The 72,089-nt window shown below is 42.5% G+C and overlaps 1 long non-coding RNA gene across 1 annotated transcript; it reads left to right on the forward strand.

The window, feature by feature from the left end:
• The first annotated feature begins 27,774 nt into the window (after window positions 1-27,774).
• On the forward strand, window positions 27,775-30,189 carry LOC123652607. The gene is made up of 2 exons (XR_006742046.1): window positions 27,775-29,163; window positions 29,261-30,189. It is a non-coding gene; the product is annotated as an uncharacterized LOC123652607 (long non-coding RNA).
• The last annotated feature ends 41,900 nt before the right edge of the window (window positions 30,190-72,089 follow it).

Raw genomic sequence — 72,089 nt, forward strand, 5'->3', positions numbered from 1 at the left:
AATTCTTGATACTGTAGGATTCACAGTTTGTCTGGTTTGTGTTGACAACTACCGTACTGCCGTACCGTATACAGGTAATAAATTTCCTTTATTTTCATTTAACAATAAATGTGTATCGCATTCTTCTTCATGGAAAAATAAGACATCCCCTGAAAATAAGACCTAACGCATCTTTGGGAGCAAAAATTAATATAAGACACTGTCTTATTTTCAGGGAAACAGGGTATTATCTTCACCTCTTTATTTATGGGTCCATTGATTCTATCTCTGGGAGATAAAGCCCTATATGTTGGTCATTGGTTTAGAGTAGGGGTGTCGAACTCAATCAGAGAAGGGGCCAAAATCTAAAATCCAGCCTAAATCGTGGGCCGAATGGTTTACTGAACAGTCATAAACTGTCATTGTGATGGAAATGCAGCGGAGTGCAGTGATGACAGCGGGGTGCGGGCCACATTGCAAGGCCTGGCGGGACGGATTTGGCCCGCGAGCCTTGTGTTTGACACATGTGGTTTAGAGCATATACTGCATCCTGGACAATAGTGATCCCAACTCTCAGGACATTCTCTCAGAACCATACTGAATCTTTAGGAGGCCGTGCTACCTTTCTCGCAGGCTAGATGCTACTAGGTGTTATGGCAAGACCAGCAAGTTCCATCGGCATAAGTCCATTGTTATGTTTTTGGGTTTTGTTTTTGCTTTTTTGCTGTGAAGTGAGTTGCTGGGTCTGAAGCAGTTTGTGTGGGGCACCACGGAGGTGAATAAGTCCATGGTGTGTGCTCATAGAAGTATTGCAAGCAGAGAAGACAAATCACTCTCCAGAATAAGTATCTATTCCAGGAAGCCAATTTCAGCCCCTCCTTATGGAAGGGTTCAGGGTAGCTTGTGGCAGGATTGTCCCCCTTCCCCACCCAATGATGTCATAACGGGAGCCAGCCTTGGCTTCTGCTGGTGTCGGCCTGAGCACCTGGTGGTAGTAGCCAAGCACAATGGGTGATGAAAAGTCCACGGTGCCCAGGCACAGCCTCCATGCCTGGATCATGTCTTGGGTATACAAACCGATTGAGCAAGTGCTTTCCTTGGTCACTTGAAGGAAGGAACTGACAGTCATCCAACTATACAGGCATTTTTTTTTTTTACCTCATTGTTAAGAGCTTTGTGTGTAGCAGATCCCTTTGAAAGTGTTCACATAGCTCTTAACATTCAACCAAACATCCTCCTGCTCTGTGCCAGTGTAAGAAGACCATCTACATACCACAAGCAGGCATTTTTCTGTTCCTTTCTTTCCAAATCCCTGATGATCCAGCCAAACCATAAGCCATCACCCATTTTAGGTAGAGGCCCATCCACGTTGTGGGCTGTCTCTCAGGCCACTCAAACTGGACAGTGAGGCCTAGCTGGTTTGGCTCAATGGTTGGAGCATCGGCCTGTGGACTGAAGGGTCCAAGATTTGATTCCAGACAAAGGCAAGTACCTTGGTTGGGGGCAATTTCCCAGTAGGGGGTGTGTAGGAGGCAGCTGATCAATTTTTTCTCTCATCGATGCTTTTAACTCTCTATCCTTCTCCCTTTCTCTCTGTAAAAAAAAAAAAAAAAAAAAAAAAAAAAAAAAAAAAAAATCAATAAAATGTATTAAAACAAAACAAAACAAAACAAAAAAAAAAACACTGGACAGTGAGATAGATTGCTTAAAGTTATGCTCCCCTGTTTTTTGTTTTTTGTTTTTAAACACACTTCTGACTGTGGCTATAATACCCTCTTCTTAATTTGCTGGTAGAATGAGAAAAAAAAATCATCTGTAAACCAGACTCCTCCTCAGTCACTTGCTCACAGGGAGCTCTCCATAGAAACCTCGCACTGAATGAAGGCAGGCAGGCAGTGCAGCCCAAGAATGTGCAATAGGAACCGCAGCCATCAGCACATGGGACTTGATTGTTCGTCTGGGATCTGCTCGAGTCTGATTTCGCACATACCATTTCCACTCGGAGATAAAGTGTTTCTGGGCATGCCTCGTTGTGTCGTCTAATAAATTAGATAACACCCAGTCAGCTGTGGGGAGCTCATGTCATAGGGCCAGGGGTTCATTCTCTATAAGGTCCATGCGTAAGGCCAGAGGGGTTTCTCATGAGGAGAACAGTTATTGGGAGGCTTTGCTTCAAACCTTCAGGCCATCCTCCTGGGGTGGGCCATGGGCTCCACCCAGCATCCCTATTGACCATAGAAATGTCAAGTGCTCCTGGATCTGCTGGGTTATAAGGCCCACATGGCAGCACAGGTTGCACTGGATTAGTCTATAGTCTACAACCTGGACTAGCTGTGGAACCTTCTCATCACTCAAAACTAGCTATGCTATGGGTTATGCCCTGAATTTATCAGAGCAGCACTCTCTGACCAATTGTTGTGTCATGTGTTGCCCCCAAAATACAGAGGCCCACCAAATGGTGAAAAATATTCTTCGGTATACTTTGTGCAAGGTACAACAACTTGTCTTTCACTCTGGAGGGAATGATCTAATATGATCCAGAATATTGGACCCTACAAGCCTCATCTAGAGGTTGCCCCACCGTGTATTAACAGCTGCCCAAATATAGGGCCATCATATGGGAAGGTGGACTTGGGCTTGGAAGGTAACAAGAAAATAATGAAAATACAGTTCTTTATACTTGATAAAATGTGGAAATATGTGGTATATAGTATGGTAGTTAGGGGCAGGCATGGAAGAAACTTTAAAAAAATATATCAATCAAAATAATATGATTACTGGGTCTTCATTTGAGAAGCACAACCATATATAACTTGTGTGTCATTCTTTGCTCATTATAAAACATTGTTATATTTTTAAAGGATTATATAGAAGATACATGAATTAATAATAAAAAAACAGTTAGACTCCATAAGTGATACAAGGTTATTGCTGTAATCTTCAGTCCTCATTATAGACTTGTTAACTAATTGGATTAAAGATTTTTTACATTTTATAGATGAGGAAGTTTAGGTATCTTGCCTGAGTTCTCATAGCTGATCAGTAATAGAGTTTCAAATAAAAGCCAGCTATATCGGTTAATTTATTGACATTGGTGGTATTGTTAGGATACGTACATGTGTTTGCAGAAATGAGATATTCATTTATTTACTCATTCTTATTTTATTTTTCTGTCTTCTTTTTCCCTGTTCCAAATATACTCCAAGGGGAGTAGAAACAGAAAGAAAAGAGTCCTGAAGATTGAGAAAGTATGGTGGTCTTCAGTTTGTTCTTCGCGTAGTAGAGACCTGTGCCTCTTGAAGCATCGTGGGGAGAACTTGTAGGGGAAGGACTGGGTGGTGTACATTGAGAGGCTTCACCTGAGACTCTGGGGCTTTCAGTCCTGTGCCAGCCTTGGCAGAAATCAGCAGAGCCATCCGAACTTACGGGAGCATGAGAGCTTGGACAATGCGCACATAGGTGAAGACTGCTATGAGCTGAAGACAAGGAGGATTGATCTAAACGACATAAATCAATCTAGGTAAGTTCCCAGCGGCTTTTGCTCAACCCTGGGAGGCCCAGGATCATGAGGACCTACACTCCCATGTATTTTGATTTTGGATCAAAATGAAGTATTGTGATATTTCTCATACACCATTGTTTGTGGAGTTAGTACCTCTTCCTTGTATATTTGTTTGTGGGCACAGAAGGAAAAAGCAGGGCAGCTATGATGAATGGAATGTGATTCTGGTTGTCAGAGAGCTCGAGAATTTGCTTCCTGTCACCGTGGATGGAAAGAATGGCCTCATGTGCACCTTAGTATCCCTATCAACCCAACATGTTTTCTGTTTATTATTGGTAGGTGCCAGTGGCTGATTCACTTAGCTGTTTGGAAGACAGTGCTAATGAGGCCAAGGTCAAGGTTCTCTCATTTCCAGGGAGTCAAACACACTCAGTGAGAGAGAACTTCAGTTTCAGTTACCACAGATTAAATTCCTAACCCGCACCCACTGCCTGGCAAATACGGGCTGGATGATGGGAAGCCAGGTGAGAGGGTGTGAATTAGTCAGCACAAAGCTCATCACTTCCAAGGGCAAACACTCAAAACATGTCCTGTTGACATCCTTGCAATCTGTGTGTTTATGAAGGAGAGCACACACTGCTGTCATATGAACTAATTCACAACAAAGAAGTACATCAAATGAAGTTCTACTAATTTTTTAAAAAAAATATATTTTTATTGATTTTTCAGAGAGGAAGGGAGAGGGATGAGAGCCAGAAACATCGATGAGAGAGACACATCGACCAGCTGCCTCCTGCACACCCCCCACTGGGGATGTGCCCGCAACCAATGTACATGCCCTTGACCGGAATCGAACCTGGGACCCCTCAGTCTGCAGATGACGCTCTATCCACTGAGTCAAACCAACTAGGGCTAGTGCCATATCTTATCCGCACTAAACATTTGATCCATAAATACACATATCATGGTGTAATTTGCAAAAAATAATACAGATTTAAAGAAGCATGCTTAAAAACCTGCAAAATGAGAGATGAGGATTCTAAGACTACATTTTAAATAAAAATTCTGAAAATAAACAAGTAATTAGGACATTCCTAAGTTTTTTTTATTACTAATGTGGTATGATTTACATACAATGCATTGGTTTTAAGCATTCAGTTCAGTGAATTTTGACCATGTTATACATCTATGATCACTGTTCAAAACATGGTATAGAACATTTCCATCATTCCAGAAAGCTCCCTTCTGCTCTTCCCCATCATTTCCTCCTCCACCTCCCCTGGTGACCACTGTTGTATCAGCAAGGATTAGCTTTACCTTTTCTGGATCTTTATATGAATTTAATCAACCCATATGTACTCTTTTGTGTCTGGCATTTTTCACCTTTTTTTGAGTGTCTTGCATGTTGTTGCGTCACACCAGAAGTTATTTTGGTATGTAGACACTATAATGTGTCCGTCATCCTGTTGGTGGATATTTGGGTTGTTTCTTGTTTTCTACTGCTGTGACTGAGGCTGTTATAAACATTTTCCTAAAATTATTTAAATTCTCTCTCTCTCTCTCTCTCTCTCTCTCTCTCTCTCTCTCTCTCTCTCTCTCTCTCTCTCTCTCTCTCTCTCTCTTTCATATAATGCTCTGAGAGCAGGAGTTCTTTGCACAGTAACTCATTCAAACAGTTTCCCAGGCCTTCACTTTGCTTCAATTTTCTTTCATTGTTATCAAGATTCGGGAGTTGTGAATGTTGGATTTTCCCCAGTGACTGATAAGTTGTAGGTACACTACTGAGAAATTCAAAGTGAAAAGGCAGGCTCCCTGCACCCAGTTATGCATCAACTTCCACTTCCACTTCCGGAGGCAAGCCCAGTTCAACACGTGTGCATGTGTTTGCATTCTACTTCCCCAAGTCGCTCCTGGTTGTCACTACAAATTCATTCAGGAATCCATTACTTGTGTATTCAACAAAAAATCATGAGACTCCTATCCCACGTTTGTTTGGCTTGTGCTGGGCTCTGCCTATGTAAGGATGGGGGTTCCTTTTAGAACAGAACCCAAGTGATATTTGCTGGGCCTAGCACCATGCCTAGCACAGAGAGGACATGGCATGGGTATTTTTGAATGCATGGAGGAACTCTTGGTTTAGTGTGGAGATTGACCTGAATACAAATAAGCCGGGATGGGAGAAGTATGGATCAAGCACTGTGGAAACATCAAAACTATAAATACATGTTCTGTTTCTTCCTAGAAGTGGGATCACTGGGTCAAATGGGAGTTCTCTTTTTAGTTTTTTTGAGGAAATTCCATACTGTTCTCCACAGTGGCTGCACCAGTCTGCATTCCCACCAGAAGTGCACAAGCTTTCCTTTTTCTCTGCATCCTTGCCAGCACTTGTCATTTATTGATTTGTTGATGGTAGCCATTCTGACAGGTGTGAGATGGTACCTCATTGTTGTTTTGATTTGCATTTCTTGTATGATTAGTGACTTGAGCATGTTTTTATATGTCTCTTGGCCTTCCTTATGTCCTCTTTCGAAAAGTATCTATTTGATTAGGTTGTTTATCTTCCTTTTGTTAAGTTGTATCTCCACTTTTACAGGGAACTCATAGTATTCCATAGTGGAGATTAAGCCCTTATCAGAAATAACATTGGCAAATATGTTTTCCCATGCAGTGGGCTTTCTTGTTGATGGTGCCATCATGATTTTTAATCCCTTTTAGCAATTCAGTTTTTAATTAACTTTTAAAAAGTCTTTTCTATTCATATATCTACATTGCAAATGGACCTTAGCCAAGACTTTTTTCTTACAAAGGATTATATTCTTGTCATTAAAAAACCCCAAATACAATTATTCCACTGAATGTCTTAAATACAAAAGAAGAATATGACAAAAACAAACTAGTTGGCTAACATTTCAACAAATGCTTTTATCTTGAATAGAATGAATAAAGGGAGTTGTTATTGTTATGATTTGTACCTATTCCGGGTAGAAGAATGATCTGTTTTTCTAATAATTAAAAAAGTTAAGTGGTTTCTTCTTCATAATTAATAATCAGATCTAGTCAAATTAATTTATTGTTGAACACTATGCATTCCATTGGTTTAAGGAGACTATTATTAACAAAGGAATTAGAATCTCTTTATTTCACATGTATCACTATAAGTGGAAACTTACATAAGAATTCAGGAGGAGTATTTTAGCATTACTTCCCCCTCCCCCCACCTTTACGCTTACAGGTATTGAGTAAATTGCATATGAAGCTTCTCTGATTGAGTGTTGAAGGTCATCTTCTGGCAAGCATGCCACACAATGATTCTGGGCATTATGAATTCTAAGATGTAAATTATAGGAGCTTTGAAGACAAGAATGATTCTCCCAGGGAATGCACTACACAAAGGAGCTGAGTGGAAATTTCATCATTTATGTTTTATTTTGGAGACGATCATCTCAATTCTTTCCTTCCCTATTTTGGGCTAGCAGCTTTCAAAATAAAAGAAATCTCACATTCTTTGCAGGTATAATGTAGAAGACTTATAGATTAGAATTCAGAATAAAAACATTTTCCTATGCCTTTAATAAGATCTTAAACCAGTTGAAAAACATTAATTAAACTTTACAAAGCAACTTTAAGATGATTTGATCAATTAAAAAACATAATGGTAAAATCTGTACTCAACATTCAATGACTGTATGTCCCTGTAGAGAAAAAGCACAGATAACAGAAGCCACAGATAATACCCAAACCATTTCTACTCAATGGACAACAGCACAGATACTTTTAAAAATTAAACATCCAAAATCATTTATATTTGACCTTAGCATGCATTAAATATTTTTTTCATGAAACCCTATGAAAATTTACTCTCATAATTGGGCATTCTTCTTGTATATATGATGATTACTTAAAGGAAGAAATGTCTGTCAGGCTATGTGCTAGAAGTGGTCCAGTAATGTGTGTTACTGCCTGTCTGCAATCTGCAAAGTGAAATACCTACACATGGTTGCATTTTATTGAACTTTAGAGATGAGAGAGTTCTCCTTCTCGATAAACTATGTAAGCATGAGCCAAGCTCGTTTGATAAATAGCAATGAGACCCACTCATGTGATAAATGATATGCTAGGGTGGTTAATAACATTACTATTTATAAAGGGGAGAGAGCAAGAGCGAGCTCTAAATTTCCTACAATTGAGAGTGTTTGAGTAAATTATGGCCCATCATCCTCATGTCATTCAGCTACCATTACAAAAGATGTAAGTAGGTAGCAACAGCCTCTAATGAGACATTCCTGCTTCCTCCCATAGAAGCAGGGACCTTCTCTATTTCCCATATCTGGGTTGGATGCCCTCCTGGATTCTGCCTTTGGGGCTGAATATACTCTATTGTATCTATATGCTGCTTTTTGAAGATTGAAACCATGGCAACCTTGTTTATAATTTCATTTCCAGGTCCTACACAGTGTCATCATCATCATCCATTAAATATTACTTAAAATTGGATACAATGTTATTAGTACAAGCAGGAAACTCAAGGTAAAAATGTATTCAGAACTCAATGCACAGTCACATATTTTTGGGCTCTCTCCCTTTCTGTACCCACTTCATTCCATATTTAGTGTTACTCTTCCTCTACCTTGTTTCCCTGCTTGGTATCCAAGAACCAGAGTGGATGACTTGGAGTGGCAGGATGCTTGGCTGTCACAGATAATGTACAAGCATTTAGATGTAGTAGTACTGACAGAGAAGCAACTTTTTGACACAGCCTAAAAAACAAACCACTAAACTTTAAGCTTAAAAAAAAAAAAATCTATAAATGTGCTCACACTCTCACCCCGCAGCTGAGATGCTCCCTAAATCTAAGGAAATCACAACTTCTCAGTGACCTCTCTAGAGTCAGACACAGGAGACAAGGTGAGTGGTCAAACTCGGGCCCAGATTTCCTGCTGCTCAGAGCAGTGCCTTCTGAGTGCCCCATGGTCTTAGTCAGCTTGGGTTGTTGGATTGCCATAACCAAACACTACCGACCAGGTGGCTTAAACAACAGGTATTTATTTCTCAGTTCTAGAGGCTGGTAAGTCAAAGTGAAGGTGCAGGGAGATTCAGTATCTAGTGAGAGTCCTCTTCCTGGCTTGCAGGTGCCCTTCTCACAGTTTCATCATATAGTGGAGAGAAAGAAAGAGAGAGAGAGAGAGAGAGAGAGAGAGAGAGAGAGAGAGAGAGAGAGAGAGAGAGAGAGAGAGAGAGAGAGAGAGAGAGAGAGAGAGAGAGAGAGAGAGGAGATTCAGATTCGGTCTCTTCGTTTGCTGTAAAGGCACTAGCCCCATATGGGACTCCCCCCTCATGGCCTCATGTAAACTTAATTACTTCCTAAGGCCCATCTCTAAATACCAACACAATATGAGTGAGCATTTCAATCTACGAATTTTGGAGGGACACAGACCCTCTCACCCAACACCTATGCATCTTAAAGGGAAAGCAGAAAGGGGACCAACTGAGCATCAGTCCCGTGCTGCTCAGGACTTGGTGCTGCTTTCCTTGGACACATCTGTTCCATTTCCACAAATTTAGGACTAGTTTTGCTTTAAAAGTTTACCTTTGAAAAAGAATGAATACTTTTTTTTCTCTCATGTTAGGGCCAGCTGCGAAGAATCTCATGATGAAGTTCAGGTGATGTCATTGTGGTCCGATGGAACCAGAATGGATGGAATAATGATGGCACCTACCTTTGTAAGGGGTGGAGGTTAGCTCCTTGGATGTTTCAAGATGAGGTTCAGTTCTAGAGCAAGAATACCTTGGAAGTGTGAGGAACCCAAGAATGGAAACTCTGAGGGTGGGCAATATCCCGAAGTCCAGGAAGGTAGGCGGTTGACATCTGGAGTGTTTATCTTCAGATACCAGGTCTCTACCATGTGGCCGGGGCTTCACAGTTCTCAGAGTATCTTGACTTTTGCCTCCCCCCCACCTACACAGGTTGTAATTATATACCTACTTGTGTGATATTTTTGGGCCCATGCATTAGGCCAGTGTTTCCCAAACTTTTGACATATGTGTACCCCTTCTATAATTTTCATAATGCTGAGTACCCCTTGTACTCATGAGAATGTAGAATTAGGCGCAGCTAAGCATGGTGCAGTGCATATTCCCACCAAACTCCAGTGCAACGCGTACCCCCACCAAACTCTTCCCGTACCCCTGGGGGTACGCGTACCACACTTTGGGAAACATTGCATTAGGCAAACCTAATGCATTTTTGTTCTGTTGTGTTCTTGCTACTCTATCCTCAGGCTTAGCACAGTGTTTGGCACATAATGAACGTGCATATGTATTTCTTGATTGGATTGATGATTGCATAAATTAGTTCATTTGAGTTCATTGCATGTATTTCCAGAGGGACTGAGTTAGCAAGTAGAGTAGTCACACAGCTTTGTTTTATTTAAGTTATTTTTAATATATTGTTACTTATTTCAGAGAGTAAGGGGGATGGAGAGAGAAATAGAAACATTAGTAATGAGAGAGAATCATTGATTGGCTGCCTCCTGCATGCCCGCTACTGAGGATCAAGTCCAAAATCCCAGCACATGCCCCTGACTGGAATTGAACCCGAGGCACTTCTGTCTGCAGGCTGACACTCTATCCCCTGAGCCAAGCCAGCTAGGGCACCAGCACCCACAGAGCTTTATTTGTGGAGAAGAAGGCAAAAACACAGTTATCAAATAGGTTGGGACCAGAAAAGTAAGCCCTATATGCTTAGACTCAGAATGTAGGGCCAAAGTTATTTGTCTCTTCTGCCTAAGGTCAGATTGGGTCCTGGGGCTTTTGGATGAGGACGGAGCATAGGTTTCCATAGATATCCATCAGCAGCATCGGGACGTCTGGAAGCAATGCAGGGGAAGGGCTGACACAATGTGTTTCGAACACATTTGGTTTAATTTATCCCTCTACGTTCAGAGGGCAATTACAGATCTCTCAGAGTTAAGGGCATACGCAAGTTTCCTTTTCACCTTTTCTCTACCTCAAGTCTTTAGTTCAGCCTGAATTTGATATTTGAAGTCAAGAAAACAGCAGCTGCCCTAACTGGTTTGGCTCAGTGAATAGAGCATCAGCCTGCGGACTGAAGGGTCCCAGGTTCGATTTCTGTCAAGGGCATGTACCTTGGTTTCAGACACATCCCCAGTGGGGAGTGTGCAGAAGGCAGCTGATTGATGTTTCTCTCTTAACGATGTTTCTAACTCTCTATCCTTGTCCCTTCCTCTCTGTAAAAAGTCAATAAAAATAGCTGAAACTGGCCAAGACCGGTTTGGCTCAATGGATAGAGCGTTGGCTTGGGGACTGAGGGGACCAAGGTTCGATTCTGGTCAAGGGCATGTACCTTGGTTGCGGGCATATCCCCAGTAGGGGGTGTGCAGGAGGCAACTGATCGATGACTCTCTCATCAATGTTTCTGGCTCTCTATCTCTCTCCCTTGCTCTCTGTACAAAATCAATAAAATATATATATATTTTTAAAAATAGCCAAAACCGGTTTGGCTCAGTGGTAGAGCATCGGTCTGGGGACTGAAGGGTCCCGGGTTCGATTCCAGTCAAGGGCATGTACCTGGGTTGCAGGCACATCCCCAGTAGGGGTTGTGCAAGAGGCAGCTGGTCGATGTTTCTAGCTCTCTATATCTCTCCCTTCCTCTCTGTAAAAAATCAATAAAATATATTTTTAAAAAAGTCAATTAAAAATATATTAAAAAAACAAAACAAAAACACAGCAGCTGATCATCTGAAAACATACCACCATCACCTTATCCCCACTTCTCCAAACAACTTTAGTGTTCTGGACACACACACACACATACACACAAGCACACACAATCAATGAATGAAAATGTATTGGTTTGTGCACAGCCCCCAAAGCACATTGGGAAAGCAATACTCGGGTCCTTCTCTCTTTCTTGAGTAGGTCTGACTATTGAAGGGTGTGGAGAGAGGCCCAGCAGTGAATCGCGCACATATTTATGCATTCGGTGATGGAGGGCTCTCGTGTTGTGCTCTGCACCCTGACCCTTGCTGACGCTCCGCTGGGCACTCACCATCTCATTCACAGGAGGGCCAGTGCCATCTTGCAGTCAGATTCTCTCTCCAATAAACCACACTGCTTAGCGCTCACCCTTGTGTGATAAAACTGTGGAGGGGCTAAGAATAGAAACCACAAATCCTGCCTGCCAATCCTGCATTCTAACCTCTAATCCACTTGCAGCAAGGACAAATGTTTTCAGGAAAAGAACATGACTCCACAGAACAGAGTTGAGCACTGCTCCTGTTGTCAGATCTTCACTCCAAGGCTAAGAAATGTGGGGCTGGATTCCACCCTTCACACCTTTGTCAGAGATTTAGTTTCAACCTTCTTCTAATGACTAATCCAATCTCAATTATAAAATCAATGGGGGGGAAAAATGGAGAACAGGGGCAGGAGAAAGAATGAGATAAATTTCATCACTGTTACAACTTTAGTAAAGATGAGAAATTGTCTTCTGTTTTTAGTGCAATGTAAGGAGTCCAATGGAAGTTCAGTACTAGATTGCTAAGACTCTTAGGTTTGTCTAGTTGGCTAAGTTGGCTAAGTGGGTGAATTCCTCAATCGAATGACTAGATTTGAGGACCCGAGGCAGCTTGCTCAGTGGAAATCCCCTCAGGCGACCTAAGTGTGAGCCCCAGCTCAGCCAATGTATCTGCTTCAAAGGGCCAAACTATTTCACCTCCCAACCCTTGGAGCTCTTATCTGTAAAATGGCATGGAAAGCAGCAGTGCTGTTTGCAGCATAGAGCTGCTTGGGGCTCAGTGAGAGAAAATGGATAGGAAATGCTGAATAAGCTGTAAGTCTATCTGTAATGACCAGGAGTTATTATCACTGGACACAAGTCCATTTATTGTTCCTGATTGGCTGTACACATAATTCAAATTCCCCACAAAATAGCTCAGCCTTTGTTTCCAATTGTGTGGTATGCAGCTGCTAAACATTTCTCCTGAAACCTGGCTTCTTACCCTTTAGTCTTGAGGGTCTGCACAGAACTCTGGGGCTCAGTTAACTGGTCCAGCTCCAGCCAGCTCAGGGGCAGGAAATCCTGACTTTAATCTGTGTTTTATTGGTTGGTTGATTTGTTTTAGAGAGAGAGGAAGGGAGAGAGGGAGGGAGCGATAGAGAAAGGGAGAGAGAGAGAGAGAGAGAGAGAGAGAGAGAGAGAGAGAGAGAGAGAGAAAGAAAGAAACATTGATTTGTTTTGCCACTTCTTAATGCATCCATTGGTTGCTTCTTGTATGAGCCCTGACCGGATATACAATAGAACCCATAACCTTGGTGTCAGAGCTACCTGGCTAGGACTTCAATCTGCATTTTAACCAGTGCAGCCTTTCTGCCTCTTGATCACTGAAGTGCTTTCATGAAGTCGGAAACCAGAGGGGAATCAAACAGGAACTTTGGTGAGAGATGAGTTCTGGGAGAAATCTGATTTAAGAAATGAGATATGTAATCAGGACTTAGAAAGCTGTGGCTACAGACTTTTCTTATGAAGCTTTAACTTCTGCAGTTTTTAAACTCCCATGCTTGCTTTGCTGTGTGGTGGGTGTCTGTGAATTGAGGCACATTGAGATTTCTCCGCTGGTAATGTGATAAACTGCAAATATTATCCTCGTACTGTATCATTTTTTAATTTTTGTGGCACTAATGAAATTAATGAGAAACATATGCTGTTGGGGAGAGTGAGTGAGCGTATTCTCCGTCTGAGTTTTTTGGTGGTTCAGCCTTTCTGATGAAATGGATGACAATAGATTTATTATTGGAAAAAATAAAGGGAGAGGTCAGGCAAAATCAGCAGCTGATCATTGGCAGACACTCCATCATCCACTCTATATTATTCAAGAAGCCAATTTAATAGTTTTTGTGAATCTGTCCAATATTTGCATTCAAATACAAGTAAACACAAGTTTATATTTGTAGTTTCTCTTTTTACTTCACAAAGGTAAGTCATCTACTTTTTTAGTGCCAGACATCTTATGGATGTGTTTAAATAATAATAATAACAAAACATCATTTTAAGAGGATAGATGTTTTAGGCCTAGACTTTTGCTAGTCAGTAACATCTAACTGAGATCCTGGTAGTTAACAGGTACATGCTTGGCCAGAGTCGCTGCTCGTCAGGTTTTTCTTGGTTCCCATAGGCTACCATTTAATAAAATCTTCACTCTGGTCTGCAATGAAAATAAAATCTGAAGAGAAAGAAGAAGACACGAAGTGGAACAATGCGGTTAAGAAATTCCCATGACTTTACCCTTAAAAAAAAAAAGGAAGAAAAAAAATAAAATAAAACCTCCCTTCTAAATAAGGCCAAAGAGAATTATAAGCACACGCTGTGAGTCAAAGAAAATAGTATTAATGTTTCTTCTTCAAAGTGGATCGTTGGTCTTGGCCGCCTCTCGGAGATTTAAACTTAACGGGGGCAGCCTGTGCTTTTTGTCGGTGCTTGGGTATCAAACCACAAGTGTCTGAGTGCTTATTGCTTACAGGCTCAGTTTCTATGGCGTTATGTTTCAGTGTTTTTTTGGGGGGTTTTGAAAACTTTTTCTTTTTCCTTTGGCCCTTGAGTATCCAAAGAATGAATTTGTTAATAATAATAATAATAATAATAATAATAATAATAAATAAGGCTAGCCAATAGATGAAGAAAAATCAGAAAACTCTGTGATTCAAGACAAGATTGGTATCTTTTTTTTTTTTTTTTGTCTTTTCTTTTTTTCAAGCAGATTTAATTTAGAAGTATTAACCAAGAAAAATTACAACATCACACCCTGGCCAGCTTACCACAGACAATGGCTTGTGTGACCAATGGGAGTCATGGGGGAAGGGAAATCAGAAAGCAACGAGGAACTTCTCTGTCATCTCAGAGTTTCACAATACACACAGGAAGCATTTGTAGCTGGCCCTCTGTTAGCCTGAAAGATTAGCTAATGTCTTGTTTCACCATAAAATGCATTTTTAGTACAAGGTCCTGAACTGCAAGCAAAGACTCACTGTGGCAGACTCTTAGTTTTCCTGAATCGAAGTTGAGAGATTCTTTACATTGTTCACGTTCACTTGGGCAATCAGGAAGCTGGATGGTTTCTGGGATTCTGGGACGTGCGGGCGTGCACATGGGTGGGCCCTTCATAGCCCACCAATGGAGCAAGCCAATTCCCAGGTCCAGCTCGCCCTGTGAATTCTGCAACAGTGTTCTTAGAGAAGTATCAGATTTCTGAAGCCAAGAGATGGATTAACTGTCCAGGTGCCCCAGCCAAATTCCAACTCAAATTAATACATCCTGTCTATACAGCTTTCACCTCTATATAGTGGAACTGTGACTCCTGCTGTTCACAGAATAAAGATACGCAGCTACATTTTGCCACGGTGGTTTCTAAATATCATTACTGCTAGCCTGCTTCTCCATTTGGGTTGCCCTTTGCCCCCCCCCCCCCCTTTTTTTTTTTCTAGACAGTCATTTATTTCTAAACTGCTTGGAGGAAATTTTGAAATGATAATTATTTTAATTTTTATGAAGAATCCATACATTTATTGTGCTAGAAAAGGCTTTAATGAGGATCTAATCCAATGGTCCAATGGCTTTTATTTTAGAAAAAGAGACATGAGCCCTGGCTGGTTTGGCTCTGTGGATAGAGCGTCGGCTTGCTGACTGAAAGGTCCCAGGTTCGATTCTGGTCAAGGGCATGTACCTTGGTTGCAGGCACATCCCCAGTGGGAGGTGTACAGGAGACAGCTGATTGATGTTTCTCTCTCATCGATGTTTCTAACTCTCTATAAGTCTATCTTGATGTCTCCCTTCCTCTCTGTAAAAAAATCAATTATATAAATATATATAAAAGATTATGTGCTCTCTTGGGGTGGTAACCCTTAGAAGGGGGAGGGGGAGAGAGACATGAGAAGCCCAGAGAGGTAAAGTGCCTGCTCAAGGTCACTCAGCAAGTTAGTCCCTATAGATAAGCACATGGGTAATTCCGACACTGTTCCCACAGATCCTCTTTAAGCAAAGGCCCTAAGAGTTTTGTCACACATTCTACACCCAGCACTTTTCACCTCTAAGACTTTGTGGGGACACCACCAGGAATGCTTTCAGCCTGAGATCAGCTTGGAGGGTCAGCTGCTTGTAGGGTTTCCTGTGCACTGAAGCAGCGTGACAGCTGGGGAGGATCTATCACATTTGTCTTTCTGAATAACCCCCATAACTAAGCTGGAATTCAGTATAGATTCCAAATTGCAAATATGGCTAAATTCATGTGCTTTACCCATCTTGACCCACATGGCTCTCTCTTTACATATAAAATGCAAATTATAAAATAAGCAATAGGATCAGTAAGGGTGAAGGGGGAAATGTTTTGTTTGTGATAGGAAAATAACAAAGATAGGTCACATTTGTACACAGAAATAAATAACATGAAGTTCCTATTCAGTATCTGGAAAAGGATGTCAGCTTTGGCTCTGAGTTCCTTAGTGGCCTCAGCAAAGTAGGCTAGATGATGTATTATAAGTATCAAAATATTCGTATGATTAAGAAACTCAATTCAAGAGAAGCATACTGTTGACTCATACTAAGACTGGAAATTTCTCCCCTTAATAACATTCTTTCAGTAGATATAGCAGTGAATTTCATACAGCTCTTTTTCATTATGTTCCTCCAGGCAAGCTGCAGGTACAACAACTAATGCAATCAGAAAAGGTGTTTCCAGGATACTGAGAGTGGGTGCAAAGCAATGGCTCTGAGTACACACCACAGTGCTCAGAAATAAGCGGATTATATGTCCTTCCCTAGAGAATGAATTAAATAGAGAGTTCAGCGGTTCCTGAAGCAAAGGCTGCTAATGCTCCCCAATATCCACATTCTCTGCTCCTTTTGAGGCCTCAGCAAAACTCCATTTCTCAGTCACCTTTGCAGTTAGGAGTCACCATTGACTGGATTTGGGTCAATGGAATATGAACTGTCTTGGTCCACCTGTTTATCATTCCACTCTTTTCCTGTCCACTCTTTGATCTCTGAGAACTCCAAGGATCAAAGGGAGGCCAGAGCTACAATACGGAAGGAGCCTGGGTCCCTCAATGACTGTCTTCAATGGACCCTGACATGCACAAGAAATAAACTTTTATTTTATTTATTGAGCTTTATGGGTTCCTTTGTTTCAGGAGGCAGCATTGTAGTAAATAATATAATCTTCAAATTGTTGAAACTGTAAGTCACATTGATGGGGCAGATAGCTTCAGTGGCTACACAATCCAATCAAGCCTCTTTAGATTGAAAAAAATAACCACCAAAATTACTACTACCGTATTTTGAGGCTATGTTATTTGACATCCAGTAGTTTCTAGGAATCAGACTGTCTGGGCTTGAACCTTAACTTTACCCTGCATGGGCCCTTGGCAAGTTCCCTCCCTTTCTAAGCCTCAGATGCTTTATCTGTCTGTAAAATGGCAATAATAATGGGACCTGCTTTCAGAGCTGTTGGAGGGAGGCTCAGGCTGGGATTTGGTTTGTGGCGAGCACATGATTGATGTTGAGCAGTAATGTTGCTATCCTTTAGAAATGCATACTCATATGTGTGACTTTCCATGGGGAAGGCCCAAGACAGAATGAGCTGAGTCTGAGCAAAGCTGGCTGAGTTTCTAGCAGGAAAGCAGCTCAGGCTCTCCTTCCTACCCTTCCTCTTCCCCTTCTTTGTCAATCCAAGAAAAAGTCCAATCAGGCTGCCAAGGTCTGAGACCTGTTCAATCCATCTGAAATTTTTGAATGATTTTCATATGATCTTTCCGGGGAAAATAAGGATGAAATAACAACAACAATAACAATCGTACCTGAAAATAAGTAGAGGCTTTTAAATGTAAGACGTTTTTATTTTTTGTCCATTCAAAAAAGCCTGTGATGATTCTACCAGAGCATTTTTTTAATGTTGGAAAGTTTTATAATATTCTTTGATAAGACATGTTTCTGGAAAGATCATTTAAAAAAATAGAGATTGTTTGTATTGATGCAGGAAATAACTCAATTTCTGGGTGAAAGATTATGCACTAGGTAAATCTTACTTGAGGAATTTAGTGTCTTCTTTCCTTGCCCATTACTGGAAATATAAACATAGCTGGAGTCTTGGCTAATAATAACCTCACAGTATGTGCAGACCTGGCCTTCCTCAATGGCTTGCTGAGTTATTTGTGTTAGAGTGGATTTTATCATAAGCACAATTCTTTTCTTGCTATCACACGATGCACCATTGAATTTCCCATCATACGAACGTTCTAATCTCATTTGCAGTCACGGAGGTTGAAAATATATAATTAATCAGCATTTAAGTACCTTATAATCTGTAAAGGAAACCAGATGGCTGGGCTAGAAGCTCTGTGGAGTTTTGCAGGGGCTTTGGACAAGGGGGACCTATTTCCAGTCAACTATGAAAGAGTGCTATGTCTTCCCACTGCTCCTTCGTTTCTTGTGACCCAGTTCCCATATGTAAAAATCGAGTTTGTTTCTTTCAACGTCTCCCCGGTCTGATACAGTGGAATGAGCATCATAGGTCTTCACTCATGATGCAAGACAGACTAACTACATATAGGATTGCTGTGTATTTTTTGTGTGGACCTGGGAAATATATACAGGGATAACTGTATTTTTCCTTGTTCTTAATTCTCTCTAATTTTATGAAATGACAAATGACAAGTTATATAGGACTTGATCTGGGCTGCCTTCCTCCTATCCCATCCCATTCATCCATTTATTTTTACATTTAATTCACATAGCACTAACTAAAACTCCTCTTTTGAGAATGTATTTGGGCAAGTAGCAAACTGATGAAGTGACTTAAGGTCTGACTTTATTTGAACTCTTCACCAGTTCTTAATGTATTTAAAATTTAGCCATTTAGTTTGTCTGGCTGGTTCACAATGGACTCATTAATAGTTATCCTTTGTCCTGGGATTCCTCTCCATTCATCAAACATTCTGTGAGTGTAATTGGAACTAAAGGGGAGCTTGAGAATGGATTTAGAGAACTGTAGGAACCTTTACATATGCAAGTCGCTAACAAACAGAAGAATGCAAATTGAAAAGGAATGGGGCGATTTAGAAAGTTGAATTTCTCTGACTCATCAAAGAAGAGGATACTTTACCAAGGATAAAGTAAAGGGCAGAGTTATGTTTAAAAAAAAGTGGGCTGAGTTGATGTGCCATCGGAAAGGAAGTTTCCCACCAGGGAAATGCATGCAATGCATGCAAGACCCAACCTGACCATATGGTACATGATATCTACATCTGTATAAATCTCAGTTGCACCTTGGCTCCCAGCCTGTTTGGTTCCTGTAATATTACCTGGTGTGATTATACCATTGGCTAATTTTATTAATTTGGGAGAAGAGGAAGTGAACGGATAGGCAATCGCTAAGGAAAGCCAACCCCCATTCCTCCCCATTTAGTTCGGTGAGTCACGAAAGGTGTGCAGCGTACTGAGGAAGCAACAAAATAGCAAGGGTTTAGCACTCAAATGCTCTTGTACTCTAGGTTTTGGTGCTGTTGTTGTTGTTGTGTCCTTATTTCTGTTTTGCCATCAATGGTGGCAGAGGTTACTGGATAGGCCTTGGCCAGCTTCTAGGGCTGCTGCTCTGCCCAGTGACTGTATCTTTCCTGTCAACATGCTGATCATACTTGGAAATTATGAGTCAGTGAAATGTAGCCGCAGGCCGTGGGGGTGGGTAGATTACGAGGGAAAGTGCAGCCAAGACTTCCTGTACCAACTCAGGGTCATTCTCTTTGGGGGAAGATAGGGACGCACTGTGGCAGGAGGAGCACTCACGTTCGCTTGGCATCTGCTGTGTTACAAAGTATGTTCAGAGGAAGCATGGGGAACAAATTTAAAAAGCAAACAGATTTAAACCTCCTTTTGCAGACGTCAGGGTGGAGCTGGGAGAGCCCTGCTATAACTGTTATTGACTTCTTCAGCTTGCTATTACTTGGTGAGACTCATTAACTATTCACATTTGTCTGCCCTCATTCGACTTGTAGCAAACGCAGCTACAGTCCTATTTAAAATAATAGAGTGAGATTGGTAACATTACTGATTTAACTGGAAATTAGAAGACTTAACATCCACAGAGCTTAGGTAATTGACACCAACAGCACTTTTCTTGTAATTTATGCACTCTGATTGATTTCATTCCCCAGCTGGTCCTAAAAGATTCTCTGAAGCATATTTAGCCATCAGATTACTGTGCAAAGGAATTAAATGAGTATTACCCTGCTTGCTGTCTATTCCAGAGCTGGCAGAAAGTTTCTGAGTGGTTTGCAGCTCAGGAGTCAGTCTAAAATTATCATGCTCCCTATAAGAGTTCCACCTCAGAGCAGATCTTTGTTAAGTGTCAACTGTAAATTTATATGAAGAAAGCTTCTTACTGATCACAGGGACACAATTACTAGTGGGTCATTTATTTATGCTTTTAAGAGTATTTTTAGAAACTGTATATAGATACAAGTTCCCTAGGAAACCCTAAAAAACACTCACTTACCTGTAATAGTGCTGTCACAAATGACCCATTTCCAGATATTCATTCAGTGTGATATTTGCATCATAATATATGACCATGCTTTATGCTCCCCTCCCCAACATAGTGGTCAGTACTGAATACAGGATGTCTGATAAATGAGGAAGAAACACTAAATCTATGTGTTCTACCTCAGAAATGTCATAAAATAATGGCAAAGTGGAGGCAGCAAACCTACAGTGTTCAGGTAAATCGGGGGTATTATTTTTGGCTATTTAGTTAGCAGAGTAGGCATGGTCTGGGATCTATCTACTAGTACCTGCCTATTTCTCTAGAGTCATATAGCACCATGTTCCCTCTTAAGACTTTTATTTGACCATGCGGAACAGTTCAGAGTCCCTCATGCTCATCTCCGTTTTGCACACCAGGACTGCTGCCTTGGCTCTTTCTTCTCCCTGGCTCCTAGTCCTTGAAAACTCAGTTCAAGGGTCACCGCCTCCAGAAATCCCTCCGTGATTGCACAGCCTCCTTCAAGTCTTCCTCCTCTGTGTTCCCTTAGCTGCTAATGACTGAGCCCATCCTGACCTTTGTCACACAATATTATTCATGTGTTTTATTGTTTTATCACCCCCATCGGACTGAAAGTTCCTCGAGGGCAGAGATCAGGAGTTGATTAACCATGAATTGCAGCATCTATAACCACACTGGACACAGGATGCAGTTGATGGGTGTCTCCCAAATGATTTGTGAACCCAGAACGCAACTCTCTGAAAGCCCAAGTTTAGGTGATGCCACCATTTTCAAAACTGAAATTCAATCTTACACATTGAATAGTTGGAGTCAGAGTTCTTGGATTCCCACAGAGGCAGGGACCCCAGGAATACCTGGGCCCAGGAATCCTCACTGCAAAGCCCAGGGATCAAGGTGGCCCACAGGTCTAGGCCTCTAAGGGGTATCAGAAGTGTGAAATGGGCACCTCAGCCTTGCAGAAGTGTCGGCTTGCTCAGTACCTTTCATCCATCTTCATTCTAAACTCCTCACAGCTTGCTGAGGCTAGAAAGCTAAACACTACATTTCTTAGAGTCTCTTGCAGGCAGGGTTCCAAGAATCAGATAAACTCGAGAGACTTTACCTTGAAGTGAGAGCAGCAGGTTTGTGGTGGAGGTGGCCTGGTTCTGAAGCCAGCAGCTGAGCCGCGGCTTCCTGGGACAGCAGGAGGCCTCCTGATTCAGCGGTGCCTGTGCCAATGGGAACAGGTTTCCCAGAGGTGGCACAGGCAGGTGGGCCTGGGGTCCGGGAGCTGTGCCTGGGAGATCACAGCCTACACCAATGCTTTTCAAACCACAGCTAATGGAATCTGTTTAGTGAGTTGGTGCAAGCTTGGAAAATTAAACAAACAGAATAGAATAATAAAGAATAAAATGGAAGAGAAGAAATATTCAAGTGCATTGCCCCCAGTAAAGGTGAATGGGTTTTATACAGCCGTATTTCAGTTTTATGTGCATGCACGTACACTTCTGTGTGTATATTCTGAGTCATAATAGAAAATGTATGTCTAGCCATGAGTTTCAGTCACAAAAATACAAGAACATCTGGCCTAGAGTCTTACCTTCAGCATTTCCAGTAATCGTTTTAATCCCTTCCTGTTTAAACTATCCAGAGGGGTGGTTTTTTATTGGCAGGCAGAACATCTGTGCCCCTGCCCATCAGGCCGCATAAAGGTACACAGATTTTATTTTATTTTATTTTTTTTCAGTTTTGAGTTGTAGAGAGAGGTACCTGGCATTTATTTCAACTAACAGTTTCCTTCCTTTTTTTCTTTTTCTTTTTTTTTTCTTTTCCCAGGCATACTCAATACCTTCTTTAGTAAGGAGAAGATTAAAGTATAAGATAGAATGTATGCTTGGGGGCTCCTAACTTTTTGCAGTTGTACAATGTTCCGGTTACCACAGGAGAAATTTGCACTTGAACTATCCTAACGAACTCCTTGAATACTAATTCCTTCCTCTCCTGGCCCTCCTGGGTGAGAGCTGCTGGGGCTCAGCAAGAGGAGACCAGTCCACACCCACATGCTTCCACAACTCTGCAATACAGCTCAGAAGGGATATGCCCCGAAATGGCCAGGCCTGAGCATCCCAGGAAGGACTCACTTTAAGTGACCCTCTTATATAATAAAAGTGTAATTTGCTAAGTGCTTGACCAATCAGTTTTATTATTTGCTATGATGCGCACTGACCATTAGGGGGCAGATGCTCCAACTGGTAGGTTAGCTTGCTGCTGAGGTCCAGCTGATTGGGACTGGGCAACAGGGCTGGACATGCCCTGGAGCCCTCCTGCTGTCTCTCCCCAGCCAGCCAGCCCCTTGTTGGCCCTGATCAGGACTGGGCCAGATGACCCTGATTGGCCCTGATTGCTAGCCAGGCTGAGGGATTCCATCTGTGCATGAATTTGTGCACCGGGCCTCTAGTAAAAGTCATAATAGGCATTGGGTGTAGTGGTACTGTACAATATTTTTGACGTTATAAAGAGGCAGAATAAAGATGTGACAGCAATGTGTGGAAAAGTAAAATTTTGTAATGATCAAGACAGGAATAGATTTAAGCACTCTCTAAATTTCCACTCTGAGCAAAAGGTCAGCCAACAACCCAGGATCAAAAAACCGTAGGTACCCTAACAATTCTTCTTAGTCTTCTTAATTAGCTCAATGCTTCCTTTATGCCCTTCTTGACAGAGGAGCCTTGCTGTCTCCCAAGAAGGGGACCAGGAAGCTGGTGGACAGAGGCAGAGGAGGGATTTTTCTTCTGTTCTTTTATACCAGTTGTATGTGCTATTGTATACAACTATTAGCTCTTCAAAATAAAAATAAATAGCCCCAACGCTTACTCCCCACTCCATGTTCTCAACTGATAGCTTTGTCTTTTATTGCAGTGAAAACACGGAACCATCAAATGACTTCCCTTAGATTCCCATGAATAGCACAATGCCTAAAAAGGTGCCTGAAATAGAGTCATCAACTCTCTGAATGGATGCAAAATGTCAAGCAGGCCTTCTGCAGCCTCCCAGGGGCTCCATCCTTAGCTTGTCTTGGAAGGCCTCCTGGAGTGGGACTACATGATGTCCTGACTATACAATGTCCATCTGTATGGCTGATCTGAGACACCCTCCCCCTAACCCCAACCCTAGCCATCAGCATCCTAACCATCCATAGTTCCATATGGTTCCTTTTCATCTCTCTGACAAGCCTCTTTTTAGCCTTTCCAAGTCCTCAGTCATTTTTCCCCCTCTTGATATTATTTGGGACTTGTAGTAACCTCAACAAAATGAAAGACTTGGAATTTTGTTTCACATCATTTTGCAGCCCCCTCAACATGTAGACTCAGTGCCTACACATGGTGGACGATCAATAAATGCCTTTTGACTGGCTGAGGACATCTTTATAAAATCATGTAAAATTCAGCGACTGGGAATACTACAAGAGAAGAGGGGCTTGTGTTCCCCTTCCCAAGTCACCCTCATGGAAATCTGCATTTCTTAAATGAAATTTAAGAGACCCTCAGGCTCACTAGTCTTATTTCTGCCAAGTGTTAATTATGTGTGGAATCTAAGGGGACTGCCATGTATGGATTACAAGGGATATTACGAGGGGACATTCAGAAAGACAGCTGCGCAGCAGGCAGACATGCTTTCCTCAACTTCCAAAGACCTACGTTTTCTTGAATTTGCTTTTGGGAGAGAGATCTTTTCACTTGTGCTTTATTGAAAAAGGAGAAAATATTCCCAATAAAAACCCTTTGTCCGATTTTCTCTTTGCATTACCAGGAATAAAAAAAATAATGGTAAATTCTAATTTTTTTGAAATTATAACTGCTAATAATATATTATAGCTCCTGACTTTGTTGTCTAAATCTTCATCTAGCCACAACTAACCAGTGACTGTGTAGGAGTATCTCATTCCAAAATACTTCTAAAAACATTGATTATTTTTAAAACAACCTTAACACTTGAGTGACCATGAAGTCATAGAATCAACTAGATAGATTACTGTCTACCCTGTGCGGTCACTTGAAAGGCGACTTTTTTCAACTTAAACTTTTATTCCAGCTTTGCTCTCAGTGCAGAGACAGAGTAGCCTTTGAAAACACTTTTCTGACTTCATAAAGAAAATCACTTGTTATTTACAGTCACATTTCTTTTATTTTCTTCCTCCCCCCCCCCCCCCTTAATCTAAACTGTATTTGCTTGATCATGTACCTCATTCATCAGATTTAGTACCAGATAATTTTGGGCTGTTGACCAAAACTTGAATCAAACAATGAACATTTGCTAACATTAAAACTACAGTGCTTTGGAAAAGCAAGTGGTACAGGCCCTAAAGCAATTTCAAAAGAGGAGACACAGAGGAATTTTGAGTAATGGAATGAGTGTATTGTTGCCTGGGGTAGCTTTTTTATTTGGGACAACATCATTTTGAAGTGGAAGAGTTCATATCTTTCTTTAAAAGCAGTTTCCTCATTTTATATCCCCATTTAATATTTGAAAACTTATTTCCAACTGAAGAAATGGTCTTACTGGGTGAAGATATTGTGTCATTTCTTAAAATGATGGAGAGAAATTACATCCTGTCAAATTGAAGAGAGAGAGAGAGAGAGAGAGAGAGAGAGAGAGAGAGAGAGAGAGAGAGAGACAGGAAAAACATTATTAAATAATGCCAGATGGCCCTAGCCAGTGTTTGCTCAGTGGTTAGAGTGCAGGCCTGCACACCAAAGGGTTGCAGGTTTGATTCCTGGTAATGGGGCATGTACCTGGGTTGCAGGTTGGATCTCCAGCTTCAGTAGGGGTCTGTGTGGGAGGCAATTAATCGATGTGTTTTCTCTCTTTCCCCTTCCACTCTCTCTAAAAATAAATTGAAAGAAAGTACTTTTATACTTGGGTGAAGATTAACAATAACAACAAAAATGCCAGATGGTGGGAAGTATTAGAACCATCTAGACCTAGATTATATATTGGTTCTGTTTCCCTGGAGAACTCTAATACATCCACCTCCAAGAAATATAGGAAGTCATGTATGGAATGCTGCTTGTCACTGGCCTGGATCATGGTATCTATTGAGGAAGTATCAGTTTTCTTTCCCTTTTCCTTCCCTTTGCTCTTTGAACCTCGGTTTTCTCATCTGGCAAATGAAGAGATTAGACTCGTGGGATAATTTCTAAAGCTGCTTCCAGCTTTGCAAATTTATGTGTCTATGTAAAACTAATCCCTTGAACTGTAACATTCAAATACAGTCATGGGCAAATTGGGTTTCTGCAAAGGAAGACAGGCATGGGAATGCACCAAGGCTATATGTGTTATTAGGGGGACTGAAGGGGAACTCCTGAGAGTCCTATATATATTCTTATAAGCCTGAATGCATTCTCAGTGGTTAGGGGAAGAAAAGTGCAATCTGTTACTCTGTGTAGAAGTAACTGGGGAAAGTACTTACTTTACCTGTTAGGATCTTTATGTGTGTCTCTGTGCAAATACTACAGAGAGGAGAGTCATTTGATGGATTCTGAAGAACTTATGGGCCCTGGCCAGTGTTGCTCATTGGTTGGACTGTTGGTCTGAACACTGAAGGGTTAGGGATTCCATTCCCAGTCAAGGGCACTTACCTAGATTGCAGGTTTGATCCTGGGCCTCATTCAGGATGAGTATGTAAGGCAACCAATCACTGTGTCTCTCTTACATTGATGTTTCTCTCTCCCTCTCCCCCCCCCCCCCCCCCCCGCCCCTTTCTCCTTTCCTCCTCCCTTCCACTCTCCCTAAAATGCAATGGAAAAAAGAAAAAGAAAGAAAGAACCTCTGGGATCTGGCTGAACACTACCATTAACTTTTAATCTCTGAAAATTTAAGGTCCAATATGGTATTTGTTAGAAGTACCCCGGATTGTGTTCCAACTATATTCTCAGCAGTTCACCAGAACAGTTCCCTAGTGCATTTTCAGGACATAAGTATTGTTTCCTTTCTTAACTGGTGAAGTGGCAAGATACTTAAGCATACTGGCTAGAGTACTTTGGATCTTTGAATTTTTAGAAGAAATAGTGGGAAATAGCCTTCGCAAGCTCTATAGTATTATATAAGCATAAGTGATTATTCTTCTTACAATATACACTCAAGCGAGAGCCGTAGTTTGAGATTCAATGGGAAGAAGTCTGGCTAAGAGGGCCTCCTTCCCAACATTCTTTCTGCCGCACATCAGGAGCCTTTGTCAGGAAGGCCAATGAGCAAAGATAGCAACTGCTCACACAGCTTGAAGTGAGAGGCACAGACAAGGCTCCCTGCTCATCAGTCCAAATGCCCACAGCCTGCCACCTGGGCTCTGGGCCACCAGCTCTACCCTACTCTAGTCCATGATCCATCCATTGCCACTTCAGACACAGTCTCTGTCACAAGCGATCACTGCTTTGAAAGATTCAAGGCGATTCCATTGCCTGTGAGATAAAACCCAAACAATTTACTAGTAGCATAGTATACAGAGCCATGGGAAAATAATGCTTCTGCTATTTCTCTAGTTTCATCTCTGCTGTGATTACTGACCACACTTTATGGTTCAGTTTTAGGTTCCAGTCTGTAAAATTTCATTCTGAATTTTGATATTTATTTGCAAATACGTAATACATGCCTAGTGCTAATGAGTGTCAGGCCCTGCTCTTAGTGCTGGCGATATAGCAATAAATAAAACCATGCTAACATTGTATGGGGAGACAGATAATAGACACTACACCACATGTTAGAAAGTGATGAGAACGATGTTTAGAGCAATATAGGGAGCTTTAGTTGTGCTGGGAATGGGGTGTTTTATGGAGGGGGATCAGAGTAGGGTCTCTCTGAGAAGGCATTGTTGTTATAGCAGCAAGCTGATATAACGAGCAAACCAAGCAAACATCTTGGAGAATAGCTTTCCAAGCAGAGGCAACAGCTACCTCAAAGGTCTTGAGACAGGAAGCCACTACCATGTTTGAGAAACAGCCAAGAGGCTGTTGTGTGGGAATACAGTGAAAGCAGGAGAGCAGAGGAAATTAGCTGGGCAGTGGGTCCAGATACGGTAGTCCTCCAGTGTTGCTATGAGTACAATATTTTGGCTTTGACTCTATAATGGAAAGCCATTGGAGAGTTTTGTGCAGGGAATGACATGATCTAACAGATGTTTTCCAAGGGCCCTTCTGGCTGTTGTGTGTGAACAGACTGAAGAGTAGAAGTGGGGAGACCAATTAGGGGAGCTGTTTCGATAGTCAGGTGAGAGAAGATAATGGTTCAGACCAGGGTACCAGCAGTGGAAATGGTAAGAGGCAAACAGATTAGGTGTCCATTTTAAAAATAGAGCCTATAGGATTTGGATATGAAGTGCTTTAGTACTCGGAGTTCAGAAGATGGGTAGAGTAGAGGAATCAGCAAGGAGATTGGGACAGTACAGTCAGTCAGCGAGGAGAAAAAAAACAGTAGAGGGTAGTGTCCCAGATGAGGTAAGTGTTTCCAGAAGGAACCAGTGATTAATTTTATCTGATGCTGCTGATAAGTTCACCAGGAAGAGCCTGAAAACTGACAGTTGAATGTAATAATACAGAGATGGTTGGTTGGGTTTGGGGAGAATGCCTGATGGGTGATAAGTAGGAGAGAATGGGAGGGGAGGAATTGAAAACAATGAGTCAAGGCAATCCTCAGAACACTGTTTAGCAATAAAGGGAGCAGAGTCATAAGGAATAGCTGGGAGGGTAGGTGAGGTCAAGAGAGGGTTCCATGAGCACTCTAGGTAGTCTCATGCCTTCGGTGCCTTTCGGAGGTTCCTTTCTTTTTAAGTCCACCTGGCAAACTTCCTTTTTTGAGCTCAATTAGCTGTGTCTAGCCTGACCTTTCTCTACCGCCTGCCTTCATTCATCAAAAGGGTCTTCATGTGTGCCTACTATAAAATAGATATTGGTCAGTGAACACATCAATGAACAATGAACAAGCCTGATACGATCTCTGCCTTCCTGGAATTTCTATTCCAATGGGGAGGCGGGGAATGAAGAAGCATGTGAATAAAGCAATAAGGTGATTGATTGATCACCACAGATCATGGTGAGTATTGTGTAGGCCATAAACTGGGCAATGTGAAAGAACGCGGTCATGGGAGGCCTCACTGGGGAGGTGACCACTGAACTGAAACCTGGAGGGTACTGCTATAGACGGAATGCTTCTGTCCCCTCCTCACCCCCGTCTCCCCCAATTCCTATGCTGAAGTCATTAGCCTCAGTACCACTAGTTCCTAATAGGAAGATATAAGCAGGTGGGGCCTTTGGGAAAGTGATTAGGTCATGAGTGTAGAGCCCTCACGAATGGAATTGGTGCCTTTATAAGAAGACATATGAGAGAGGATTTCCTTCGAAACCATGTGATACTGCAAGGTGTCTGTCTGCAATCCAGGAAGTGGGAATCTCACTAGATACTGAATCTGCTGGCACCTCGGGACTTCCAGCCTCCAAGAACCGGGAGAAATAAATTTCTGTCGTGTAAGCCATTCAGTCTATAGAATTTTTGTTTGAGCAGCCCAGAATGGATTAAGATAGATATGGGAGAGCCAGTCCTAGAAAGAGCCAGAGGGTCTTTCAGGCAGAGGGAATCAACAAGAGCAGAAGCCTCGGGGTGGAAAGGGGTGAGCTGGTAGAAGAAGAAAAAGGGGTGTAACATGGCTGGAGTGGAGAGAGCTGGGGAAGGTCATTTGAATGCATAAAGGGACCCGATTATGTAAGGACTAGGAGGCCAGGTGGCAGGGTAGAGGTGGGACAGGCAGCGGGGAGACATCTCTGGAAGGTAAATAAGCTGATGGGCTGAATGTGGTGAGAGGAAAGAACACATCAGGATTGCTTCTTTGGGATGAACAGCCAGGTGGATGCAGTACCATTATCTAGAAGAGAACAATAGTTAGTGGAGAGATGGGGTGGGAGGTGATGTGGGGTTGGGGAGTGGAGAATTGGCCGGAAAACAAAGAGAGTGGCATCCAGGAAGCCCCGGGAGAAAGTGTTTCAAGAAGTTGGAAACAGTCAACTGGATAAAGTGCTGCTGAGAGATGGACACTGGGAAGTCATTAGCCTCAGTACCACTCCTTCCAGGGTCCTCAAAGCTCAGCTAAGGGTGATTCTTCTCTGCCTTTCTTCTTTTATGATTCGACAAATGACTAGAAGTCTGGGGCCTCCTTTTATGTTCACTTTTGTATCCCTGGGCTCACCAGGGTGCCTTAGGAACAGGAGAGGTTGTGTGGGGAGTTCCAGATTGAAAATAACCCTGGGAAGGAACCACCCCATGGTGCTATCAGTGGAGAGATCAGCTGCCAGATGCCAGGGTGAGATGGGAGGGCCCGGTACTGCTCCCTGAAGAGCCCTGCCCAGAAGCGGGGTGTAACAAGGTCCTCTCCGCCCCGCAGGATGAAAAGCGTTCTGTCTTCGCGGAGCTAGAAAGGGTGTTCACGATAAGGCAGGGTGGGAGCCTGACTCACGACACACCATTAACCGGCTTTTGTCTTTGGATCTGACTGGAAGTGACTCATGGGCTGGAAAAAAACCTTTTGGAAACAAACGAGGAGGGAAAAAAAGATTAGGTCACCACAGCACTTTATTCTTAGATAAATTGTGGATCTGCTGTCCCATAAACGTTGAATACTGTACATTACTTCAGCAGCTTCTCTCCAACAAAATACCAGAGGGGAATTATTAAGCCTGACAATTCACTGATTTTCTCCAAGACTTTTATTAAATGCAACTTAAAGGGGATAAAGTTTCTTCTCTTTCCTCCTTCTAGTCACTTGAATAAGCCCTCATTACCACGAGGGCAAGAATAAATGGGCTTCCAGAATACAGCAGCAAAAGGTAATGTTTCCCCTTTAAATTAACCAGTTGCAGGCTCCTGATGCAGCCGACAGGGCACTTCCTGTCCCCTGACCTTGCTAAGTTTGAAGGGCATTTGTGGAGCACCTTGCTAGGAGGCACCCTGACAGTGCTCTGCACTCTTGGGCTCACAGTTGGGGTGGGAGCTAGTCTTGAAATCCACTAAGATAGATTTCACATTAGATGAATACATGCTATGTTGGCAAATTCATTAGAACTTTTTTGGTTGCAAGTAAACAATAGGAATTTGTTGTAAAAAAAAAAAATACTAGACTGGCCCTAGCCGGTTTGGGTCAATGGATAAAGCATGGGCCTTTGGATCTGAGGGTCCTGGGTTTGATTCTAGTCAAGGGCACATGCCCTGGTTCCATCCCCAATAGGAGGCAGCCAATCAATGATTTTTTCTCATCACTGCTATTTCTAGCTTTCTCTCCCTCTCTGAAATCAATAAAAAAATATTATATATATATATATATATATATATATATATATATATATATATATATATATATATATATATATATGTGTGTGTGTGTGTGTGTGTGTGTGTGTGTGTGTGTGTGTGTACTGGATTGTCACAAAGAATCTGGGGCAGGCAGGACAGTACCAGGGACACAAGCACTAGCCCTGCCAACATTGCATCACAGGCACCTTCTCCGCCCCCACCCTTCCCTTTCCCCCACCCCCTCCCTGGCCTCTCTATCTCTGTCTTTGTCTCTATCTGTCTTCAGATTGGCCTCTCCTCCGCGTGGTGGGAAACATGGTTTCAGAGAAGAATTCCAACTTTGTATCTTGCAGTGTTAGCCCTCATGGGGGAGGGGGCGGATGGGGAAAGGGGGAGGGGAAACGGACCTTTTCACTCCCAGTTTCAAAATTCCCCAAGGCTTATGATTGGAGTAAAATAGTAACAGCTCTTCACGTCTGGTCCAATCCCAAGCAGCAAGGCGGGGGTGGGGGAGGGGCCGAGGCTCTGGGAAGCCTGCGGTGCACACGGTTGACTTTAGGTCAGAGGCACATTCCCCGCCCCACCCCCACCCTGGCCGTGAACCAGCTCTTGTCTGACTGCAAACCCGGTGGGAGTGGGTGGGTGCGGGGAGGCCTCCACAGCCGGGAGTGGGGGAAGGGACGAGTTTGGAAAACAATGGGCCCTCTGGCTTCTCTGCAGGCCGGGCCTGGCCAGTAAGGAACTCTTGTAAAAGAAGGCCAAGGGCTGCCCTATCTTTTAAAAGGGAGTCAGCCCCTTCCGAAATCTGGCTTTCTTCTCATCCTTGCAGCCGTTAAGAGGGGATTACTGCTCTCCCCGTCTTTTTACAGACCTGGGAGACCGAGAGGTTCAGCTCAGCTCCCCGCCTCCGTGCGGTTTGCAGCACACGGTGCTCCCACAGACCCAGCCTGGGGGTGGGGGTGGGGGTGGGGGAGGAGGGGACTCGCCCCTTGCAGTGGGGCCTGCACTTCCTGGGACGGGGTGGGGGATGAGGTGGGAGGTTCCAGGGGCTGGGTGAGGGCGCCAGGGAGCTCCGCGGCCCGCAGGCCTCTGGGCGCCTGGCCCCAAAGGGGGGCCCAGCACGGCGGGGGCAGGGGGAGCGGGGGTGGGGAGGGAGCCGCGTGGCCCGAAAGCGAGGTCCAGGCCCGTGGGGATCGCCACGCCCCGGTTTGGAGCGCTTCCCTGCAGACCGCGGCCGCAGGCTCCGTGCAATTCCATTTAAGGGCAACCCAGCCCGGCTCCCACCTTAGCCCGGGAGATGACAGATTGCCCCGTGGCCCCCGAGCCGGGTGAGGAGAACGGGAGCCCCCCCCAGCTCGGCACCTGCGCTGGCTGCCAGCGCCATCAGCGAAGCCATAAGCCACGTCCCATATAAAATGCACCGCCTCTCCCCGCTGCGGTGCAATCCCCAAAGGGGATCGACTTAGGCCGGAGGAGAGGACCCCCGGGGAAGGCGACCCCCGGGTTTGCAGCCGGAGGGTGAGGCTCCGGTGCAGGGTGGGTGGGGGAAGGGAGCAGCGGGGAGGGGCCCCCTGCTCGCGCTCAGCTCCCCGCGGTGCAACCAGGTCCTGCCACGTGGTGGAAGCTCCGGGAAGAAGGGAGGGGGGGGGGTGTCGAACTCAGGTATTTGTGCCCGAGGAGCTGGGCCAAACGTAAACAGCGGAGGAGCGGGGGACCCCCGCCCCGCCGGCCGCGCTGCACCACCCGGCGGCCGCCGCGGCGGAGCCCGAGCGCCCGGCCGCCGCCGCCCCTCCCCCGCCGGCCGCCGAGCCCATTTTCGCTCGGCCGGTCCCCGCGCTGCCGGATGGATGGCGCCCCACCCCCGCTCCTCTGCTCAGTCATTCAGACTTGGAAAGTCAATAACACGCTGACATCATCAGGGGTTTGTGTATTATTACACGGCTACTTTCCAGAGTACCTGGCATTCTCTAAGAGAGGAGCACTCGGGCTGCCCGGGGAAGGAAGGGCCTGGCTGCGGGGTCTGAGGCCTCTGGGAGGGGCGCCCCTCCACCTCCCATCCCCCCATCCTCCCATCCCCCAGCCAGGCCTTCTCCTTGGTGGGGGCAGCTCACGGGTGGGCACCGATGAGAGACAGAGCGGGAGCTTTTGCTACCCTACATGCAGATTCACTGTAGATGTGGATCCAGGCTTCATGGGGGCTTGGGATCATTCTTAAGTGACCTCTACCACAGAGATCCACTTGGTCTGCAAGAAGCAGTCTCTAGGGATCCTCACAAAGGAGCAGGGGGAAAGGGTGGCTTGGATGACACAGGAAGCCAAAGGCGGGTTCCGGGGTGGGGAGACCCTCGGGGGTTGTGGGTTTGTGTGTGTACCGTTTCTCGGTTATGTAATGGCCATCACGGGTGATTAGGTGTCCTCTTTTTTTTTCTCCAGGGCTGGACTGGGAGGTTTGGTTTGGTTTGGTTGCTGTGTTTTTCTTAAGCCTCATGCAAAGCAAACACACACATTTAAAAAAAAAAAAAAAAAAAAAAAAAAAAAAAACATGTCCCAGATTTATGATGCAAAACTGCTCTCCAAGCAAATTGCCAGAGAAGAGTGTCTCATGTGGAAGAAGGGAAATAGATGAATTTGTTCTTAATTAAGACTCCTTATCTCTCCACTCTGGCATTTCCTTTTCCTAGAATGAGTTTTTAAAAATAATTTCATGTTCTTTGGGTGTCCTCGTCCCTCCTCCTTTCGGTAATGGAACTTGTAATAGCTTACATGACGAATTGTATAGGTGGCTGTACGTTTGCTCTGATACACACACACACACACACACTAAAAAAACTGAAACTCAGTAACACACAACATGGTACTTTTTCTCTCCCCCCCCCCCCCCCAAACAAGCTATTTCTTTCTTCACACACACAGGGCTGATCTCATTGAAATTCCCTTAGTGTCTTAAATTGCAAAAAAAATGGCAGCCAGCCCACAGTTGGCTACCTGGAGAATGACAGGGGAAGATGGCTCTTCAGGGGCCTGCCCTCCTCCCTCTGCCCCTCAGGCAGAGCCACCACTGTGGTAAAAGTCTTTAGAGCTCCCAGGAAGAAGCCAAGCAGCCCTGCTTCTCAACAATGTACCGATTTCCCTAGGTGTTCTTTCTCATTTCAGGAGGATTTGTACAATAGTAGACTGTAACCACTTCCCTGCAGATGGTGTGAAGAAAAACTCCCCCACCAGGCTTGCACTTCTAAAATCACCTCCCCAGGCCTGTCCTACACCCCTCCCTCACCCCCAGCTCTGCTTGGGGAAATTCCCCTTTCTGAGGTGTAGTGCACCAGCCCTCCAAGATGGTTTATGTTTTTCCTCTCAGTGGAGCTTGATGCTGCTGAAGAGAGGAAAAGGGGGATAGGGGGTGGGGGTGAGGGAGGGGAATTCACCAACAATCCACCGCACAGTATACTTAGGGGCTTTTCCTCAGCTCATTACGGAGGAGAGTGCAGATTTGAGAGTTTGTCCCTTCGATTGTTAAGATGAAGAGGTTCTTAAATCTCTATGTACACACTTGTTTTCCTTGTCAGTTAGTCCTCTGGCCTTTGTCCCTCCTAGATGTGACTGGCCCATAGAAGGGTCCTTTCGAGGCAAGGAAATCCGCCACATCACTCTGGATGTTGAGCTTTGAGAGCTGGAAACCAACGTCCTGCCCTGGAGCTTCATCAAAGGTCCCAGGGTCCTTCTGGCAGAAGCTCCAGGATAGAAAGTTGGTCACCAGCAATCAAGACTCCAGAACTAGGTCTCAAACAACCACATTGGGGAGATGGAGAAGCCAGCGTCAAGGCCTTGGGAGAGCTCAGTAAGTGTTCAAAGCGGCAGACACACAAACAACAGCAGCACTTCCTTCTGCCCCAAGGTAAGGGTCTACCTTGGGTTGGTCCTTGTGCGCTGGTGGAGGAAGGAAGAACTCCATGTGGCCAATGGCATCAGGCCACTGCTCCCCCAGTGAGCCCTGCAGGAAACCTGGTGGCCTGATGTGCCAGGAGCAGGCCTGCAGGAGGGACATGAAATGTCCCCTATTTTCCTGGGAAAAAGAGACTGCCACCTTCTGGGCCTTCACTGCTGGGTATTTGTCTTCTGGTGAGAACTGGGTGCATTTTAATTCATAGGCTACTTGTGTCTTTTCAGCTAGTCAGTGTGAAGATGCCAGAGACTGACATTAGTTTTTAAGCCCCAATTTTAGTTTAGTAAAGACAGCATCTTCAAGTAGACCCTGCATTTTGATGAAGACCATGTTAATAAGGTCTCTTTGGGCAAGATTTCCAATCTATTGCCCACTGAAATTTTGGTTTAAATTTTTTTTTTTTTTTTTTTAGAAATAATGGGTCTAGTAATAATTAATGTCGTTTTTAAACATTCGTTTAAAATCTTGCTTGGTGTTGACTTGTATTGACATAACCTTCAAACACGTGGTATCGACAGAACGTGTGAAGTGCAATTAACAAGTTTTGCTTGAAAAAGTTTGTGTTTGGTTTGGTTTTTGTTGCAAAACTAGGGCTAAGAAGATGGCGGATGAAGAGCATATTCGGCACTGCATGCTTAGTTCCAATTAGGAAGAAAAGCAAGTGAGGCTGCAAAAAACATCTGTAGTGCTCTTGGTCAAGATGCAGTTAGCGCCAGAAAATGCCAGCGTTGGTTTGAGAAATTTCGATAGGGAAATTTTTCGTTAGATGACAAGAGTGGTCGAGGCCGTGTGTCCAATTTTGATCAAGAAGCTCTTCAAGCTCTTTTGGTGCAAAATCCTCAAATTACCCAACAAGAGCTTGCGACAACTTTAAATTGTTCACAGAAAACAATTTCTAATCAATTGCGTGCACTTGGCAAAGTCCAAAAGTTTGGAAAATGGGTGCCTCATGAGTTGACCGACAACAACAGTAATCAAAGAGTCACAATTTGCAGTTCGCTCCTCTCTCGTCAAAACCGTTTGTCGTTTTTAGAGCAAATTGTTACCGGAGATGAAGAACTGGTGCTGTATGTTAATTTGAAAAGGTGGCCTCAATGGTTGGACAAAAATGAGGCTCCACAGCCCACGCCAAAACCTGACTTGCATGCGAAAAAAGTGATGTTGTGTGTTTGGTGGAATTTTAAAGGAATTCTTCATTATGAACTTTTACCATCTACCCAAACCATTACAAGTGCAGTGTATAGTGCCCAATTGGAAAGGTTAGCCCAAGCTTTAAGAGAAAAAGAACCCCGCGCTGATTAATCGGAAGGGCGTAATTCTTCAGCACGATAATACATGACCGCATACTGCAAGAATCACTGCTGAAAAACTGCGCCAGTTGGAATGGGAAGTTCTCCCTCAACCTGCATATTCTCCTGATATTGCCCCTTCTGATTACCATTTGTTTCGTTCTTTGCAAAACTTTCTTCTTGGAAAAAAATTTAATAATGAAGAATGCCTCAAAAATGCATTGACCGAATTTTTTGCATCAAAATCACAAGAATTTTACAACAGAGGGATTAAAATGCTTCCTGAGCATTGGGCACAAGTAGTAGAAAACAACGGCAACTATATTGTTGATTAAATTTTGTTGTATTGTTTAAATAAATTCGATTTAAAATAGTATTAGAAAACGACATTAATTATTACTAGACCTAATAAAAGATGTAAAACTATAAGCTCATTAAAAAAATATTGGATTCAGAAAACTATATTCACAAAATTACTCTGTCAAACTGTTTTGGAAGTTTCTCAATGTTGTTCTCAGTTGCACTGTGGATTTCAATGTGGACTATAACGAACAGCTTCTGGGTCTGAGACCTGCTTTGGGTAGCACCGGAGCAGAGGTTTTGTATTAGAAGTCCAAGGCTAAATTCAGCGCCCATCTGTGTTTAGGTTGGCCCAAACAGATTTTTTTCAAAACTGGATCGAAAGTCCAAAGGTTTCGATCCACCTTTTCCCGAAAAGTGAAAAGCTGCTACAACACACGCCCATCAACAATTAGATGGAGCTGGGTAGCAGCTTCTCTTTAAGCCACACACCCCTAGGCCCGGCCACTCATTTAAGATACCCAGGGGGCTGCAAAAGGCATTTGAATCTGCGTGACCCCTCTTAAGGTATCCCCTTGAGATGGGCTTTGTAGGCATTTTTATAGTGTCTCAGGGAAAGAACATTCTGCAAAGGTCAAATGAATCAGGGCAGAGAGGCTCTGAGACTGGTGTTATTAGTATAGGGCAGTGGTTGGTCGGCAAACTGCGGCTCGCGAGCCACATGCGGCTCTTTGGCCCCGTGAGTGTGGGTCTTCCACAAAATACCACGGCCTAGGCGAGTCTATTTTGAAAAAGAGGAGTTAGAAGAAGTTTAAGTTTAAAAATTTGGCTCTCAAGAAATTTCAATCATTTACTGTTGATATTTGGCTCTATTAACTAATGAGTTTGCCGACCACTGGCATAGGGTTTCTGTGAATCCTTGGGTGCCCCAAACATTCTCTCTAGATTATAATTAAAATATCTAGATGCATGCAGATGGCATTTTAATGAATATAAAAATTCATTGAAGGGTTTTATAAGTGTTACTATTAGTTATTTGTCAATTTTTCTTAGTCAATAGAGAAAGTAAAACTACAACTACCTTTTTTATTTTTATTTTTTTATTTTTTTATGTTCTTAAGGGGATGCCTTTGTGAAAAGGTTAAGGGACTACTGTTCCATAAGAATGATCACTTTCAGATTCTTGTTCATATACCCCCACAAAGAATGTTGAAATATGATGTGTCCTTCAGCTCTTTTTAAAAAGAAGAGCTACAGTTTTGCATTATAAGTTAAAGTTGTTGCAAGAGATGTAACATCCAATGTGCTGCAAAAATCGACATTGCAGCATCAAACGCTTACATAATTTTTTAATATGTACCCAGTGAGATGCAAATATCATAAGAACCTAATACCTATCATCATTCACTTAAAACACATGTGTCAAACACAAGGCCCGCGGGCCAAATCCGTCCCGCCAGGTCTTGCAATGTGGCCCGCACTGCGCTGTCATCACTGCACTCCGCTGCGTTTCCATCACAATGACAGTTTATGACTGTTCAGTAAACCATTCGGCCTGCGAGTTAGGCTGGATTTTAGATTTTGGCCCCTTCTCTGATTGAGTTTGACACCCCTAACTTAAAAAAAGTGAAACAAAACATGAACAAGTGGTTCTTTAACCAGTTTTCACATGGCTTTTCTCTTTGAATTTATATAGCCATCCTTATAAAGTCAACAACAACAAAAAATACATATTAATTTAAAAATTCCGTGTGATTATATGGCTCTAAGTATTAATTATTATTGACTATATATTATAATGAGGCGAATATAGCTTTTCTTCCAGTTACTTTATGGATTCATGGATGAGCATTAATTCTACTTCTGATATTTTGTGTGCACATAAAAAATGTTATCACCTAACAAGTAGATGGAAATGGAATTTATTTTATAATAGCAAAATCAAACCCAAAATCTTTATTTGCCGTTCTTTTGTTCTCCATCTCCTTTGGACTCATTTGCCATGTATCCCATGACTTGCCAAAAATCACCTCTGATTATATTCTACTTTGATCTTGTGGGAAGCAAAGAATAAGAAGCTACTTGCTATAGACCAGGGGTGGGGAAGCTTTTTTCCTGCCAACTGCCATTTGGGTATTTATAACATCATTCATGGGCCATATAAAACCATCAACTTAAAAATCAGCCTGCTATATTTGGCCAAACACTTAATTAACTCACCTCTAATGCCTTGGCAGGGCCAGACCAATGATTTCGCCAGTCTTATATGGCCTGTGGGCTGGGTGTTCCCTCCCCTGATAGAGACTGAACATTTGTGTCCCCCCAGAATTTACGGGTTGAAACCTAATTCCCAGAGTGATGGTATTTGGAGGTGGGACCTTTGGGAGGTGATTAGGTCTGCAGGGTGGAACGCTCTTGAATGGGATTAGTATCCTTATTAAAGTGGCCCCAGGGAGTTCCCTTTCCCTCCCTGCCATGTGTAGAGATGGTAGGTCATCTGTGAACCAAAACAGACACTGAATCTGCCAGTCCCTTCTAGCCTTGGGCACTGTGAGGAAAAACTTCTGTTGTTTATAAGCCACTGTGGTATTTATTATAGCAGCCCAGACTGCCTAACACCATCTGACCAGCAAAGGTATTTATTTCAAGTCATGAAGATTATTTCACTCAGCAGATGTTCGTGCCCCAGGGCACAGACCACAGTGAGATTGGGCATGGCTATAAAGTATGCATTTCTTTAGTAAAGTAGGAGACCACACAAAGAGGTCACCTTGACAGCAAGCTCTTCATCGGATAAGCAGTACTCATAAAAGTTGAGGAAATGGATTCCCTTAAAAAGTGCCCTTTTCTGTGGACCCTTTGAAAAGTCTTCTGCACCCACTGAGGTATATATGTACCCCAGTTTGAAGATGGCAGTGCTAGAAGATGTTCTTGGGGGGGGAGGAGGGGGTTTAAAGGGAAATACCAGGTCAGTGTTGGCAGTGGATTACACTGATAACATTCTCATTGTGTTTGAGTTGTAGGCCCAGTTATATCTTGTGGCCCGTTGGGTGGGAGCTCCCAGTCAGGGCTTCCCGGAGGAAACTGAGGTGGAACTTTGCTGAGAGCCTCGGCTCCTGTGAAGGCTGCAGTTTGTGGCAACACGGGTTTTTATGCAGTTATACTCACTTTGCCATTAGCTTTTTGTTCTGCCTTTTTCACTGGGTTCTAGTGAAGATGTGCTCTGCTCCACCCACTTCCCCCCATCCCCTCAAGCCCCCTTAAATGATTTAAAGAACCACTTCTATTTCTCTTTAGGTGTGGTCAGAAGGTCCTCTCCTTTCCTCATCCTTCATTACGGCAAACCATCTCCACAATTTGCTGTTGTTTTGGCTCCAAATAAGTCAATACTTTTTAGAGAGGGTAGCTGATAATATTCAGAGGTTATGCTTTGTTCTCCACTCCCCCTTCTCCTCCCCTTTTTTCCCCTTTTAGTTCTGGTACTTTGAGAGAACTTCATATATGAGCTGAAGTTACTTCTAAGGGTAAACAAGTGTTCGCTACTCCTGGCCATTTAATCTAATCTCACCAAAGAGAAGTTTGAGGGCCTCAGAAAGTCAGGATTATTCTTGAGGTACCCTAGGGGTGTGGTTCCAATATAGATTGCATCTGAGAAGTTCAGTCTGGGACATATGCAACACTTGAAATAATTTCAAACCAAATTTAATCCTTTATTGGTGTACTAACAGTTCTGATCTAGGATCATGTTGGATTTTTCTAGGTGTATTTCATTCTCACCAGAGGCTTAAATTGACTCAAAATTGAGGGAAAGAAAAGAGAATATTAAAGAAAATAAATTCTTGTTGAAATATATGAGCACCCAGCATGTCAGGAATTTTGCACATATTATCTCATTAAATCTTTTCAATATCCATTATTAACTCATTTTGTAGGCGAGGAAGTCTCAAAAGACACGGAAGCTGATCGTTTCGCCATCCTTTACTCTCTGTTTGCCTAACTGACCATTGCAATACTTATTATTCAAGCGCAATTTCCCAATATATAAAGAAGAGCAGAAATCGGGTATAGATCTACTTTATACATGTATGCAGTTACATGTGAACACATTTTTCTAAGGTAATGTCAAGGCATCCGAAATAGTGGTTCATCTACTCCTTCAGTCCCTAAAAGGTTGATTTGGATTTCTAGTGGTATTTCAACAAGAAATTGAAGACTAAAAAAATATCTCTTAAACTATTTTGCTTAAACCCTTTAGGCTGGTTATATATCTTCCAAAGTAGACAACAAGACATTTCATTTTTTCCTAACACGATTGACATTTAAAGTTACATGAACAATAGGATGAACAGAATGAATCTGGACTAATTGGGTCAGAAAAGTGATAAATAAGAGCACAACTCCTAAGACATCCAACGCTTGGCCTACACGGGCACTAGTGTCCTTCAGAGTAGCAAAGCGAGGTGGATTGGGACATTACCCAACAAGAGAGAACGAGTTTGAGCAGAAAGATGAGTCCAGTCTGAGCTTGAGGAACTGCCAAATGGTGATGCCCATTGGATCCATGGTTCTGACACTGAGAAGGAGAGCCAGACGGTGACAGTTATTCACCTATCTGTGGTCATGGCAACTTCTGGAGGGAGGAGTACACTGGGAGAATATGTACAAGGAGAATGGGAGACAGCCAGAAAGCAAACCCGGGATCATATACTAGTAAACTAATACTTCAAAATAGGTGGCAACGAAAGGAATTGAGAAGAAGTAGCCAGAAAAGACTGAAAGTCATAAAATTGGTGGAGGTTGTTTTTGCAAGGGCAGTGGGAGAATTCAACATTATTAAAAGCACCCAAGAGGTCATGGAAATAAAGACCATTGGATTTGGTTTAAGGAGATCACTAGTCGGCTTGGCAATAGCAGTTCAGAAAGGAATGAATTGGGAAGCTGATGAGGCCAGGATCGGGCATGACTTTGTAATGACATTTAAGTTGTGAAGAGCAGTGGTTATAGGAGGAATTTATTTTTTATTTTTTATTTTTTATTATTTTTAAGATATATTTTATTGATTTTTTACAGAGAGGAAGGGAGAAAGATAGAAAGTTAGAAATGTACATGAGAGAGAAACATCGACCAGCTGCCTCTTGCACACCCCCTGCCGGGGATGTGCCCTCAACCAACGTACATGCTCCTGACGGAATTGAACCTGGGACTTTTCAGTCCGCAGACTGACGCTCTACCACTGATCCAGACCGGTTTTGGCGAATTTATTTTTTAAAGAAGGGGACTCCATCAGCATGCTTACTAGTACAGTGTGATGGTGGCACAGGGCCCGTAGAGAAGGAGACCTGGAAGATGTGAAGAGAGTGGGACAAATCATAGATTGAGAAAGAAGGAAATGTCAGAAAGGATGAGATCCAGAGGGCAGTAAAATGTATAATGCATCAAAATTCTCCCCTCTTCTTTTTACATACTGGAGGAATAACTGAACATGGAAACCAGCCTGTCTCTATCATTGCCCTCCCAGGTGGGCTGTCTGTTCAGTTTACTCACCAGAGTTGGAGCTGTTGTAAGAAGGCACTACACAAATTCAGTCCTGTCTTTCCACTTCCTAACTCACGTTTTGTACTTACTAAGTGATTATTTATACTGTCAAAAAAGTTAGTATAGTATGCATTTTAGGCAAAAGGGTATAGCATGAGGCTACATTTTGTAAGAGAAAATAATCCCAACCCAGCGGATGGAGGATGAAGGAGAGCAGGGACCACCACGTTTCAGGCCTGTCTGTTCCTCCACCCAGAGGCACTGCAATCGAGTCAGCCGATCAGGAAACAACCAGGTGCATCATTAGCTGGCATCACTTTCCAGCTCAGGTGTGCCATCTTGGCTGCATCCAAATATGATTTAAAATTTCTTATTTCCTCAGAGAAACCCAAAGACTGACCATTGATGCATTCCCAAGTTACATGCACACAATTAATTTATCTTAAAAAAAAAAAAAATACCGGCTAACAAAAGCCATAAGACATATTTAGATGTTCTTCACAAAGTTCTTCAGCTTTTTGGCCGTTGTTTGCCTAATGGCCTGATCATAGAACAGACACAGAATGGGGTCTAGTTATTAATCTGCCACAGTAGGAACTTGGGCGGCGATATAAACTGTGTCTAAGTGAGAACGCCCTGATCCAGAGGACTGTCGGCACTTTAATTGAATCCATTTATTAGCCTCTCTTGTCAGCACAAGCTCCTGAAGACTATGTACGGACTATGAATACATTTCCCGGGCTAGAAAGTTCATGATTGTGTTTGTTAGAAGAAAGTTCACTGTTTTCAATCTTGCTGATAGAATTCCACCCAAAATATTTGGCTAGAGTTACTGAATGACTGGCAGAATGCTTTTATTAAACTTGGTTTTATTGGTCAAATTTTAAATGGAATCCAGTAAGAAATCTGCCAAAGGAAGAGTAAGAAAAAAAAAAAATTGGGCTCTATCCCAATGTGTAATTTGGAAGTATTTTGCCTAATGTTTGTGGGGAAACTCTTCAGCTGGTAACCAGGCCTAGTCAATTTTATTTTAAAGGGCCTCTTGCATCTATCTTATTTTTTCCTGTTGCCACCTGGTCCAAGTCTTCATAGCTCACCTGCCAATTACTCCTACAGCTCTCAGCTGGTCCCTCTGTTCCTGGCCCATCCCAACTCCATCCCAACTATGTCAAGGGGATGTTTTGCAAATCACCACTAACCTTGAGTCATTTCCCTGTTTTTAAAACTAAGGGCCTTCATATTGCTTCCTGAATCAAGGAGAGAATTTTATTTCCCATAAAAATTATGTATCAGCATAACTAAGATCATGTGCCTTGGTGGAAAGTGACATTGCATAGTCATGAGACTGGGTTCTCCTAGGAAATGCAATGCAAGAAGGGCATTAAGAAACTGTAAGAAATGCAGAAGATCTTAGTTCAAACCAGGGTCATTCAGGGCCTGAAGCTTCCATGACTCTTTAAGAAAACAATGGAAACCATATAATTACAACATTAGATACAGAATAAACCTTGGAAGGGGTCAATGCAAGTGAGGGGCCTTAAAGCTGAAGCTTTATTCATTGTCAATGTGCTTCTGGATCAAACAGATATGACCAAAATAACTGCATTTATTTGTCTGGCATTTTCACATTTCACTCAAAATAATATGCTCACGTGGCACAAAGTCAAACCTATAAACTCAAACAGTGCAGAAGAGCTTGGGATGAAAAGCAACATTCTCTGATCCCCAACCCTCCTCGGCCCTAGTTCCATTCCCAGATACTAGCTATTTTAACGTTATCTTTCCTCTGGGCTCTAAAATGTCCAATAATATATGCTTATAATTCCCCCCCCCTCCTCCCCCTGTAAATAGCTTTATTGTTTCATTTGGTCCAGCGCAGGGGAGAAGGCTCCAGGGTAGTTAGAAGAATGGCTAGTGGTTTTGAGGAGAGGCTCAGGCAGAATCCAGACACCCGGGGAATGCAGAGGGGCCCCTTGAAGGCCTCTGGGCTTACAGGCTCCTGGTCATGTTTAAGGGTGAGCCTTTTGAATACTCACCCAGCCCAGCCTGGGGGGCAGGCCCAGCGTGGGGGCAGGCCCAGCCTGGGGAGGTGAGTCAGGTGTCGCCCATCTTCTTGTTGAGTTTCACCTGCTCATCTAGGTCCTGGTTCTCCAGGAAGTCACAGAGCTGAGGGTCTGTGCGGGGAGAACCCAGGGCCTGCAGCTCCACAGGAACCTGGGTCAGGCTCCTCTCTAAGGCCAGGGCAGCTCCCATGGCAGCCTGAGTTTTGCCCACTCATCTTGGGAGGCTTCACCAGTCCTGGAGGGAATGTGGCCGCAGCGAGAGAGGTAGGTGTAGGGGCCCGCAGATGCAGGCTGGCCAGGCGTTTGACCGCAGCCTTTATGCCAGAGGAATAACTCTGATGAATTTGGGAGCTCGTGGTTGGTCGGCAATAAGTAGTTACAGTAGGAACATCCCCAGTGTGTTGGCTAGTCCTGGCGGTGGTTCTGAAGGTGGTGACTGGATGAGACGCAGGAGAGTGGCCGGAGGCTGGAAGAAGGGGCATCCCTGGTCTGTTCCGTCCATACAGTGTTGAAGTAAGACACAGACCCGGGACCGCTGAGGGCACTGCCTGTAACTTTTTTCTTAATAAAATTTATTAATGTCTGTCTAACGGCTCGCTATGAGAGACGAGGATTTATCTTATTTTATTCCACCTTCTCCCAATGCTTGGGAAGTACTTATTATTGTTTTTAGTTCTAGTCTTTATTAACTTAGACCAGTGATTCCCTTTTCTTTAGTCTTGTGTGATTTAGAAACTGCTCCGTAATCCTATTCCACTATCACCGCCATGAAGCATCTCTCCTCTGCTGGTTTCTTTGTTGTTTCCTTTGCACGATAGGGTCATACTAACTCCCCCACCCAGCCCTGCCTCCCTCTGCATATTTCAGTCCTTTTCATCCTTCCCAGCCCAGATCAATGCTTACCTCATCCATACATCTCAGCTGTTCCAATGTACTCTGGTGTCTCTCTCTCTGAATGCATCTTGCTTGGCTTCTGCAACACACAATTTAGCACTCAATTATAAAGCTTATTGTTTGCTTTGGAGCCCAGCTCCCTCCTGCTCCCCAGAGCCAATCACTGTATCGCTTGCAAGGCTCACTCTTAGTAACCGCTTATTGAACGGAATTCCTTCTGTTCTCTAATTGCTTCAGGTTTGTGCACCTTACCTGCCTCACAAGATGAATGACTTCATATACTTTTGTATTTTCTCACAGTGTTAAACACAGAGTAGGCACCCAATAATAACCAGCCGAACGATTCTGATCTTTTCGTCGCACAATTATCTTGTGGCATTTCTTCTCCATTTACTGGAAGATACTAGAGGGTAGAAGAAAAGTCCTATTTAGTGTTCACCCTCAGCCACATAAAGTATACATTTTCCCCCCTGCCTTTTCTTTGTGAGGGTAATTCTGCCTCCCCATTCACTCCCTAAGCTCCTAACAATGTTGTTAAGTATGGCTTTAAAGAATATCTTTGAAGACAGTTTTTGTGTGCAGAAAAGATTACTCAGACGCTTAAAAAAATGGATAGTCAATTATTTGTTGCAACTCCACAAAGGTAGCTCTTCCTTGAGCTTTTAAGATTAGTTTAAAAATCTCATTTTTCTATTTATAAATTTTGCACATTTTGATCACTTTAAAGGGGACTTGGACTAATACTTGGTCCTGTGTACAAACATAACTAAGCAGCCTGGAGTATTTAAAAGTTCAATGGTAATTTAAATATGCTTGATTTTCTTTTTATAGACCATGGTTGTTTTAACTGCCGAACCCCTTCCTAAGTACTTAAAATTGTAAATCTAATCAATTTTTAACTCACAGATATGGGAACACTAAATATCTCTTAAATCTTTCAATATTATAGTATTTTACAATTACGATTCTAAATCAATAACTTAATTATATATTTAAAATTGGAATTATACAACTGAACTGTTACTTGAAGAGGACAGATTGCCATATGACTCATATTTAAAATTAAAGTATACATATAATTTCTTAATATAAAATTACAAATATTATCAATTTGATTTTATTAAACATTTATTATTTAAAAATTTCTGGGGTTAAAAGAAAAGTTTTATTATACACTATGGGAAAAAAAGCGCTACCCTGATGAATTTTGGCACTTTACTTCTGAGCTTGAAGGTGCTAAATGCCTGGAAATGTCTTGAACATCAGTAAATCCTCATTGGGCACTAAGATGGTCTGGTGGTACTCCTTTTCATAGTGGCACCTCCATTTGGAGTCATCTTATAGCTGATGGCCACTGGATTCAATTAAAAATTTCCCTAGCTTTGTCTACACAGGAAGTCTGCTATTTAACGGATATTTGTAGGTGTAATCTGCAATATCGAGTTGTACCAAGCTAAGGCCAGCGCTCAGGTAGTACCTTGCTTGATTGAATTTTTCATTTCCTTTTGCTCTTAAAATATGTAATGTCTGCATCTAACTCTAAACACCTTTGAATTGGAGAGAATCATGATTTCTTCTTACCTAGAAAACCCACAATTTTTAATATTTAAATGTTATCCACTTGAATTGGGGTCATGCCTTTTGGCTTTGACTGACTTTGTGGTCACAATGTTTAAGAACATTCTGTGACCAGATGTGAGCTGTGCATAGGTTTATAAATTAAAGTCTAGAAGTGAGCACTGCACAAACCAGTGATTTTACCAGGTCAGATTCTCCCATGTTGCAAGGGGGGTGGGCGGGGGTGGGACAGGGAGCTAATAATGGAGAATGTAACCCTAACTAAGCAATTTTTAGCTATAAAAATGTCTGTAAAAGGACACAGCTGCGATGCTTCTGAAACTTTGTGTGGAGGTCAAGAAAAGGACTAATGTCCTATGGGGTAATTTTTGTAAAATGGAATGCACATCTGCATTGTTTAGGGTGATATCCTTCATGCCCAGGCCAACACATTGAAGGTTATTAGTGAAAATATTTTGAATGGAAGGATGGAGGGATGCCAGGCAGGGTACACCAGGCATGTCCTCTCCTGTGCATGTAAAGGACATATGTAGGGGACTGTTCATCTGGCTGTCATTTAGAATGGAGCTAGGTCCCAACACACTGCAAAATGCATGGTGGAACAGAAGAAGCTGACTCACTTAAAGAACTGAGATGCTTTTATTAAAACTCAAGGTCAGCCAAAACCGGTTTGGTTCAGTGGAGAGAGCTTTGGCCTGCAGACTGAGGGGTCCCAGGTTCGATTCCGGTCAAGGGCATGTACCTTGGTTGCAGGCACATCCCCAGTAGGGGGTGTGCAGGAGGCAGCTGGTTGATGTTTCTCTTTCATTGATGTTTCTAGCTCTCTATCCCTCTTCCTTCCTCTCTGTAAAAAATCAATAAAATATATATAAAAAAACCCCCTCAAGGTTATGCAACAGAACAACAAAGACAACCAAGTAAAAGCCCCCAAACCTGGCAATCACATGCAAAGAGGACCTTAATGGGGCTCTTGAGATAATGAAAATGATGTGAATTATACTGCATACAGCAAAGGTGGGGTTACAGTTGCTCATGTGGAAAATAATACAATTATTATATATAAGTGTATTGTTTTCCACACAAAATATATTTGCCAAGTGTGAGTTTGATCAGAAGACCAGGAGTTTGATAGCTCACTATGACGTGCACTGACCACCAGGGGACAGCCCAGAAGAAAGGCCCTGGCTGGTAGCTAGAAGGCCCTGATTGCTGGCAGACTTAGGGACTCTATCTGTTCACGAATTTCATGCACCGGGCCTCTAGTTACTAAATAATAATACAAGAATAAACTCTTTTGCAGTCTCACAGCTGTAAACCTACTTTTGCCTGAGCCTGTTTTCAAAAATTGGTTTTCATTTTCTTCAGTCATTTCCTGTTATTTTCTTAAGATCACAGATTTGTGTAGCCTGTGCCTACAACACCAATGAGGACAGGCAGGCAGGACACCTTGCTCTTGCTTGTGATCACTGAGATAACACATTTTCAGTTTGTTTATTTCCCCCTGGATGCCTTTAAATGCCATATAAAATGACACGACAGATAGAGAGATAAACTGGCTATGGAGATTCTAACCCAGCAGATGAGTTCCTGTTTTGTTACTCTATTTCTTGTTGTAAAAATGGAGGAAAAAACAACTGAACAAGGATCAAACGTGTAAAATCTTGGTTATCCACAGATAAAGAAGTACATTAATTTTGTGAGAAGAGGAATCATAGAAATTACATGACAGAATGTCTGTATGTAGAAGAGACATTAAAAGGCATTTTTTAAAAATCAATCTTTATTGTTCATATTATTTTAAAGGTTCCTCATTTCTTCCCCCCTCCATCAGGTTCCCACCCCACCCTCCGCCCCCTCCCCATCCCCCATTGTCCTCATCCATAGGTGCACAGTTTATGTTCAGTCTCTTCCTCCCTCCCTTTCCCCGATAGTAAATCCCTTTTCAGATAGTAAATCAGTTACTTAGCATTTTCTCAAATCAGTAATACCTCCACATGCCCAATGATACACTTCACACAAAAGACATTTCCAAATAGGTCAACCAGCCTCATCCAGGCCCCACGCAAGGCACTCACAGATCAACACCCTAGCGCTATACTAACTCAACACATCCAGATCTAAGCCTTCATCACTTGATTCAGCAGACCCTCAAGTTCCTGCAAAAGTTTCCAGCCATGTCTGAGAGGCAGCCGTGGGGCAGGGGCAGGCGAGGAGCGAGCTGTTCCAGGCCTGGCTGCTCCAGGCCTGGCCTCTGTTGCTCTGGTTCGTTCCACAAGCAGCTGCTCCGGGTCTGGTCACTGCCGCTCCCGACCTAGTTGCTTTGGACTTGGCTGCTGCTGCTCTGGGCCTGGCCGCACCCGACCCGGCTGCTCTGGGCCCGGCTGCTCCGGGCCCGGCCGCTCCGGGCCTGGTCACTCCCAGCCTGGCAGCTGCTGCTCCAGGCCTGGCTGCACCCGACCCAGCTGCTCCGGGCCTGGCCGCTTCCAGCCTGGCAACCGCTGCTTCGGGCCTGGCCGCTCCCAGCCTGGCAGCTGTTGCTCCGGGCCTGGCCACACCAGACCCTGCTGCTCCGGGCCTGGCCGCTCCCAGCCTGGCAGCTGCTGCTCCGGGCCTGGTAAAAGGCATTTTTTTTTTCACCCCAGAGGACAAAGGATTTCAGGGGCTGCTAAATGAAGTATGAGATCTTAATCAGAAAAAATATGATACTTTAGTTATAGGGTTGGACTTGAAGGGGCTGTGGAAGGATTGAATGAATGGGAGCTTGGATGGTATAGAGGAAATTGCTGGGGTGTGAGAACTTATTTTTGTTAAGAAGCATTAGTCTTCTAAAAAATATTTTTTATTGATTTCAAAGAGGAAGGGAGAGGAAGAAAGAACTAGCAACATCAATAATGAGAGAGAATCCCTGATTTGCTGCCTCCTGCATGACCCACGCAATCTGGGCATATGCCCTGACCTGGAACCAAACTGTGACCTCCTGGTTCATAGGTTCACACTCAACCACTGAGGCAAGCTGGCTGGGCAAGAAGCAGCAGTCTTAATATGAAGGGGACGGAAAAGCCTGGGGTTTTAAATGATATTAAAGACCAAATCAACAAGTGCATTTTGAGCATCAGTTACATGCAAGGCACTGGAACATTCTGGGTTTTCTCCTATGTTCACGGTCGCTTCACCTGAAATGAGTCTAGACGAGAAGAGTGTGTCTCCTTGGCCATTTTGGTCAAGGGAGCACAGAGAGCCAAAGCCTTGAGAAAACAATGCGATGTATTTGTGGACTCTCCTTCATGACTATTTTCATGCTTCTTATAAGTGAAAACTTAAGTACTGAGGCACAGTAGCCATAACACTCCCTGTGGCTCCTCACCCTATGGCAATTACTGAAAAGGTTCCTTACCCATTATGCAGACAAAAAGCAGTGAGATCATGAGGTAGGCAGCAAGAGAAAACAATTATTTAATTTGTCCTAGAAGGGTGCCGTGGGAATAAAAAGATTCTCCTTTCCCCCCAAGGTTTAAGTGCATGGACACAACCAAAAAAATATGCAGGAGTGACGCTGTACCCTAAACAAGCCCGCACTTCACAGCCTAATGAAATCACCGCCATGTAATGACTCTCAGCAACAGAATGCATTGGCATAGCAATGAGTCAGGGAGTGGATCCAGTGGAGGCAACTGCAGTGCTGGCGCTGCCTTGTCGGGACTCGCCGCAGAGCCTTTCCACTTCCTTTCAAGTGACGCCCTGTCTGCCCTTTGGCCCCAGATGAGTAGGCCTGAGAAGCCGGCTTTATCTGGTCATCTCCCAGAGGGGACTGGGCCTCCTACACACCTTCACCTTTCGCCTGGTGAAACCTGGGTTTCAGCCACCAGAGAATGCTGGGTAACCTAGCTGGGGTTAAGTGCGTTCCCTAGGGCTGTGGGGGCGGGGCGGGTGTGTGTGTGGGGGATTCCCCCACCTGCCCTGAGTTTGCTGCTAGCAGACTCATTCTGAAAGCAAAGGCCAGGTCGCTTGATCTTGTAGTGGTGGATGGAAAAAGTTCACCGTGTTATTCTGTGCTGTTTTGACATGAGATCAAAGATGAGCTGCATTCCATCTCAAGATAGTGAGGGTTATTTTGGAAATACTGTCAAGAATATATTGTGTGTGTGTGTTTTTTTTAGCTTTTCCTATTTCATTTGAGTTTTCCCTTTAGAACTACCTTCTTTGCTTCTCGCCCCTGCTATAGGAATAGGAGATATAGAGGGGGGAAAAAAAAATCTAAAATAAGGTAACAACAAGGATAGGCTAGTGCATTTTAACATGGAAAAAATAAATTAGTTTTTTAGAATTATTCTGACATACACAGGCTGACAGCTGGGTCCTACTGCTCCGTGGTTCGGGCAAGCTCAGTTTTCTCATCTGCACAACAGGAAAAACAATGCAAATGCAGAGAGAGAGCTTCTGAAAAGTGCAGATGGGCTGATCTCCAGGGAAGGTCAGTTTCCCTGGCTGAGAGGTGCGTACCCCATTGGGGACGGACATCCCTGACTTTCTAGATGTCTTTGTGGCAGGGGATTCCCGTCTTGTCGCTTAGGCAGGAAAGTCCCTTATTATTATGTGTGTTACAGGAGTGTGGGAAGATCTCTCTTCTTAGTGCCACGGCAGTGAGGGTTAGGGGAGTCCCTTTTTACCCCTTTAATACTGATAGAGAAGAAGGGGGGAAATGGGAAAAAGTCACTTCAGGACACTGTGGTTCAGAGGTTGATGGGAGTGGAAACAGACTGTGGTTGCCATCAGTTTCATTCTTCTGGAGGTGAGAGTAATGGTCTATTTCTAATGCATATTTTTCACTAGGGGCTGACCCCAACCCTCTTCAAAGTCCTCCAAGAAATGTTTTTAAAATCGGTACTATCAACACTGCTGTTTTCTCGCTCCTGTACCTCTCCTCTGCTTTTATTTATTAAAATATATATATTTGATTTCAGAGATGGGAGAGAGAGAGAGAAAGAGAGAGAGAGAGAAAGAGAGAGAGAGACAGAGACATCAATGATGGAGAGAATCACTGATTGGCTGTTTCCTGCATGCCCTGTACTGGGGATCGCGCCTGTAGCCCAGGCATGTACCCAGACTGGGAATCGAACCGTGACCTCTTGGTTTTTTAGGCCAGTGCTCAACCACTGAGCCATGAAGGCCAGGCCCTCTCCTCTTCTTAAGTTTTACTTGCAGGATATGCCAATAATGTGGAAACAACCCTATTTTTAGTGAAGGGAGATTTGATAAACTCTGCTCTAATCTTCATATTCAGCAAGCCAGATGGTCACACTCATCCTTGTGGATCTTGTGGCTCAGTGGGAAGCCTTGGGTGGAGGACACAACTGTGATGGGGAAAAGCTCTGGGCCTTTGGTGAACCTTAGTACTTCTAAGAGGAGAAGCAGAGTTGGCTGTTGGATTCAAAGTGTTCATGTTTAGAAGTTAACCATAGGCAAGATATGTAGATTTTGAAGCTGTTGGTATGTGTTTAGTAATTGAATCCAAAGGACCTGATGACATCACCTAAGGAAAAAGCAGGAAGCTGTGGTTCTCAACATTGGCTGCGTATAAGAAAGCCTTGGGGATCCTACCTCCAGAGGTTCTGTTTTAAAAGTAGGTATGGGATGCCATCTGGGCATCAGCATTTTAAAAAGCTCCTTAGGTTGTTTGAATATGCAGCCAGGTTGAGAATCCTACTCTTCCCTCTCCTTCCCCTCTCTCCTTTTCTCATGTTACCTCAGTGTTTTTCAACCTGAGCCCCAAGTTGGAGTCTCCTGGGAAGATTTTGAGAGTCCAGGCGTCCATATTATATCCCAGATCAATCAAATAGGAATTTCTAGAGGAGAAACTCAGGCATCAGTAAATTTAAATACTGGATGATTCTGTTGTGCAGCCCAGGCTGTGAAGATGTCAAGGGGACTCGCAAAAAAAAAAAAAAAAAAAAAATGTCAAGGAAGGAGCATTTGTGGGTATCAGGTAGAGATTGAGTTAGCGAAGCCAATGGAGAGGTGGGCTTGGCACAGAAACCAGGCAGACTTGCTTCCTTAGACATTTGGTATCACTGGAACCTTCCATACAAGGTTGACAAATAAGGATACTGTCTTTCTGATTTTAAAGAGGATATCTCTAACATTTCAACATAATAGGTACTATGCCTCTAGTCTGTCCTGCTTTTAGTATCTATAATAATAAAAGTGTGATATGCAAACCAAACGAATGGCTGAACAGCAGAAAGACTGGACAACCACACTATGACATGCACTGGCACCAGGCCAGCCAAAGTGGGTGCAATTCAAGTAGTTGCCCCTCCCCTCCCCACCCCCCTGCCATCGCCCCATGATCACCTGCAGAGGAAGGCCCAGGCCCCTGGCCAGTGGAATGTTTGATTGGGGGAAATTGGAGGGGGAGGTTCTGTGATTTTTGCCCCAAATAGGGAGGCCCAGCTCCCGGAATGTAAGAGGGTGCAGGCTGGACTAAGGGACCCCCTCTCCTTCTAGTGTATGAATTTTGTGCACTGGGCCTCTAGTGAGTTTATATTATATTGAATTTTATCAGATGCTTTTTCTGCATCTATTAAAATGGTCATATGGTTGTTGTTTTATTTTATTTTATTTTTTTTAAATCTGTTGATGTACTGAATTACATTAGGTTTTCAAATATTGAACTATCCCTGCATTCCTGCTTTAAAAGCAACTTGATCATAGTTATTGTCTTTTATCTACACTATTCCATTTGATTTTGTTAGTATTTTGCATCTTTATTCATGAATTAGGATCCTGAAAGTTACCCTTCTCCTAATGTCTGAGTGGTTTTGGTACCAGGATGATTCTGTTTGTGTAAAATGACTTAGGAGCATATTTCCTCTTTTTCTATTTCCTGGAAATTATTGTAGAAAAGAGATGATTTTTTTTCTTTTAAAGTTTGAAAGAATTATTGTGTAAAGACATCTAAGCCTTGTTTTTATTGCATATCTTAAAAAATTAAATTGCTTTAATTTTTTTAAGAGTTACAATACCTTTTAGGCTTTGCATTTTTGCTTAAAACAATTTCAGAAAGTTGTATTTTTCTACTTTCAAACTTCCCTTATTCCTCCATCTATTTCAAATGTCTTTTCAGCTAAATTTCCCGCTGTCTCCATTTTTTCAGTGAACATGGACTCTCAACACACTCAAAGGTGGCTTCTTCTTCTTCTGAAGCTGCTCTGACATGGGTGCCAGCCACTCTCCATGATGCCAACTCAGAAGGGTTCTTTTTAGTTCCTTGTTTCTTTTGACTTATATTTTGAGACTGTTTACTAATTACTTTTTCCTAAAACTTTCTAGTTCTGTTATCTGTCACAATATTCTTTTTCTGATCTCCTCCTATCTCTTTGATTGTATTCTAAAAATCTCACTCATAAACCCCTTTCTCTATCACTCCCTGACTCTTTCATTTTATACAATCTCCTCAGATGATCTACATCACCCAGGGGTATATCCAGGTCTTATTCAATTTTGGGGTCTCTGTTTAAGAAAAAGAATACAAAATTATTAGGTACAGGGCTTTAACCTTGGAAGTAAGGGGCATGAAGCTTATGCTTCACTAAAATTACAGCAAATGTGCCCAGCCGGTGTGGCTGTTAGTTAAGCCTCAGCCCATGCACCAGCAGATCACTGGTTGGATTCCGGGTTAGGACATATGCTTGTGTTGCAAGCTCAATTCCCAGTAGGGGGCATGCAGGAGGCAGCCAATTGATGTTTCTCTCTTTCTCTCTTTTTTTCTCTGAAATCAATAAAAACTTTTAAAGAATTATAGTAATGTGTCTCTGAGTACATGTATAGATAGATGTCTCCCAAGGTGGTATATCTTCTCTGACCTCTTAATTTAAATTACTTTTTGGACTTACCTGTCCCACAGTGGAACTTAAGATGTCTTACCGTGTGGAGATTTTAAAATATGTTCCAAAATTATTTGACATATCTTCCATTGAAAAGTGGGGTTACGTTCGTCTCTTTGAGTTTGGGTATTGAGGCTGCTTGGCCAATAGAACACAGTGGAAGCAGCTTGGTGCCAAGTTCTGGGCCCAGGCTGTTAAGAAGCTAACAGTTTCCACTTGTCATGTTGTAGAATGTTTGCTTTTGGAACTCAGATACCCTGTTGTGAAAAAGTCAAGTAGCCACATGCGAGTGCATAAAGATCCCAGCAGGAAGCAGGCACTAACTTACAGCCATGTGAGTGAGCCATCTTGGAAGTGGATCCTCCTGCCACCAATCAAGCTCTCCTCATTGACAATACGTGGAGCAGAGAGCATGTTTTCCCACGGAGCTCTTTCCAAATTGTAGAGTGGCAAGATTTAAAAGAAGATTCTGATTTTAAAACCTTGGGTTTTGGGATGGTTTAATACACAGCAGTAGAGAGCTAGAATACACAGAGACATCTCATCTTACTTTTTCCCCCATATACTCAATCTTAATTAAAAATGGTACCAGTGACACAGTCACCCATAATGATATGAATATTCATTCTAAAATTTTCCTTTTCCCCTTCCCTTAAATCCACTTAGTCACTAAGTTATGTAGTTTTAGATTTTACCTTTTAGATACCTCTTTTATCTACTTCCTTTTCTCCATCTCTTTGTTTGTAGTGCTCTCGGCCCCTTGATGTTTTACAGGAGACTATAAATATGTTTTCCAGTGTCCATCTTTGTCCTCAAAATCCATTCCCTGTACTGCCACAAAAATGCTCACAAAAGAAAATCTAACCATGATACTTCTCTGCTTAAATCCTTTTGGTGCAATAAACAAAAAAATAATTAAAGATAGGGTGTAATTATCATATTTTTCAACTTAAGAGAGCCTTGAGTTTGCAGATTTAAAAATCACAACACTTAGTCATAGATATATTCTTATTAAATTTCCTACAGTTATCTTAAATCCCATCCTGTCCTCAACTCTGCCTCCATTAAACAACTACAACAATAACTACATTTTATATGCATGGATTGAAAAGCAAGCTTCTTTGGATTTCCAGTCTGCCATTGGAGGGAAAATTAGAAAAATGTTTGTGAGGTTTGAGGGGTATAGTTGTTAGTCAAAATTTTGATACACAGCCAAATCATCATTTGTGAGAGGGATAGAAAACCAAGAGCCTAAAAAAAGAATAGCACCCACATATGCTTTCTAGACATAAAAATGATTTTCGATATTATTTGTAGTCTATTGTGTCCTATTCACAATGAGACTTTCCATGCCCACTTATGTCTCAAGATTGGATAATATTGCAGTAGCTTCTGTACTATTGCCATGATAAATATAGTAGCATTAGCTAATACTTTTCAAATACCTAATAGTTCAGCAATATTATAAGATAAATTGACTTCTAGCTTTTGGGGAATAATCGCTATTTTAAAATCTTGTTTCAATGAGAAGATCTACCTCCAACTTCCGTGCATTTAACCTAACAGACAATTTCTGGAGCATAATGTGCAACTATCTGAAGTAATTTGTCTTTCTGTCACACAAATGGTAGCTTGACTTTGAACATCTTATAGCTAAAATTCATACTCTTGGGATGTAGTCATGAGAATGCTGAATGATAGTTTTCTGGAAATCATTCCTTTTATACCTTGCTATTTCTTTAGCTCAGTAAAATGTTTGGAGATCAGATGCTGAGTCTGTTTCAAATTGTGCCACCCACCCTGGCCAGTGTGACTTAGTTGCTTGAGTGTCTTCCCATGCCCCAAAAGGTTGCCGGTACATTTCCTGGTCAGGACACATGTCTGGGTTGTGGGCTCGGTTCCTGGTTGGGTTGTGCAGGAGGCAACCCATCAATGAATGTTACACTCTCACATCATTGTTTCTCTTTCTCTCTCCCTTACTTCTCTAAAAATCAAGGAACTATCTTTAAAAAATTGTGACATCCAAGAATTTTCTTTAGTTTAACCTCAATTGGCATTTCTTTTTGTTTTTAGGTTGCCTTGGGTCTGAATTATTATAGCAAATGATTCTAAATCAACAATAGGTAGGTATGGAGATTTAGAAAATGAGAAATTTAATATTCCAATATTTGATAAAGATTTTAATTCCTAAAGTACAGAATAATAGGTATGTACGGTGCCAATGACTTTTCTAGCATCACATTTTAATCACAGTGTAATATTTGGGTATTACTCTTTCACAGTAGCTTGCAAGTAATTACAATGCTTAAATTATTTTACTTTAGGGGGACATTTTTGCGGTTTTGCTTTTTTCACAGATTGCCACTACAGAGGTGGTTAAGTTGGAGTGAGTGTGATGAAATGACACATCCAAGTGGTTATTTTATTTTATTTTTTCATTTTTCCCCTATTTTTTAAATTAAATTATTATCTGTGTACATATTTTAACATTGCCCCTCACTCCCACCCTAAGTGGTTATTTTAATCCAGAAATAATTTTACCAGGTAATCTGATAACAAGTTTAATAGGCAGGAGCAAATAGAGGTAGGAAGGTAGGTACCCTCCTTGCCCCATGGTATGAAGTGTTGCATATAAAATGGTCATAGTTGAATTTTGCTTTCTATCATCATTTTCTGTTTTAAAATTCTTTGTCTTCCTAAGTCTGGGAGAAAGAGGAGAACAAATTGTTTCTTGCTGTACATCCTTTACAAATACCTTGGAGGTTGTGGAAGCCAGTGTATGTTTTGCTAAGGACTCAAGTTACTAGAAAACTTGAGAAAGTTTGGTTTTTGGAGCACTCGGTGTTCTCCACTGAACAGATGAGAAGGAGAGAAGGGTTGAAAGAACTGTGTCCAATATCAAATAATCCTATTGTTGGGGTGCTGGGTTGAAATGGGAGGAAGGACTGATATTTCAGCAACACAGCTCCTGAGTTAGGCATTGCTCCCATACTCCCCTTGCCCCCTTTTAGTTCCAACTCTTAGAGAAAAAAAAAAAAAAAAAATCTAGGCAAAAAAAAAAAAAAAAAAAAAAAAAAAAAAAAAAAAAAAAAAAAAAAAAAAAAAAAAAGGTAGAGCCACACAGGATGGATTATGCAAATAAAGGAAGATCTCATCCTACAACTTAATTTGGTTTCAACATAACCTCAATAAAACCACAGAAGTTCTTAGGTAACTCGAGCTTTCTCATCACACCTGGGGCTGTGGTTCAGGTTCCAGGCAACCTGGGGAAAATCCTAAAGTTCTAACCTGTTCTTGGTAAGTCCCCACGGCCACCTCTTTACCATGGTGAGACTGAATAAGACAGGAATGTTGGAGAGTTTTCTGGGTTTGTTAGCTTTGGCTCATTCTCTGTTTTCCAATCTTCTCATTAATCATCATCATTATTACCTAATGGACTCTTTTAAGGTCTTTTAGCACCAAGTCACACATGAAGTATTGTATAGTTGGGTTACTTGAAGACTATGAAGCCTGCAAGGTATTTATATGAATCTCACTCCCTTTAACCTCAGCTAATTATGTCAGCAAATATTTTGCTTAGCTGTTTGTTAATACATTCTAGGGTTACAGGTGAGGGTTATCTAATATCTGCCAAATTTTAAGGTCAATCTGATATCATCATCTTGGAACTTTGGCCAAAATCCTATGCAGTGACCTTGTGCTGATTTATTTCTGCTAACACCAGACTTTTTGGGTCCAGAGGCTTTAGTAACTCATTAGGAAATCTCAAAGAGCCTCCTTGACCCTGCAGTAGGCCTTAAAATTATTCAATGGATCTAGCAGAATTGATTAGATAACATTTCTGTGGTTGCAAATATGTGTCCCATTGTGTTTACTTAAAAAAGAAAAAAGAGCGAGAGACTTACCCAAGTCAACAGTGGCTTGAACTCTCTTCCAAGAAGCACAGTCAATGGCTCCCTGCGTGGCTGAGGAAATGTAAGACAATTCTAATCAGGAAATAATGGACATCCAGTTATCAGGATGAGAGAAAACCTGCATTATCTTTGTGCTATTCTATCAACTATTACAATGTATTTTCCTTGTTTCATGAAGCAACATTCTTTTTAATTGGGGCAGAGGATGCCAAGAGTGTCCTTGATATAGATCAGGGTGAGGGAGGGTAAAAGCTGCTGCTCTCCAGATGGGGCACACACTCTGCGCTTTAGCATTATGAGATTTACAAGTAGGACCTCCAAGATTTACAGCAGTGTAGGCATAACTGCCCTATTTTACTGATTAAGATGCTCCTGGGGAAAAGATGGGGGAAGAGCAGAATCCTGAAGGCAAAAAATCATTGAATTAACTGGAAGCCATGTGCTAGCAGGGACTAGATCACATTTTCTGCATCAAAAAGTATGGAGCTTGCCTGGCTGTGGTGGCTCAGTTGTTGAGCATAGGCCTAGGAAGCAGGAGATCATGGTGCCATTTCTGGTCAGGGCACATGTCCGGGGTTTTGGTCTAAGTCCCCCAGTGTGGGGCATGCAGGAGGCAGCCAAACAATGATTCTCTCTCATCATCGATGTTTCTTTCTCTCTCTTTCTCTCCCTTCCTCTCTGAAATCAATAAAAATATATTAAAATTTAAGGAAAGTATATAGCTTGACAAAAAGGGAAACAGGGTTTTGTGGTTTTTTTTTTTTTGCATACCAGTGGTTGAGAATTGTGAAATTAGTGCCCACTACCTGTGTACCTTTATGTATATTTACCTTGTCTAGATTGTAAGCTCATTAAATACTTATTGAGTGTCTACCATGTGCATGGTATCTTGCTAAAAAGTTAAGGGCTCGCATTGCTTGTTCATAATCAAATGATTCAGAGGGTCTTTCTCTTTCCACCTCTGCCTGGGAACTCCTATTCATGCTTCAAGAGGCAGCAGGTACTTCATCTCCTCTCTGAAGCCTTCCCTGAATGCAACAATCAGATATTAATCCACCCTGTCTGTCGTTCACCTACCATAAAACTTATCCCTGTTTATTTGTTAATATGCCTATCCCTTCCTGCTGGACTGTGAGACTGTGAATTCCTTGCCACAGGGACTGGTTCCTCTTTCCCTCTTCCCCAACCCCCACCGCCACCTGCCACCCCACAACACCCATTCCCTGGTTGTGGTTACATCAGCCTGGCTCTTAGCAGCAGTTCGTTAAGCTTGCTCAATGCTTGTATTACTGTATACCAGCGAAGCAGAAAGTTATTCTTCTTCAAAGTCACTCATAATTAAAAGAATGACTAACTGAGCAATTGCTACTGCACACTTTACATGCATTATCTAATTTAATCTTCCTGCAACTGTATGAGGTTGGTATTTTTTCATTGGCTCCTGCATTTATATGACTGCGCTCAGAGATATTAAGCAGCAAGCCCAGATCACTAAGTGAGTGATGGAATAGGAAACGAAACCTATTCTGCCTGACTCTGAAGTCATGTTTACACCACCACGTTACACAGAATCCCATTTAAAAAAGGACTACATCTTACAATGTCATATATTTGCTTCTTTACATTTCTTTCAACAACATGTAATAGAGTATCGTACAAACACAGACTTTCCCCGCTCTGGGTACATATTACCTGTTAATATTTAGGTGGAGAGAAATTTCTCAATATCCTTCCAGTGTAATCATTAATACACTCAGCATCCACCATGCTTTTATCATGTTAAAGAGAAGTGAAATAAATCAGGCAGAGAAAGACAAATACCACATGATTTCACTTATATGTAGAGTCTAAAAAACAAAATAAATAAATAAAAACAGAAACAAACAAATACAGAGAGCAACTTGCTGGTTGGCAGATTTGGGGTTGTTGTGGGGCTGGGTGAAAAAGGTGAACAAATTCAGATGTACAAATTAGCAGTTACAAAATCATCATGGAGATGTGAAGTATAGCATAAGGAATCCTACCTAATAAAAGAATAATATGCAAATTAGCCATCACTCTGCTATGCCAATCAGCCATACCCACCAGCCAATCAGAGCAAGTATGCAAATAAACCCAACCAAGATGGCTACAGTCACAGAGAGCAGGAGGGAGGCTTGGTTTCCCAGGCAATGGAAGAAGCCAAACTTTCCACACACCCTGGCCCACCTAGGCCTTCACTCAAGGCTACAAAGTTTCAGTTATAAAAGATAAACAAATCCAAACTGAAATGGCAACAGCCTTGAAGCAAGCAGGCGGCTTGGCTCTGCTCCAGGCTACAAAGTTTCAATTGTAGAAGTAAATAAATTCCAGATACCAGGGCCTCTGCTTGGGTTGCAGGGGGGTGTGGCCGGCCTGCAAACCACCACAGGCCCCTTGCTCAGACTGCCGCATGCCCCAAGGGAACCCCCACCCTGATCCAGGACACCCTTCAGAGCAAACCAGCTGGCCCCCACCCATGCACCAGGCCTCTGTCCTATCTAATGAAAGAGTAATATGCAGATTGACCATCATTCCAACACATAATAGCTGCCCCCATGTGATCAAAGATGGCCTGCAGGGGAGGGCAGTTAGGGGGAGGGCAGTTAGGGATGGCCAGGCTGGCAGAGGAGGGAAGTTGGGGGCAAACAGGCTGGCAAGGGGAAGCAGTTAGACATTAATCAGACTGGCATGGGAGTAATTAGGGGGTGATCAGGCTGGCAGACAGAAGCGGTTAGGGGCAATCAGGCAGGCAGGCAGGTGGGCAGGCAAGCAGTTGGGAGCCAGCAGTTCTGGATTGTGAGAGGGATGTCTGACTGCCTGTTTAGGGATTGGGTCTAAATGGGCAGTCAGACATCCTTCGAGGGGTCCCAGATTGTACAGTGTGCAGGTTGGGCTGAGGGATACTTCCCCCCTCCCCCCCTAACCCTATGCATGAATTTCATGTATCGGGCCTCTGGTATAGTAAATAATATTGTAATAACTGTGTATGGTGTCAGATGGGTAAAAGATTTACTGGGTGAAACACTTTGTAAGTTATATAAATGCCTTAATCACACGTTGTACACCTGAAACTAATATAATGTACTTTAACTGTCATTGAAAAATAAAGAATTAAAAAGTTAATTATAAAAAAAAAAGAGAGAGCACACCCAGGGTCTAAAATGTCCTTAGAGCCTGAGACTTTAGGCCCAAGAGAGTCCATAAAAATGCCCAAATGCCTGGTGGATATGAGAGTCGGGCAGATCTGAGTATGTTTATTCCGATAAGCTGCATCCCTGAGAAATCAGAGTTACATTCTCATTCTCTCAATAGAAAGAGAGATGCATCCTGGAAGGAAAACACAGAAGACAGAGTGCCTGTGTGGGAGAATTCCTTCAGAGGGAGGCTATTATAATAACTCTGGGAGATGGTGAGCTCTCCTTTAGAAAGATAAATCCCTCGGGGCAGGCATGACATGTCTCCCCACGACACCTGCTCATAGTACACAGTGCCCACTAGATCCGCTCAGCACATTTTTGTTGATAAAGCACTATCCATCCTCCTATAGATCTGCTGGAGCCATATCCCTGAAGGAAATATTGTCATAAAAATAGACTACTCTATATTTGAAAATAAGATATAGACTGTGCTCAGCAAGGTTGAGGGGAAAGAGGAGCGGTGGGGGTCAGAATATCTGCATAAAAATATAGACACCATCTTCTAAAGAGACTGGCAGCATGGAGGGGAGAGTGGCATGGCTCTAATACTAGTTAGTGAAAAGGCAGGGCACACTATGAGACTGTTCCATTTGGTGTGAGGGGGAAGACGGCATCTTTTATTACCACACCTTCCCTAACTGCTCCACCGAGCTCCTTGTAGCAAAGAGCTGCCAACAGCATGCTGCGAAATGACTGAAGCCCCACAGCACACTGAACTGCTAGATAGTATTCTTGCTCTGCCCATGGAAAATCCTGTTTATAATGCCATCACATCCATGTGTAGCCCCGTCTGCGTGAAGTGCAGCCTACCACCTGAGACTCTGCAGCTGAAATGAAGGGAGCTGGATGTATGTCTGAGGCAGGAAAGGAAAAAGAGAACCACAGTTTCTCACAAGTCAGCCATAAAAGGTCATGTTGCTTATCAAACCCATTGATCTACTTAGCTTAACCCATTCTTTGAAACAATAAAAATGTTTAAGTATCTTAGAAGTACTGAGCACAGGATCAGCTTTTCTTTTTAAATCAAGAATGCTAAGGTCATGGCAGATATGTGTCATTCATGTTATTTTGCTTCAGAAGCTATAGTGATTTACAGAAATCATTTGTAAACAAGACTGAAGTTTTAAGAAGCACTAATAGTCCCACCCCTAATAGATAACTATTCTTAACAATTTGATGAATATATTTGTGGAGCCATGAAAATGAACTCATGTTGTGAATATTGTTTTATAACACTTTTTTTTTCTCACTTATAAACATATTGGGAACAATATTCTGTGATTATTTAGTTTTTAAAAATTAATTATAATAAAATTACATAAGAAAGTACACATTATATTACAATAAGGCACATATTTTAACATCATTTAATAATATTTTCATTGATTTCAGAGAAGGGAGAGGGACAGAGAGACAGAAACATCGATGTTGGAGAGAATCATTGATTGGCTGCCTCCTGCATGCCCTCTACTGGGGATTGAGCCTGAAACCCCAGGCATGTGCCCTGACCAGGAATCAAACTGTGACCTCCTGGTTCATAGATCGATGCTCAACCACTGAGCCACACCAGACAGGCTTAACATAATTTTTAATGTCTATATAGTATTCCATTCTAGGGATATATCATAATTTATTTAGTGAGTGTATCATTTTTAGAAATACAGAGAACAGATTGATAGATGTCAGAGGGAAGGGTACTTGGGAGGCTAGGTGAAATAGGTAGAAGGGCCTTGGACCTTTTATCGATAGGTTTAGAGTTCCCTGACTTATTTGCAGCTTGTTTGAGAGATTTTAGCCTGAGAAAGGACAAGCTATTTATACGCAAAAGGCTCTGCGCACAGCTTGGGTGGGGTTGTAAATTGGATGAGGCAAGGTCTTAGGGAATCACCAGGGCAGAGCACCTAGAAATGGCTGCTAGTCAGCCCTGCAACTGGGGAGGCCCCAGCATAGAAACAATGATCCTTGCAAGCACCTCTGTCTTGGGGGAGAAAGCTGCCCCCAAGTTCCTGCCTTGATGCCAGACAATACAGTTCCTCCTCATATGTGTCTGTGTTCCCCAGAGCCTCGCCCTGTTGCTGAAGCTCAGAGGAAGTGAGAACTTGTAAGTTCAGTTTGTGGTGCTGGCCTTTTAAGAGGAACATCTGAGTCTCCAGCAGCCTCTGTGTCAGAGCCCCAATCTGCACTGGTTTTTACAACCCATAGTTCTTACTGCTTATAGGGACTTCTTTTCCCCACTCTGGCACCCTGGGCTGGGGTTTGGTATGGGGCTGGGACTCCTTGCTCCTCTGAGTGGCCTCTACAGAGACAATCTCCCTCCCAGTTAAAACAGTGGCACACGTGGGTGCTGGACCAGCCCCATCTCAGTGTGCTTTATTCTTTACTTCTCTAGTTGTTGGATTTTCATTTAGCCAGCTTTCCAGTGGTTCTGGATTATGGTTGTTCTGTATTTTAGTTGTAATTTTGATGTGGTTGTGGGAGGCAGTGAGTACAAGCCTATACCTACATCACCTTCTTCCCCCTGATTCTCTGCTCTCAACTTGTTTTTTTTTTATTTTTATTTTTTATTTTATTTTTTCACAGTGGCTGATATTGCTGCTGGATTTTTCTGTTTCTAAATCAGACATGTCACCCAGGGAAGAGGGAGCAGACCCTGTTAGCCCTTCATGGATCTGAGGGCAGGGAGGGCAGCTCTTCTCTTGTTCCTATCAACCTTATTTTCTGGGGTCTGAGCCCAGCACTTACTTATTTACCTTGGCTTGTTATCAGAATTTTAAATATTGATTGTTGAAGCATTTGGACACTCATCCTGTTGTGACATGGCTACTGCCTCTTATTCCCATTGACTCTGTTCTCTGACAGTCGTGTTCCTGCCTCTTCTTTCCTGCATCAGTCCCCTTAGATCTTAGGCATTTGACCCAGATTTGAGCCAGAGCATAGTGACTTTGATCAAAACTTAGTCTCAGAGTTCCAGATTTTCAGTTTCAAAGATCCTGTTAAGGTAACATTGAATTTTTTACCCATAAATAGTATCACCATTGCTGTCTGTGTGCTGATGACCATCTAAGACAAGCCTTGTGTGAAAGTTCTCTTGCTTATTAAATCTGCCACTGACTATAAATAAAAATAAATAAATAAACAAATGAGATAAGGAAATCAATTACAAATTTGTGCATGGGGGTGGGGGTTGTCCCTTAGAACTGGGTTCAAATACTATTTTTCCTAACATACCAACTCTGTGACATGCTATATTAACCTTTAAAAAATTTAAAATTTTTAAAATTCATTTTTATTGTTGAAAGCATTACAGATGTCCCCTTTTCCCCCCATAGGCTCCCCACCACCTGCTCAGCACTATTGTCTGTGTCCATGGGTTTTGTATATATGCATATACATTTGTAGTTAATCTCTTCCCGCTCCCATTCTCCCCCCGACCCCCATCTCATCTACTGATGAGCACTTGGGCTGTTTCTAAAACTTAGCTATAGTAAATAGTGCTGCTATGAACATAAGGGAGCATATATTCTTTCTGACTGGTGTTTTGGGATTCTTAGGATATATTCCTAGAAGTGGTATCACTGGGTCAAATTAACCTTTAAGGCTGAGCTTCCTCATCTATAAAATGGTGATAATACGAATACAAATTTTCTCAAAAAATTAAGGTTTGAGGGATACATAGCACAGTGCTTGGAGATGGTAGAAGCTTGATAAATATTGGTTGAATTGATGTGTTTTATTATGTTTTCTTCTCTTCTACATCAGATGACATGTTAGGTATAATCTTTTGGCGTGTTCATAGAACAGATGATGTCTATCTTATTCTGTTCTGTAATCCATTAAAAGAAAACTATTATTCTTCCAAGGATCCTGTTAGAAATAGTTGAATCCTGATCATCTGCTTTTGTAAGGTGTGTGATCTCATGTCATGGACTCATAAGTTCTCTGTGCTGTTGGTCAAGGCTCTTCTTTGGCCTATATCATGCTTCACTGACATTCCTCACCCAGTTCTACCCCAGATTGTGTCTAGGAAACAGCTTTTGAGATGAAGTGTCAGTAGCATCTTTATACCGCCATTCCTTATTTCCTCCCTCAGGTAGAGGGGCTATTTCCTCCTCTGTGGCCCCTTGGCACTTCATCAGTGCATCTCACATAGAACCTGCCAAATAAGTGTTCAAGGCCCTTATTTATACTAGTGGCTGGGTGCATGAAATTCGTGCACTGGGAGGTGGGTTTCCCTCAGCCCAGCCTGCACCCTCTCCAATCTGCGACCCCTTGGAGGATGATGGACTGCCAGTTTAGGCCCAATTGCCCCCAACTGCCCTCCCTGCCGTGACCTGCCTCCTCTGCTGGGACCCACCTCCTCCATGCTGTGTGGAGCTGTGGGACCTCCAGGCCTCATCATATGGAGTGGACTCCACTGTGTGTGTGGCCATCTTGTGATGATGTCATGCACAAAGGTGCAAGGACCACTTAGGATTTTATTAGTATAGATTATAATCTTTCTTTCCCTTTGTGCCTCAAGATCCAGCACAGCATTTGGCATATAGTAAGTTTTTTTTTTTTAAAGAAATAACCCATACCTCTATATCTATATATTCATATTTAATTGATTTTAGGGAGGAAAGGGGGGGGGGAGAGAGAGAGAGAGAGAGAGAGAGAGAGAGAGAGAGAGAGAGAGAGAGAGAGAGAGAGAGAAAGATCAACGATGAAAATCTTCGATCAGCTGCCTCCTGCATGCCCTCTACTGGGGATCAAGTCCACAACCCAGGCATGTGTCCTTGACTAGAATCAAACCCAGGACCCTTCAGTCTGCAGGCCCACACTCTATCCACTGAGCCAAACCAGCTAGGGCTGGCGTATAGTAAGTGTTAAATACATGCCTGGTGAAGGTATAAGTAATGAATGATGAAAGAGAGTAGTTATGGTGGATGTCATTGCCACAGCAGTGTCCCACATGCTGTCTATGGAGCACTCTAGGAGGCCAGATGGGACCTTCAAACAAGGGTTTGAACACCTGCTTCCTTGTGTTCTGTAGAAATAATCCTGTGGCCGAGTAAGGTTGAGAGGTGACTGAAATATTTGCTGAGCTAAGATGCTTCAGCTAAAATTTCAAACGGCTGTTGGTCTTTATAAACTTCTTGGGATAAATAAACTTTATTTGTATAATATACACTGAGCTCTCATGGTGGCCCAAGAACGAGTATATGACCTCATGTGTATATTGTCCCCTAGGGATATTCAGTGAATATTAAACTTGGTATATTGAAAAGGCCTCAGAAACACCAACATGTCTTTGAAAATTAAAACCCCTAATGTGTTTTTTTTTTCTTTATTGATTAAGGTATTACACCCTAATGTGTTTTCTTAGTGTTTTGTGTAGTTAAGATGTTCATCATTTCAATGATCTGTCTCATTTTAAAATTAAGGAAGCAACTGATTGAATAAATAAATAAATCGGGGAGAAGAGACAAATCTTCCTCATAGTCTAATGTCTGGATATGCCTCCCCCAAATAATATACATAGACACCTCCCTCTCCAGGAGCTTCTCACCCACCATGCCTCTTGAGTGTGGGTTGGACTTAGTGACTCCCTTCCAAAGAATAAATAAAGGAAAGGGAAGAATGGTGAACTCAGAGGGGAGACACTTGGCAAACACTACCTTACCTAAGGTTGAAGGCTTATGTCACCGTCGCATTATGTGGATGTGAGGTACCCTGATATGAAGTGACAGGAAGGGTACTTCACCTCTGTGTTATTTGTTGCAAAAACACACAAGCTTAGTCTAATCTTGAGAAAAAACTTTTTAAAGTGGGGGCCAGATCACGGTCCCTCAGAGAGCTGGAGGGCCAGACTATATGAACTACTAATTCCTACTGTAACACCTCGGCTGCGCTCACTGCCCAAAAAACCTGGCGGGTCGGATCAGACTCCTCTGCGGGCCGCATGTGGCCCGCGGGCCGTAGTTTGAAAACGCCTGTTATAGGATATGTGACTAATACTTAATATAGTCAAGGTTGTGAAAAACAAGGAAAGACTCAGAAACAGTCACAGGTCAGGGGAAGCTGGGGAGACCTATAATGCAATATAGTACCACAGATTGGATCCTGGCACACAGAGAGAACAGTAATGCAAAAACTGATGGAATCCAAATAACGTCAGGAGGTTAGTGAATGGCCTCGATCAATGATGGTTTTTTAGTTTTGACAAATGTACCATAGTAATGTAAAATGTAAAAAATGGGAAAACTCGGTAAGGGATGTAATGAGAGCTCCCTGTATTACTTTTGCCTCTTTTGTGTAAGTAAAAATTATTCTAAAATAGTTTATCCTATGTAATAAAGAAGTAATATGCAAATTGACTGTCATACCATTGCACAAGATGGCCACCCCCATGTGGTCACAAGATGGCTGCCACAAGATGATCAGCAAGGAAGGGCAGTTGTGGGTGATCAGGCCAACAGGAGAGGGCAGTTGGGGGAAACTGGGCCTACAGGGGAGGGAGGGAAGTTGGGGAGAGCAGGCCTGTAGGGGAGGGAAATTGGGAGAAACTAGCCCTGTAGGGGAGGGCAGTTGGGGGTGACCAGGACTGCAGGGGAGGGCAGTTAGGGGGCAATTAGTCCAGCAAGGGAGCAGTTAGGCGTCAATCAGGCTGGCAAGGTAGTGGCTAGGGGGTGATCAGGCTGGCAGGCAGAAGTGGTTAGGGGCAATCAGGCAGGCAGGCAGGCAGGCAAGCAGTTGGGAGCCAGCAGTCCCAGATTGTGAGGGGGATGTCCGACACATTAGGGGTTTTAATTTTCAAAGACATGTTGGTGCTTCTGAGGCCTTTTTAATATACCAAGCCGGCAGTCGTACATCCCCTGAGGAGTCCTAGATTGGAGAGGGTGAGGAACACTCCCCTCCTAGCACACAAATTTCATGCACCAGGCCTCTAGTTTAAAAATAATAAGGGAAGCAGATTTTGCAATCTCTTTATTTCTTTTTTAAACCCATAGTCAAATGACAAAAACACTTTCAGAGGCAGATAGGGAAAAATGAGCCTGTGTGAATTGCTTTGAATTGGGAAATTCTGCTGTATTACAAATTAACTCCTATTGTACTAAAACTTTCCAAGGGTAAGCACTCCATTAGGGAAAAAACAAACAAACAAAAAACAAAGTGAAAAGAAAAATACACATTTTGCAGGTTATGTAATCTATAGGGGCATTTTTATAAGATAAAAGATACATTTCTTTTAAGTGGATAGAATCAACAAGACAAGGATTAGTAGATTTTTCCTGCCTTTAAAAGCACCGTCCCCTGGCCTTGCCAGCATGGCTCAGTGGCTGAGCATCAACCTATGAAGTAGGAGGTCACGGTTTGATCTCGAGGTCAGGGCTCCTATAGAAGGCAGCCAATCAGTGATTCTCTCTCATCATTGATATTTCCATCTCAATCTCTCCTTTCCTCTCTGAAATCAATAAAAATATATTTTAAAAAACATAAAGGCACTGTCCCCTAGATTTTGGAAAAGCTTTAGTTAATACTTTCCTGGATCAAGCAATTAAGGCTTCGGGAACCCGGAAGGACAATAGGGCAAATAACTCCTTTATTAGTCAACAAGTGCAATTTGTGTTTTGGCAAACATTAACTTTTTAAATATTCACTGTGGGGGAAGAAAAGAATGCCATGCAATCTCTGGCAATCTACCAGTGCTCGAGGAGAGAAAAAGGTAAATTTTCTTGTGTACAGACTGAAACTACTCTTAGCCCAAATCACCATTCTCCAGCTGTGATTAGGCAGAGAATGAAATTTTACAATGTTTACCTCTTTGATTTTTTCATTTTCAGTGCAGCATAGGCTCAGTGTACATATCAGTTTTCATCCTTAAATGCGCGTGAAGCAAACCGGGCATTTGCAGAGCTCTAATCGCTGTATGATTTGATGTTACTGTGCAGTGAAGCTGTGCTAGTTAATTGTTTTCCTGACTGAATTTCCATCTCCTTTTTCCCCCTGCCCCCATTCTGCCTGAAGGAGCCCATAAAGCAAAAAACAAACAAACAAAAATCTCTCCAAAGCATCGTTTTCCAGGGCAGCAGCCTCGTCATAATATGGGCGATAATGATGATGGATAATTGTAATCCTTAAGTGGTTTCAGCTTATGGTTATTAGGGAAGGGAGTGAAGTGGGGATGGGTGTGTGGAAGAAAAACATGGTTTACTCTGCTTTAATGGCCTTTTCCAGCATTTCAAACAATAGAATGAGAAAGTCATCTCTTTGGATCTCTTGCTGGATTCTGTTCCAGTGTTGGTATGTGGCTGTGGATTATTGTCCATTGGTACCTTGTATGAGCATGATTACTAGAGGAAAATCCATGGTAACAAATGAGATATTTGATTAACTACTTTAAATAATGATCGATTTCTAATGCTTTTTGTACACTGCCTTTTTCATAGTAATCAATAGCTCCTATAATAAATAATAGTATTATACAATGCTACTTAAATTTAGAAATTGCTATTTTATTGCAACTCTCACTCATAAAATGCAGTGCCAAATAGTAATTGAGGTTGAGTTAGAGTCTCATCATAATGCGTAACTTCACAAGCCAGTCCAGGATTTGTTTTTTTTCCAAGGGCCTGTAGAAAGAGATCTCCTAGCCCCAGCCGGGTTGGCTCAGTGGATAGAGTGTTGGCCTGCAAACCTAAGGTCCCCAGTTCCATTCTGGTCAAGGGCACATGCCTCACTTGATCTCCAGTGGGGGATGTGCAGGAGGCAGCCAATCAATGACTCTCTCTCATCTTTGATGTTTCCCTCTCTCCTTACCCTTCCTGTCTGAAGTCAATAAAAATATATTTTAAAAAGAGAGAGACAGAGATATCTACCCTAGAGTGTTGGCCTGCAGACTGAAGGATCACAGGTTTGATTCTGGTCAAGGGCACATAACTTGGTTTCAGGTTCCATCCCTGGCCCTGTTCAGGTTGCATGTGGGAGGCAACCAATCAATGTGTCTCTCTCTCACATCAATGTTTCTTTCTCTGTCTTTCCCCTTCCCTTCCACTCTCTCTAAAAATCAATGGAAAAATGTCCTCAGGTGAGGATTAACAAAAAAAGAGAGCTCTCTTGGGTAATAATGGATGAATGAGGAAGACAGAGATGTGGAGGCAGCGAAGGGGGAGAAAAGAAAAAGGGTCTAAATGAGGTTGGAGGGAATGGAGGGAAAGGAAGAACACACAAAGATCATGTGGCCAGTTTCCTCTTCTGGACCCCAGTAAACAATTTTAATAGAAATGGATGGGAGGCAAGAAGAGCCAATTGGAAAGTCTGAGAAGCAGGCCCTGTGTCCTCAGGAGAGCAAAATGTCTCCAACAATAAGATGGGAGATTTATTAGGAGGAAACAATATATGCTGTTTTCCTCTCCCTGGTGTTCCTAAAGCCTTCACTCAGCTTGACAGGGGAACGTAGGCTCCAGTTAGCTGGAGTCGCTTCAGGAACATCACTGGCTACTTTGAGACTACATGTCTACCGGCTATGAGTCTATCTCTGAGCCCCCATACCCAAGGATCAACGCATTCCCCCACTCCTCAGATAATCCCATCATATGCAAGAAAAATAAAGATCTCCTAGGTGGCTAGAAGCAGAGGAGGGAAACGGAGCTGCATTCCATTAGTTTTATAATTGGAAGGTGCACCCTCATTCCAAAGCAGAGAGTGATAAACAGTACTTGCAGCACAGCTATCTGGAAGGGCAATGCTTCCTGTTGAAAAATATGCAGTGGCTGTATTACGACTCTTCTTTATAAACACCAATACACATGCTTTCAAAATTGTAGCTCAAAATAGAATTGGGACAGTAAGATTCACGTGGAAAAGGAAAGAATCAAATAAAGCCCATTGGTAGACAAGGAAAGTAATACCTGGAGCTGCTTCTGAAAGATTTTAACTTGTGTGGTCTGGGAAGAATTGCTTTTCCTTTCCTGGAGTATCTGAAAGTGTCTCTTAAGCCAATCAGAGTAACAGGAGAACTCCAGTACCAGCTTAGAACTCCCCTGTTTCCCCGAAAATAAGACAGTGTCTTATATTAATTTTTCCCCCCCAAAGTTGCGCTAGGTTTTATTTTTAGGGGATGTCTTATCTTCCTATGCGCTAGGTCTTATTTTTGGAGGATGTCTTATTTTCGGGGAAACACGGTATTATAGCTAACGGTGGTGGTGGGGGGGATGTTGGGGTTCTACATTTTTTATTCTTTTGAACTTGGAATGAACTCTCATTTTTTGTTCTTCATTAAATTTTGCTTCCTCTTCACAGTCAACTCACATCCTACCTCTGTTTTAACTGACCCCACTCACTGCCTTCTCTTCCTTTCTTTGAACTTTTATCACTAATGCCAAATGCTTTGATTATAAGGATTCTTTGATTTTTAATAAGTGGATCATCTTTCCAACTAAAGGGTCAATCCTTTGAGGGCAGTGATCAGGCTCTGGCTTCGTTTGTGGATTCACCAATTAACTTGTCACAGTGATGAACTTATGGGTAATGATTAATAAATACTCATTAGCTGGTTGATTGATTAAAAACCATGAAAATCTCCAGCTATTTCCAGTCTAGCTTTGGAAATTTTTCTTTTTAATTCTAAAAATTTTTTTGAAGATCTAATTGTCCTGATTTTTTTCAAGGTTCCCATATTTTTTATAATCTTTTTTATTTTCAAATTGTAGTTGTCATACAATATTATGTTAGTTTCAGGAGTTTACCCCAGTGATTAGACATTATATAACTTAGTATGTGATCATCCCAATAAATCTCATACCCATCTGACATTACACATAGTTATTAGAATAGTATTGACTATATTCCCTGAGCTGTACTTTACATCCCCAGTACTTCTCTGTAACAATCAATTTGTACTTCTTGATCCCTTTACCTTTTTCACGCATTCACCAACCCCCCTCCCATCTGGCAGCTATCAAAATGTTCTCTGTATCTACGAATCTGTTTCTGTTATGTTTTTTTTGTTAGATTCAATTGTTGATAGATATGTATTTATTGCAATTTTATTGTTCATAATTTTTATCTTTATCTTTCTTTTTAAAGACCTCTTAACATTTCATGTAATACTGATTTGGTGGTGATGAACTTTATCTT

This window comes from Pipistrellus kuhlii, unplaced genomic scaffold, assembly GCF_014108245.1.
Source record: "Pipistrellus kuhlii isolate mPipKuh1 unplaced genomic scaffold, mPipKuh1.p scaffold_m20_p_2, whole genome shotgun sequence".
NCBI classification, from domain to species: domain Eukaryota; kingdom Metazoa; phylum Chordata; class Mammalia; order Chiroptera; family Vespertilionidae; genus Pipistrellus; species Pipistrellus kuhlii.